Below are 67,487 nucleotides of genomic sequence, written 5' to 3'. Positions count from 1 at the left end.
AAAAAGAAATGATCAGCAGGATAATTTCAGAGAGCCCTGGAGAGACTGATTCTAAGTGAAGTGAGCAGAACCAGGAGATCACTGTACACGGCAAAAACAAGATTATATGATGATCAGTTTTGATGGATGTGGCTGTTTTCAACAATGAGATGATTCAGACCAATTCCAATGGTTTTGGGATGAAGAGAGCCATCTGCACCCAGAGAGAGTACTATAGGGACTAAATGTCGATCACAACATAGTGCTTTGACCTTTTTTGTTGCTGTTTGCTTGCTTTTTGTTTTCTTTCTCCTTTTTTCCTGTTTGATCTGATTTTTCTTGTGGATAAAAATTGTGGAAATATCTATAAAAGAATTGCATATGTTTAACATATATTGGATTATTTGCTGTCTAAGGGAGGGAAGGAGGGAGAAAAAACTGGAACAAGGTTTTGCAAGGGTGAATGCTGAAATCTCTGCATATATTTTGAAAATAAAATAAAATGCTTTATTTCTTTAAAATGCTAGTGAAGAGTCTTGACTCAATGTTGATGGTTGTTGACTGAGCAGAGTGGTGGTTGTTGATGGTTGGAGTGGCTGTGGCAATTTCTTAAAACTAGCTGCCCCTATTACTTCCCTTCTAAGAGTGACACCAGTCTACAGGACTTCTTGGTATAATATCCCACAGTGCCTCAAACACATGATGTCCAAAATTGAACTTATCATTAGAAAAAAAAGGAGGAGCACCTAGGTGGTGCAGTGGATAGAGCACCAGCCTTGAAGTCAGGAAGACCCAAGTTCAAATTGGTCTCTTCCTAGCTGTGTGATGATCCTGGGCAAATCACTTAACCCCAATTGCCTCAGGGAAAAAAGAAAGAAAGGAAAGGAAGGAAGAAAGAAAGGAAAGGAAGGAAAGAAAGAAAGAAAGAAAGAAAGAAAGAAAGAAAGAGGAAGGAAGGAAGGAAGGAAGGAAGGAAGGAAGGAAGGAAGGAAGGAAGGAAGGAAGGTGGTATAGTGAACCCAGTTCTGGACTTGGAATCACAAAGTACTGAGTTCAAATTCTGCTTCAAACACTAGTTGTGTGATCTTGGGTTCTCTCAACCGTGTTTCCCTCAGCTCCCTCCTAGGCTTGTTGCGAAGATCAAATGAGATAGTATGTATCCACTGCTTTGCAAGCCTTGAAGTGTTCCCCGAACATTAGTTAGTGTTATTTATTTGGAGAAATTTATCTGTGTGGTTCAGTGGGAAAAGCTAGGGATGTGCAGTCAATTGCCACTTCCTACACTTATTACTTGTCTGACCTTGGGCAAGATCCACCAACACCTCCCACATACACGTGACCTTCCACCAGCCTACAAAGTCATCCCTCCCAGTATTGCCATCCCGTTTGACAGATAAGAACATTGAGGCTCAGAGAAACAAAGAGATTTGCCTGTGGTCACACAACTAGGAATTGGTGGGATAATAATGTCTACTGAGTTTCTTTAGCATTTGAAATTTTGTAAAAGGGGTGAAGGTACTAATGTTATGATCTTGTTACAGGAAATTAGGTGACTCGCAGAGGAGCACAGCACCTCTCAAAAATAATTTAAGTGTTAGTATGAGGGAGAACCCGGCAGTTAGTGAAGGTATTCTCCAGTTCCTCAAAACTATTCTACTTTTTTATCCTGACATATCAGGTCAGGTTATCCTGACCAAGGCCTAACCAAAAAGAGATCCAACACGTTTCAATTCAGAGTCTGAGAAAGAGTTAAGAAATGAGTCTGAGTTTGCGTCAGGGAAGAAATAGAGCATACCCTATCTCAAGATGGCCAGCAGGAAGCAACCATTCAGAATCAGCTACCCTCTGATCTGGGAATGGAGAGAGTAAGGGGGAGAATGTAATGAAGTCAGGCTAGCAGATCCAGGTCAGCCAGAACATAAGAAGACCCAGACTATCAGGCAACTGAGAGAGAAAAAGAAAAATGGACAGAGACAGAGACAGAAAGACAGAGAGACAGAGGTGGAGAGAGAGGCAAAAAGAGATGTAGAGAAAGAGAAAGACACACAGAGAGAGAAAGAGGAGGAGGGAGAAGAAGGAGGAGGAAGAGTAACAGGAGGAGAATAAACAGGAGAAGGAGGAGGAGGAAGGTCAGGAGGGGAGGAGAGAAGGAGGAGGAGGAGAAGAAGAAGGGGGGAGAAGAAAGGGGGAGAAGCAGGAGGAGAAGGAGAAGAAGGAGGAGAAGGAAAAAGAGAAGGAGGAAGAGGAGGAGAGGAGGAGAATATTGGATTGCTTGCTGTCTTAAGGAGGGGGAAGAGGAAGGGAGGGAGAAAAACTTGGAACAAGGTTTTGCAAAGGTGAATGCTAAAAACTATCTGTGTGTATTTGGAAAAATAAAATACTATTAATATTTTTTAAAGAAAGAAAAAGGAGACCACTTTCTTAAAACAACAAGGGAGACATGTAGGATGTGAAGCCCAGACGATTTTCAGCACAGATAGAGGAAACTGGCCTCATAGAAAAGGAAATAGGTGTTAGAGCAGGTTATCCTGAAGGGAAAGGCCTGAGACCTTGCACTAGAAGAAAGAAGCTTGGTTTTTCTCCCTTGCCCCACTCCCATCCTAAAAGAGCCCCAGAGACAAAGTTGTTAGTGGCTTGCTCTGCTGCAAACTTGCTCAGCTTCTTTTACTGAACCATCATGATAGGATCTTTGGAAATCAAATCCTTTTGGGGGGAACAGCTCAGAAGGAGCCAGAGGAGGAAATCCTGGAAGCAAGAATCAGTCTGAGCATGAACAGTAGCAGGATTATGGTACAATTAGGATGTCTTATTAAAGAGGAGCTGAGGCCCAGGCCAGTCCACTAATGTGGAGAGGTCAGGAAAAGCATTTGCTGCTCATCCTTCTACATTCAGACTAGCAATGGCCTGGGAAGTAAGTGCTTCCTCTATAGAACTGAAGGGGGGGATATATCCAGAAGCTATTTATAGAGTAGAAGAGGAGGCGATTGTTCCCTGGTGAACCCAAAAGTATAGACTCTCAAGAATAGAGGCATCTAAATTTTATTCAGTAAATATGCTTTAATCTATAAAGTGAGGATATCATCCATTTGGGGTCTTTTGAAGTTGAAAAAGAGATTAGGATATTAATGAGAATTAATAAAATGAGTCAAATGAGTTATGATTTTCATGCCCTAAACTGGGAATTTGGGAAGGAGCTAAGGAAAATCCTGCAGTCTTAATTCAATGCAGATCATGCAGGGATGTACCTGAAGGAGAGTACTGAAGCAGCTTGAGGTCAAAGTACCAGCTGGCGGCTTACATAGGGACTATGGTCCGAAATACTGCCACCCTAGAAAAAATACATGGGCACTACCTGCGCGTCCACCTGCCCTTCCAGTTCTAGTGCCAAGGGGAGTGCCAAGGGGATGCCTCTGGAGAGAAGAAACATCTGTTCTTACACTAAGATCATGGGTTTTAGAGAAGGAAAAGACCTTGAACAGCACTGAGTTCAATCTCTTCATCTTACAGATGGGAAACTGAGGCCCGGAAAGGGAAGTCATTTGCCTAAGGAATAGTAAAGCAGCATAACACAAGCTCTTTGACTAGTCTTCTTCTCCTTGAGAAGAAGGATTGAAGGGTGCAAGTAGGGAGCTAATAAACATCAGTTAAAATTGAAGCTGAAAAATCACTGTTAGGATATGTATATTTATATTGCATTTAATTTATACTTTAACATATTTAACATGTATTGGATGGAGGGGAAGGAGGGGAAAAATCGGAACAAAAGGTTTGGCAATTGTCAATGCTGAAAAATTGTAAATAAAAAGCTATAATAATAATAATAATAATAAAAAAAAACAAGCTGAGCAGATAAGACACCATGAATACAAACTGTTGATATTCCTCAATGTCTCAGGTATCACCAGCCATAGGAGCAGCACCCATGCTTCCCTTCTCTTGGTTGGCTCCCTCCCCCTTCAAACGGCCCTCATGCTAGAAGGCCTGGAAAAAAGAGGTAGCCCTGGCCATAATCGTACTACTACTTTTAGTTACTATCAGGGTGCTTGGGAGGAATACATTCATACTTCTTGCCATTGTGACTCCTGAACTCCAAGTGATATGATTCCTATTTCTACAAAAGCAGGCAAAAAGGATGTCATTGACTCTTGTTCACAAAACATTTACTAAATAATTAGCGAAAATCAAGAGTAATTACAAAATTCACTCCAAAAAATCAGGAATAATCATAATGTTTACTCACCAGAAGACAAAAACAAGAATAATAAAAATATAATAGCCCATTCATTAACCAACACAAGGAAAGAGTGCATATATTTAGAGAAACTTAGCAGTCAGGTATGGGATTTGGGAAATTCACTGCCCACAGAAACTCAAGAGTCTAAAAAGCAGGCTTTGATTTCCTTGATCTCTTTAGGGAACAACTGTACCACGTAATCCCTGCTCGGCAAAAACCACTTCTCTGCTGGTTTGGGGCCACTGAAACAGGGTGTGGCTTATTTAGCACACAGCTACACTTGGCAGGGTGCTGAGAAAGTGTTATGTTCTTTTAACAAAAATACATGAGCTTAGCTCCTAGAAAAGCAAATACAAAACCCGTCTTTTCCCTTTTAACGATTCTAGCTCTCTTTAGCTCTGGAGAGAAGAAATGGCCAAGAGAGGTCCCCCTCTCTGGAGATATAGATGGCATTAAAAGGCAATAAATCTCCACTTTCCATCTGCAGTTCTGCTTGGCCCTGCCAAAGGGCCCCCTTTCCAGCTTCCTCCTGTGTGTTGTCTTCCCCCATTGGATGGGAAGCTCCTTGAGGACAGTTAGGGTGCAACAGGCTAGGTCTTCCAAGGCTACAACATGGGCTATCTCCCCAGTCTAGCAATCTTGTTAAAAGTAAAGTCAAAGAGGTCATTTTGGTCTGTTCTGTTCTTGAGGAACAAACATTGGTTCTTAGTGATCACTGATTCCCCTTTTAAATACTCATAAACCATCCTTTTACCTAGGTGATTGTTCTTGGCCAAGTTAAGTTTGTGTGCTGCTGGGCCATTTAGGTGGATGTGTCCAGAAGGAAATTTGCAATGTAGGGCTACAGTTCTAGGGAAGGATGGTCTGGGGGAAAATTCAGAATTGGGAGCCACTGCCTACAGGTGGTCACCAAACTTCTCCTGGAATGGATGGGATGGGCAAGAGAAAGAAAATATGACCTTAGATGGCATCTGAGGGGCTTTCCACCTTTGTTGAGGAGATCAGGGGAGAAAGAGGAAACATCTTGTTGTGCCACAGTTCTCTTTTATTGTCCTAACTCAGTTTCCCTAATTGTTCTAATCAACCACCCCTCCCTCCTAATCATGATGATCCAGATAAGGAGAAAGACCTTCTATCTTAGGCATCATCAGAATGTTGGGTGCCTCTTCCCATTCTGTAATTTATCAAATGTCCCTGACCTTGTCAGAATTGGATTGTTAGTTCCTCTCTCAGTGCTCTGACTCTGCCCCTGCCTCTGTCTACTCCCAGTATCCCTCCCTTTCAAATAAAACATTAAATACTCTCTAATCTCTATCTTGCCTCAGTTTCTCCTGCATTACAATCTCAGAACGCTGATCAGACAGCAGAGCCAGGAGACAACCTTATCATGGAAGCCAAAAGCAGATAGGACGATCAACAGAGAGGATTGCTGGGATAAAATCAAGGAAGATGAGGACTGAGCAACAACTGCTGAATCGAGAAGTAGACCTCTGTTGTGGGAAGTGTCTGAGCAAATCCAGGGAGCTTGGCGACGTTCTTCCCCCCCCCCCCCCTTTTTTTTTTTATTATAAAACCTTTTTTATTTTTTAAAACATATGCAGGATAATTTTTCAACATTGACTCTTGCTTCGCCATGTGTTCCAAATTTTCTCGTCCTTCCTCCTACCCCGTCCCCTAGATGGCAAGTAATCCAATATGAGCTAAACATGTTAAAATATATGTCAAATCCAATATATGTAAACATATTTGTACAATTATCTTGCTGCACAAAAAAGATCAGATCAAAAAGGAAAGAAAATGAATAAAAAAACAAAATACAAATGAACAACAACAAAAAGAGTGAGAATGTTATGTTGTGATCTACACTCAATCCCCACAATCCTCTCTCTGGGGTGTAGATGACTCTCTTCAACATGAGATCATTCATTGAAACTGAATCATCCCATTGTTGAAAAGAGTCACATGCATCAGAACCGATCATTGTATAATCCTGTACAGTGATCTCCTGGTACTACTCATTTCACTCAGCATCAGTTCCTGTAAGTCTCTCCAGGCCTCTCTGACATCATCCTGCTGATCATTTCTTATAGAACAATAACATTTCATTACATTCATATACCACAACTTATTCAGTGGGCATCCATTAGTTTCTAGTTTCTGGCCACTACAAAGAGGGCTGCCACAGACATTTTTGCACATGTGGGTCCCTTTCCCTCTTTAAGATATCTTTGGGATAAAGGTGCTTGGTGACATCCTGATGAGAACTGGAACAAAGTGTGGACATCAGCAAACACACACACGTACGTACACGCAGGAGAAGCTACTTTAAATATCACTGTCAAAGATGTCTTCTGGAAAAAACCTAGGAGAGAACAAGGGGATCAGGGCACAGGAAACTAAGCCTGCAAAGTTAGCACGTTGAATCCATTGTTTAAAAATGGGACCAGAGCCGAGAGGAGCCAGAAGCCAGGAGAGGGAGGCTTCCTGAGAAAACTCTGACCTCAAGGCAGCTACATTCTGAGAATGTTTCAGATAAAAGGTACACAGACCATCATAGTCCTGGGCAGGGCCTAATGGGAGCAAAGGAGAGATCAGATAAAGGTCTGTAGGGACTTTGCAGGAAGGACTCTTTCAGTTGTAGATTTTCTTCATTGGTAAAATGCTGTTTGTGGGGAAAAACTATCCAGAGCCCAGTCTAATGAAGTGTTCTTTTGGAAGGAAGCTTTAGCTCATGACCCATTGGCACATCCAGGACCCACCCAAGGAGAAAGTCAAAGACCTGCTTGGGATGGGGAAAGGCAAGCAGAGACTGGGCCACATTTACAGAGTTGCCTCTTCCAGCTCTGGTGGCTCTTCCTGCCTACTCAAGTCTCATCACCCCTTTTTCTTTTCTTTTCTTTTTAAAATATATACTTTTGATAGTTTTCAATATTCACCCTTGCAAGACTTGTGTTCCAAATTTTTTTCTCCCCTCCTTTCTCTCCATCCCCTCTCCTAGATGGCAAGTAATCCAATATATGTTAAACATTCTATCACCTCTTTTTATGGATGTAGGACAGATGGCTGAGACTGGGGGTTCAGTATTGTCCTGGAGGCTGGAGACAAAACCTTTGTCTCCTTGGTGTCTGGATCCATCTGGCCTGCTCTTGGAAACCTCCTACCCTAAAGGCTGCTTGGGCAGCTACAGAGGCATTTAATGCCTTTCTTCATTTATCACTGCACTTAATGCACCCAGGCTGAGAAATCACTTGGGTATTGAACAAGCAAGAAATTATTTTTTTTTTCTCAACATTTCCCCAATTCCATGTAAAGATAGTTTTCAACATTCATTTTTGTAAAATTTTGAGTTCTAAATTTTTTCTCCCTCCCTTCCTTTTCTTCCCAAGATACCAAGTAATCTGATATAGGTAATACACACACAATCATTTTAAACAGATTTCCATATAAGCTTATGAGATAGATCACCTTTGTTGAGGACTTTATGTCTCCTCTGGAGGCTATAGACATGGAGAAAACTAGGAAACATATTCTGGAAACCCACTGAAAATGAATATGTCTCCACTCTGCATCTGGGGATACTTTGGATGATTTGGGTTAGTCATAAACCCAAATGCCTCACCAAAAACACACACACACACACACACAAATTTGTTGTTGTTGTTGTTTTTGTTCATTTGTTGTTGTTTTGGTGAGGCAATTGAGATTGTGACTGATGCGGAAAAGATTCCAATCTTTGATTCCCAACCTCCCCAGTTAATGTAAATTACCCTTTGACTCACAAATCCTGGTCCCTTTGAATTCCAATAGAAGGTCCAGACCTGTCCCAGCCCCACCCGGATCTGAGCCAACACACACACCCCAAAGCCCGTCGAGCTAAGTCTCCTATTACAAAAGGGCCACACTGGAAACCCCTCTTTGCAGATTCCAAATGCCAGCCATGTGAGGACTCTGTCCACTGGACCCTCTGTCCAGTGCCCTCCTTATCTTTAGACCTTCACCTATCTCCTACTTCTAAACTCAATAATAAACCTCTTTTATCAATCTAGCTCTCAGGCTAATAAATGCTTTTATTGGGGACTCCCGGGGTTACTAGACCTCATTTACCGCCATATCCTTGCGCCGAATCTAAGGGGGTTGTAGGGGAGCTCTGTTTGATTCCCTGTACCCCAAACCTCCCACTAGACCTTAACTAGATCCTAATTTCATTTAGGTACCCCAAATCTAGACCTCAACATTTGGCCTATACTTCAACATGACTAGTAAATATTAGGTATCTTTGAGATCTGAACTCAGATGCTCTTGATTTTAGAGCTAGTACTAGTCTATCCAGTTCACCATCTAGCTGTCCCTGGCTTGGATAATTTAGAATGCTGTAGGCTGTGGCTGTCCCTGTGATTCCAGGCTACAAAAATAGCTGCTGAACTGCCTGGTATATAATAAGTAACTAATAAATGTTGAGTGAGTGTTGGGTTTTTGTTTTGAGAGAGAGAGACAGAGACACAGAGAGAAAGAGAGAGAGAGAGAGAAATAGGCCCAGGTATCAAGGTCCATACCTGATCATCAATACAGGCTCTATCAAGATAGCAACTTTCTGGCCCAGCTTTTTAGGGAGCTCGTGGGGAAGGGAACAAGCATTTATTATGCACTTACTCTATGCCAAGAATTGCCCTAAGTCTTTTGCAAATATTATTTGAGAGATCTCTGGCATCTATAGCAGCGTGGAGAGATTAAGTCACGACAAAAGGGAACAGAAACCTGCCTTTGCTTTTATTCTCCTGACCAGTTGAGCTAGTGCAGAGGCAGCTGGGAGAGGGAAGCCTCCCTTACAACACCAATTTCCTTTTTCTTCCCAAGGGAATCTAGAGCACAGAGAAGTTCTAGGCGTCTGGGAGTGTGGACGTCTGACCCCGGGGAGAAAATGGAACACCCTCGGTGGGGAGCAGTGCCATGGTTCTCTCTAGGCTACTATGAGGGATGGATTGGAGGGTCTTGCCTATTCTGGGGGAAGAATAAGGGTGCCATGGACTTGACTGACCTCAGGCCCAGGAATAAACTCGCATGGGAACATCTCTGAAAACGTGTATTCAGTCGGTAGATTTCCCAAAGAAAGCCCTGGCCGACACGTCAGAGAGACGGGATGGGGAGGAGAAGGCGGTGTAGGAGAGGAAGGGGCAATGTGAGAGGTGGCTGGCCAGCCCCGTCCGCACCCCCAGACGGAACCCGGGCGGGATGGGACCAGGCTGGCGGGCGGGCGGAAACGCCGCGGTTTTCTCCTTCGGGAGGACAGAGGGCTTTAGAGAAGCACAAAAGTAGCCTCAGTTTCCCCATCCGTCCAACGAGCCGGAGAAGGCAATGGTAACCCACTCCGGTGTCTTTGCCGAGAAAGTCCCAAATGGGACACGGAGAGACACTGAATCCTAACGGCTCCCGGCGCTTAGCGCTGATTTGGGGCGTGTGCCACTATTTACTGATTGGAGTTAAGCTCTTTTCCCGGGAAAAAGGCTAGCCTTGGCGGGCGGGGCTCGGGTCGGCAGCCCCAGCCCGGCGTGGGGGAAGGAGACTAAAGACCTGTAGCACATCCCGCCGGGCCCCTTTCGCCAGAAGGCCGAGAACCCCCTTTCTGCAGCGGAGCGGACTGAGGCCGAAGGGAAGGAGGCCCCCCGGCGCGAGGGGGAGGCGCGGGGGACGCCCTGCAGAGCTGGGGGGAGGGGCTCCCCGGCTACCCGCTTCACAAAAGGGAGCTGCCTCCTTCCCCCCCGGCCGCAGCCGGCCCGTTTTGCATAGCCCGCATCCGAGTCATGAGGTCGAAGGGCAAGTGATAAAGGCAGGGCTGGCGGCCCCAGAGCCTCGGCCGCTCCGCCCGGGACCGGAGCAGCGGGGCGCGTGGACAGCGGGGCCGCGGGCTCGGGGGACTGGGACAGCCGCTCGCGGACCCCGGAGGCCAGAGAAGCGGCTTTAACGGACAGGCCGGAGGGCGCGGGGCGGCCGCGAGGCGGGAGGAGGCGAGTGCAGCGGAACGGCCCCAAGGCCCGGCGGCCGCAGGACCCGCAGCCACAGACCGGGGGGGGGGGGGGGGACAGAGCCGGGGGCGTGGCCTGTGGGGGCGTGGCCGAGCGGGCGGTGTGGCCTATCAGGGGACGGCGCCGAAGGGAGCCGAGCCCGAGCGGACGGAGCCGAGCGGAGCCCGAGCGAGGTGTAGACCATGGCGGAGACAGGAGGCGGGGCCCGGAACCGGGCCGACATGTCCATGGGGCTTAAGTGGTTCAAGATGGACCGGTGCAGATCTTCGATCTCCCTGGAGGGCAAGCAGCACGCCTGGCAGTGGTGCCGGGAGTTCCTGGGCGGAGCCTGGCGCCAAATCCAGGTCGAGCAGCTGCAAGTGAGCCCCGTAAGGTGAGCGGGGGAGGGGGGAGGGAGGGAAGGGGAGGAGCCAGGATGCGGGGCGGTGCCCTGGGGGTCATCTGGGGGTCAGAAGATGGGACGTAGGGAGGAACGGGCGTCCCGTCGCCGGCCCTGGGGGCGGGGCCTGGAGCCTCAGTCCAACCCGTCCTCCGTGTCCGTGTCCGCAGCGGGGGGCTCAGTAACCTGCTTTTCCGATGCGCCCTCCCGGAGAATATACCCCTTGTTGGGGACGAGCCCCGGGAAGTGTTGCTGAGGCTCTATGGGGCCATTCTGCAGGTGGGCGGGGCTTGAGGGGCGGAGCCGGGGCCGGGAGGGGAAGGGAGTTGGCCCGTGGGATGGTCATCCTGGAGGTGGGCGGAGCCTGTGGGGAAGAGGGCGGTGGGCCAGATGGATGGAGTCTCGGGGAGGAGCTTGGTCTTGGGCCAGCCATCCCGGAGATGGGCGAGGCCTGAGGGGCGGAGCTACACGCCTCGTGGGCGGGGCCCGGGACCATGTGTCCGGTGGGCGGGCCCCGATGGGAGGGCCATGTGTCGGGTGGGCGGGGCTCCGGTGGGAGGAGCTTTTATGGAGTGGGCGGGGCCTTTGTGGGGGCTCTCCCAGTGGGCGGGGCCTCGGGAGGAGGGGGCTACCCTGGAGGTGGGGGAGGCACTATTCCCCGGCACGTCGGGGGGCGCTGGAAGGGAGCGGACCTCTACGTCCTGTGTTGGCCCTCCCCCAGGGGGTGGACTCCCTAGTCCTGGAGAGTGTGATGTTTGCCATCCTGGCTGAGCGTCGGCTGGGACCTCGGCTTTATGGGGTCTTTCCAGAAGGGAGGCTGGAGCAATACATTCCGGTACGAAGCCCCTCCCCTTGTCCCCTCCCCCCCCAATCCACCCTCAGTCTGGGTTCATTCATTGAACAAGCGTTTATTAAGTCCCTACCTGGGGCTTCCTAGTTACCCACGGGAGACAGGCCCCGCCCCCCAGGAGCTTCTGTTCTCCTGCTAAACCCCCGAGCCCTCGCCCCTTCCCGGCGTCTGGCCCGGCTGCCAGCCCCTGACAGGGCGCTGGGTGCAGAGCCGGCCGCTGGGGACAAGCGAGCTGAGGGAGCCGCGGAGGTCGGCCGAGATCGCTGTCAAAATGGCCCGGTTCCATCTGATGGAGATGCCCTTCAACAAGGAGCCTCGCTGGCTCTTCGGGACCATGGAGCGGTGAGAGGCGGCCGGGGGAGGGGCCGCGGCTGCGGGAGGCAGGGGGCCGGCGCTCACGGGACCCCTCCCTCCGGATCCAGGTACTTGAAGCAGATCCAGGACTTGATTCCTCCCACTAAGACCAACGAAAATCTGATCCAGAGGTACCACCTGGAGGAAGAGATGAGCATGCTACGGTGGGCATTGGGACCTGAGGCACCACTCCCCCAAGCACCTGGGGAAAAGGCTGCGCTCACCTTCCCCCCTAGCCACACCCCCCCACGCACCTGGGGAAAAAGCTGTGCTCACCTTCCACTCCGTCCTTCCCGTGGGCCACATCACCCTCCTCCCATCATCCCCCAGAGGCCTGTTGCCCGAACCCCCATCCTCCCCTCCCAGGACAGAGAAGCCTTGGGAGGAAGAAGTGACCACCTTCGAAGTTTCAGTTTGACAGAGGTTGGGAACTCTGCTGTCATCCCTCAAAGCTTTGTTCCCCACCCCTGCCTTAGTCCCCTGCACCCCCCACCCCAAGCAAAGCCTGTCTCCCCCACTGCAGAAAGCTTCTGGATTCAACATCCTCCCCAGTGGTATTCTGTCACAATGACATCCAAGAAGGTACAGGGAGCGAAGGGGAGGGAGGCAGAGAAAGGTCCCGGGCCTGTCCCTGAACCGACCGGCCTGTGTCCCTTCCTCTGCCCCCAGGGAACATCCTGCTGCTTTCTGACAAGGAGCCTGGACTTATGCTCATAGATTTTGAGTACAGTAGCTACAATTACAGGTGGGTGTAGCTCCCCCTCCCTAGCGTCTTCTCCCTACTCTCCCCTCCCCCCTTCCCACCTGCCTTGCTATTCCTCCCCACAGGGGTTTTGACATTGGGAACCATTTCTGTGAGTGGATTTATGACTACAGCTATGAGGAATCTCCCTACTTCCTGATGGAGCCTAAAAACTACCCCAACCGGGAACAGCAGGTCTGTGGAGTACAGGGAAGACCGGCCCATTCCTCTTGGGGGGTCTTTGCCCTGGAAGAGGGTTGAGGGGGAGTCTCTTTGCTTCCCCCGTCCTTTCAGCCATTTCGATTTTGGGGGGGCCTGTGATTTCCTGGGTTTGGGTTGCTCCCAGGTGAGGATTTCCATCTGTGGCTGCTACTGAAGAGTTGGCTGAGTGACTTGGCTAGGGTCACACAGCCTGGGTAGCTCTCACTGTGCCTTGCACGTAGCAGGCACTCCACAAAGGTTTGTTGGGTTGGATTGGACCGGATCAGTGGATCCATTGTGCAGGGATGTGCATTGGCAGTGGGCCCTCCTGAAGTCCTCTGATTCATGGGACCTCCCCATTGTAGCTTCATTTCATCCGAAATTACCTGTCAGTAATCCAGGGGGATGATCGTCCTTCCCCAGAAGAGCAGACTGAATTGGAAGAGAATATGCTGGTGGAAGCAAACAGGTGAGGGGCAGAGAGGTTTAGGAGGGCCCAAGATCACAGTGCCCACGGCCCATAATCCTCAACCCACAGTTTATAACTCATGGCATCTGGCCCACGGTCTATAATCTAGGGCTCATGGGCCACAAGTCGGGGGAGGTGGGAGGCAAGAGGGTCTGAGGATATCCAGTAACTCGGCAAAACCAGATGTTCCGTACCTACCCTTAGGTTTGCTCTGGCATCCCATTTCTTCTGGGGACTCTGGTCCATCCTCCAAAATATCATGTCTACCATTGAGTTTGGTTACTTGGTAAGCTTCCACGGAAAGACTCTGTTCTGGGGTCCAAGCAGGGATGGGGGTTGAGACCTCTTGTGCTGGGGCGGCAGAGGGGAGCTTCCCCAAGGAATCTTCTCCCCGGTATCTTAGGTAGGTTTTCCTTCCCAGGAATATGCAGAATCTCGATTCCAAATCTACTTCAGTCAGAAGGAGAAGTTGAACTCTGGATTGATCCCTCCTAACAGCCCTCCTCCCCCCTGATTTCACCCCTCTGATGGATCCCAGAGTCTAAGGGACAGGATGGAGAGCTAGGATGGGAGATGGAGAATTAGGAGGGAATCAGGGGCCTGAGCTGTCCCCCCCATGGTGAGAATGGACCAAAAACCAAAGGATCGGCCGAGCCCAGAGCAGTGGGAATCCCCAGTCTCTCTTAGCACCCAGAGGAGAACCCATTCTTTCTGCCCCCCCCAGTTGTGATCCCCGTGTGGGGAGACACCCAAAGGAGCCTGCCCAGCCAGGGCAGCCACTTCTCTACCCTCTGTATCTTCAGACCAATAAAGACTTAACTGCTGCTGGCGTTGCCAGCTGGGTCTCATCTCTCCTGTTTTGATTGTTCCAAATGCTGGGTGATTTTGGAGGGGGCTGTGGACAGCTGAGGGCCTGGAGCCGGAGCCAATAGGGTATATGCCTGAGAGGCTGGGTGCCCCCCTCCCCAAATTAAGGCCTCCTGGCAGAGGGCAGCCGCTGGGCTGGAGGTAGGGAGGCCCCCCCCTTAGGGTCCTAAGAGTCTGGGTGCCCTCCTCAGGCCTGCAGGGGAGGGGCCCCAGGCTGCGACCTTTTGCCCAGATTGGGCTATTTTTAGCTTGGGTGGCAGACCTCACGTGAGGCACCCCCACCCCCTCGCCTCCCACGGCACCTCCAGTCCAGGAGCCCGGGCCCACTTGACTGCCCCCGGAGGCGCGCGGCTGCAGCTTGAGGGGGAGGGGGAGGCTGCGATCTCCGCCCAGTGGTTTTCTCGCCCCCAATTTGGGAGCAGGTATCGGATTCCCCGCGGGGTGTGGGGCGGGGCTGGAGACAGCCTGAAGGACGCGAGGGCACAGGCCAGAACTGCCAGGCCTCTTCCCGGAGTGGACCCCTGCCCCTAGGCCGAGCCGTGAGTACGGGGTAGCCCACGCGTCCGCGGAGGGGCCGGGGCCAGGGGCGGGAGGGAAACTTCTCCCCCCGCCCCCGTCTGGGGGGACGGAGCCGGGAACGCGCAGGGCCTCGGGCTGGACCGGGGACACCTCTGGCGGAGACCCCCGACCCCTTCGGGATGCGTGTCCTGCCCCCTCCGCTGGCCTTTCCCGGACCCCCACCTTCGCCGGGTTCTATAAGTGGGGCGTCCTCCCCCCACCCAAGTTCCCGGAGACTCCGCCCCGTCCGCCCCCGTTCCGCCAGGTGATGGGACCTGGCTACGTGCCGGCCCCACGTGCCCCCCCGGGGGTCCAGCGCCTCCCCAGCTGCTCCTGGTTCTGTGACGCCCCGCCCTGAAGCCTCACCCCGACGAGCCAGTAGGGTGCCCACTGAGGTGGTCCCGCCCTCATGAGTGGGGGGGGCGTTGTGGTCCCGCCCTCTCGCGTGGGACCCGTGGAACGGCGCAAGCGAGGGGCTCGAGGCTCGGCGGCCGTTGGCGGCTCGGGGCTGGCCATGGGGCGGAGGGCGGCCGGCCGGGGCCGGGGCCAGGGCCGGGCCGGTCTCTGAGGGCGGCCCCACAGCCTCTGAGCCGAGCCCAGCGCAGCCCAGCCCAGGAAGCCCGGGCCGGCCGGCCGCGGGGGCCGGGATCGAGCTCCGTGGTGAGGGGTGAGATGGGGGCGGGGCAGGGGGAGGGTCTGGATCGGGGTGGGGACGGATGCGCTACCACCTGGGCTGGGGAGGGCTGGCTGAGGAGTCTCTGGGGCTCTGGAATGGGTGCTTGAAATCCTGGGTCCCGGAGCGGGGTTCGGATACATCCTGGATTGGGGAAGGGTCGTCTTTGGGGGGAAAAGTCACAAAGCTTTAAGAGCGGGAGAGGGCGCTGGGGGAAGAAGCCCGGCTGCCCTCCCTGGGCTACCTCACCATCGGGAGGAGGGCGAGCTTGCAGAGCTCCCAAAGGAAGGCTCATTGTGTGCTTGCTGTGAGCAGGCTCGGTGCAGTCTTGGGACACGGGGACAGGTATGTCAGGGGCCCTGCCCGTGGCCCAGGAAAAAGGCCGAGGACCGGTGGTGGAGGAACCGTGGCCTTGTGGAGGCCCAGGACACCAGGGAAGGAAGCTGGGTCTTGAAAAGAGAGGTGCCAGCCGTGGGAAAGTTCATCCCTGGCATTGGCCCCAAGCAGGAGGAAAGGCCAGTTGACCTTAGAGGAGGGAAGGAGGGTATGGGTGGGCTGCAGCCCATCTGTCCCCCAGGTTTTAGTGGAGCGCGTGGGAGTCATTGAAGATTTCGGACAGAGAAGCGAGGGGTTGCAAAGATTGCTTTTGGAAGGGCAGAAAGCGCCTTTGGGGTGCTAGGAGGGTCCCAACCAGGGCCGGAAACCGTGAGGGATGGGGCGGCAGCAGCCCGTGGCTGGCTTTGTTCAATTTTAGGCTCGATGGGGACCGGGCTGGTGACTTCTTTGGAAAATAAGTCACAAGGGGGCATCTAGGTGGCGCAGTGGATAGAATCCCAACGCTGAAGTCAGGAGGACCTGAGTATCTGCTCTGTCAGCATTTCCTACCTGTGGGACCCTGGGCAAGTCACTTAACCCCAACTGCCTCAGGGAAAAAATAAAAAATAAGGAGCTCCCAGGTGAGGAAACTCACCCAAGGCAGGCTGGGATGGCTTGCCCAGGGCCCCACAGCCAGGAGGTGTAGACCCGGAGGTCGGGAGCACAGGCCGGCTCCCAGCTATGCCTGACCGAAGTGAAGGCTGGCAGTGGGCAGATGGGCAGGAGCCTCCTGAGAGTCGTCTTTGAGCACGGGTGAGGATGAGACGGAGAAAGATAGGGGCACACAGACAGGGACCGGTGGAGGCCGGGGCCAGCCTTCGGGGGCCTTTGTTTAAAGAACCAGGAGGCTCCATCGAGGAGTGAGGCTAGGGACCGAGGCTCTTACATCCTCCTCACGCAACCCTGGGGCTCCTGAGCCTCCGGGCCCTCACTTGGCCCCCGAGCCACCGTCCCTAGCCTCGGGCTAGCCACAGCTTGCACGTTCCTCATTGCTGATCCCTACCCCCGTAAGCTAGGCTTGGCTTCGTGTCCCCCAAAGGCTGCAGCTGCCCCCCAAGATGGCAGAAGCCCACCAGGCCGTAGCCTTCCAGTTCACAGTGACCCCTGATGGGGTAGACTTCCAGCTCAGCCGAGAGGCCCTGAAGCATGTCTACCTGTCTGGCATCAACTCTTGGAAGAAACGCTTTATCCGAATCAAGGTGGGAGCCCAGGCAGGGCTAGGGGAGGGGGGGCCAGACTGCCCGGCTCCCCCAGCAGCTCTCCAGGGTCCCCAAAAAATAGCAGGCAAGAGGGGGAAGGCCACTTTCCACCAGTCCCCCTCACCTGGCCCCCTCCCCTGTTGATCCCCACACTGGCCACGTGGGGGCAGCACTCCTGTCTCCCCTGTGTGTTTCCCTGGCCTGTCTGATGATTCCCAGTTCCTTAAGAGCCCCCGGGGGCTCTGCCCCCGCCCCCGTCCCCACAGAATGGCATCCTCAGGGGCGTGTATCCTGGCAGCCCCACCAGCTGGCTGGTCGTTGTCATGGCAACAATGGGCTCCTCCTACTGCAATGTGGACATTTCCATGGGAATGATCTGCCACATCCGGAAATATATCCCAGAGGGGTGAGGAAGCTGAGCCAGCGGCTGGAGGCTGGACTTGGGCGGGCCATGGGCATCGGGCAGGGAGTCGGAGCAGCTGCTGCCCGGGGTCAGCTGCGGGGCATTGGAGAGGGCCCCAGCCCTGCTCCTTTTCTCCTGGGTTACTCCACGTCCCCGCCCTCAGTTTCCCCATCTGTTCAGTGAGGAGGTTGGCGGGAGCCCATGTGAGCGGTTGGCACTGGGTCGGGAGCCCTCGATGCCCGGGGGTCCCCCTGGCACTTGGTTTGGGGCCGTTGAGGCGACACCGAGTCCCAGCCCCGCTTTCCCATACTTGGACAGGTGCAGCAATTACCTGACCCTGCAGACGCGAACGCTGATCAGTGTGGGCATCTTCTCCACCGGAGTCTGGGTGACCGGCATCTTCCTTTTTCGCCAGACCCTGAAGCTGCTGCTCTCCTACCATGGCTGGATGTTTGAGATGCACGGCCAGACCAGCCGGATCACCAAGATCTGGGCTGTGAGCAGGGCCTGGCTGGACTGGGGAGGCGGGAAGAGGACGGGGGAGGGCACCCCTGGGGAAGGTGGGGTTGCCCAAAGAACCTCAGGCTCCTTTGGTTTCCCTCTTGCTCTGGAATCAAAGGACCGGGGGACTACCCGACCCCCGTAACACTCTTCGTAATCTTCAGATCTGCGTCCGGCTCCTGTCCAATCGCCGACCCATGCTCTACACCTTCCAGACTTCTCTGCCCAAGTTGCCAGTGCCCAAAGTGTCAGCCACAATCAAGCGGGTGAGGGGCTCAGGCTGCTGAGGGCTGGGGCAGGGAGTGGCTTGGCTAGCAGAAACTTTCCCCAGTCATGCCCCCTTTTTGCCCAAGAAATTCACACGAATCAAGCATTTGTTGATAATTTCCAACATTCAGTTACGAGACCCCAGATGGGATCATAACCCATAGTTTAAGAAGCTGGGGGCTAGCGGGTGTCCAGTGTCTCCGGCCAGTCTTAGAGAAGGCAAGGCCTGGCACGGAGACAGGACCCAACCCTGATGAGAGCTTGGGGGGGTGGGGGGACAGTACCTAGAATCTGTGAGACCCCTGTTAGACGATGAGGAATATTATCGAATGGAAATGTTGGCTAAAGATTTCCAAGAGAGGACTGCTCCCCGGCTCCAGAAATACCTGGTGCTCAAGTCCTGGTGGGCAACCAACTATGTGAGTGCTCCCCTTCTTCTCCCTCCTCCCACTAGCTCTGACCTCCCCTCCACCCCATCTCTAACCTCCCCTTCCTTCCACTTGACTCTGACCTTCCCTTCCTTCCCCCTGGCTCTGACCTTTTCCCTCATTTCCCCCTGTCTTTACTTGCCCCCCTCCTCCGCCTCCAGCCCTGACCTTCCCCTCCTCCCACCAACTCTGACTTCCCCCTTCCCTACAGGTGAGTGACTGGTGGGAAGAATACATCTACCTTCGAAGCAGGGGCCCCATCATGGTGAATAGCAACTACTATGTCATGGTAAGATCTACAACCCCTAGGGGCCCTTTGCAGCACTAGCTGGGACCCCCAGAAGCCACAGTCAGGCTTTGTGGCTCTGTTGCATGCTCATGAAAACAAGCCTTGGGATCCCAGCGGGAACCTGTGAAAAGCTGTACAAGTCATGTGCAGGCGGGAGGGTAGCAGGAGACTCCTCTGAGGAAGAGCTAGAGAATATTGTGGGGGACCTATAAACACAGGGTCAAGATCGGGCTTTAAAAGGAGGGGGAGGTCTTGAAGCAGACCCTTTGCCCACACCTTCTCTTTTATTTTGCATCCATCCTTAGTCCAAACTCTCACTGTGTACCTGCAGTGTCGTAAGAGGCTCCAGCTGGCCGCCTGGCCTCCAATGCATTTGGGAGAACCCCCCTGCCCGATCGATCCCCCCCAAACAGCCTTCCCGCTATTTTACTCTGGGGCTCTCCGTTGCTTAGTGGCTAAAGTCTAACCAGTTGATCCAAAGCCCCTGACCAACCCTTCCTCCTCCTCCTCAACACAGTGGCTCAGCAACTGGATAATTCATGGTCCCCTGAACTCTGCTGGGGCCTAGGTCAACCATAGCCATTTTCAAGGCCCAAGTTGTCACCTTCAGGCACTTTTCTTGCTTCTCCCTTTTCCGGCTCATGGTGTGTATCAGGCAGATGGGCACTGGGTCATTGCTTCAGAAGGTGGTCTTGGGCCTTCTCAAAGACTGGAAGCTTGTGCTGAGTGACACTGGTGATTGTGGCAGCCCGTGCCGTACTTGCCTCCATCATCTTCCAGGAGCCTCAGAGCTGCTGTGAGGTTGTGTTTGAATGGAGAAGGAAGTTCTCCATGGCTTCACTTAGTTGTATTTGTCCAGTGGATGTTAAGGTCCCACCAAGTGCTGGACCCCTGCCCTCGAAGGGCCAGCAGTCAAGCTTGCACTGATTATTTTAATCAATGCAGTAATTAATTGTTGCATTAATAATGGTGCAGGAGGTCAAAGAATGACGGAGAGGGATACTTGTTGCTTAGTCAGCAGTGACTAAGGGGTTTTGTTGGCAGCTCATTTTACAGATGATTAAACTGAGGCATTCAGGATTACTGGACTACCCAGGCTCACACAGCTAGTAAATGTCCGAGGCTGGATTCGAACTCATGAAGATCAATCGTCTTGATTGAGACCTGGTGCTCTGTGCACCATGGTGCCCCTTAATTACAACAATGGCTAGTATTTGTTTAAGTTTTAATGCAAAGCACTTTACAGACTTATTTGACTTAATCCTCACAAGAACTCTGGGAAATCAGAGCTGTTATGTCCATTTACTGAGGAGGCAGAGATTATGGGCCCTACCCAGAGTCACACAGCTTATGTCTGACATGGGTTTTTGTAATAAGTGCAGCACTCTCCCTTTTAGCACCTCCCTTCTAAAATATTTAGCTAACCCTTTAAATATGCTGTTGTCTTGTGAGAATTTCAGCCCAACTCTGTGAAACTGGTGTTTTTATCCCACTTTACAACTGAAGAAACTGACACTGTGAAAAGCTGAGAGTCCATGGTTAGTGTCAGAGGCAGGTTTTGAAATGGGGTCTTCCTGACTCTAGATGGAACCCTCCAACCCACTACAAATGATAGAGCAAGAAGGAGAGTCGGATGCAGGCAGAGGGCTCTCGGGCTTTTGATGGAAGAGAACTTTTTTTAGTGGGAGTAATTAGGGAAGGTTTCTTGGAAGAGAAGGCGATTAGGAAGAAGCCGGTAGCACCTGGCATGAGGATAGGAGAGGCCATGGCAAGGTCTAAGAGCAGATGCCAGGACAGCTGGGCTGAGGGGCCTATGAGTGGACGGAAGGAGCCCCCAAGCTGGAGAGAGCCATGAATGTCGAGCTATAGGATGTGTTTGAGCAGAGGAGCTGGGAGATGTCCCGCGGTGGGGCCAGAGCTGCAGGTTCTCCACTCGGCTCCAGTCTGGGTTAAGGGTCAGACTGCACCAGAGTTCTACTGGCAGCCTGGGGCAATGGAATGAAAGCTGGATGCAGGGTCACAGAATTGGATTCAAATGGCACCTTCACCCGAGCTCCCTTCCAGCCCTAGCATTTTCATGCTTGCGTTTGGAACCTGAGGCACTAGGACTGAAGGTGCCACCAGCAGAGATGGCAAAGTTGGGTAGAAGGCCAAGAATCCATTTTGGATTTTCCCTCCAGTGTCCTTGAGACTCCCCCTCCGCAGGTTCACACCCACAGAGAGGGTCCTTATGACCTTGCAAGAAGTAAGAAAAAAAAGCAAAGGGCTGCCAGGACCAAGATTGAGTTAACCTGCTAACCTGAGGCTGCAAGGGTTGTAAGAATTGTAAGAGCTGGGAACCTGCAGCCTCCAAAGGGGAGGTGGGGAGTAAGGGAGGGTAGATTTGTACTTGGGCTTACTCAATGCAGCAAAGAAACCTTGCCCCTAAAATAACGAGATGGCACTGTTCAGACCAAAACCAAGAGCAAAACTTCTGCCCTTCACCATGCCGCTTTTATATGATGGACCTGCTGCATGCTGGGATAAAAGTAAAGCTTGAATCCCTGCTCTTGGGTCAAGAGCCCTTCTACCTCCACAGCACATCTCCTGCTAATCTCAGTCCTCACCCTATTTTTCTGCTGCATTCACTCCTGAGACCCATTCCACCCCCCCAGATGGCCTTTGTGACACTGTTCTCTCCTGATTCTCCCACCTATTTGACCATTCCCTCTTGACTCCTTTACTGACTGATCCTTCAGATCGTGGCCCCAAATAGTGGTATGCTGTGCAAAGCCCCCCAATGGGCTGTCTTTAGTCTGACCTGCCATCTATTTCCTTGGGTTTAATTATCTGCATGTCAATGATTCCCAGATCTCTCTCTACTGTCTCGCTCCTAGGATTCTAGCACCAATTATCTATTTGACATCTCAAATTCAGGTGTCCAAAAAAAAAAAAAAAAAAAAAAAGTTAATCTTTCCCCCTTGACCTTCCTCAAAGATACCACATTCTAGGAGTTCGGGGCCATTTCCCTTAACTCCCTTCACTGCATATGGCCAACCAGCAGCTAAATCATGTCCCTTCTGCCTTCACAGCAAGTTCCTTCTTTGATACCTCACTGCTCCCAGAATTCCTCCCTCTTGCCAAGATTATAGCAAGAGCTTACCTGTGGTCTGTGCCACAGGTGTCTCCTTTTTGGTCCATCTATGTAGGAGCCAATGTGATTTTCCTTAAGCAAATGTCTGACCCGTCATCCAATTCAAGGGCCTTAACTGCTAGAATTAAATACTCCCCTGTTTAGTTTTGCCACTGACCTAAATCTGCCCTTTCAGCCACCCAAAGTGTGACTTTTTCCTGTTCCTCCCTGTGCCTTTTCTGCCTGGAATACATTCATTTCAGTCTCGAAAGTCCCTCTCAAGAAGAGATCCCATTCTCTGCATGAGGCCTTTACCAATCCCCCAATGGGTAGCAATCTCCCCCCGAATTCCCTTGTTGTCACCATATTTCTTTGTAGTTCTCTTCATATTTATTTGGTATCTACTTATCTGCAGACTAGTCTCCCCTCTACTTGGCTCTCCATCTCCACCTTATAATGTGGGCCCCTTGGGAGGAGGGATTGTTTCCTTTCTTTGTACTTTAGTCTTCCCAGTGCGTAGCACCAATTGATAGTAGGTGGTAGTTGGTAAAGGTGGGGCGATAAGTGCTTGTTGATTATCTCTTTATAAATATAAACATAATCTATGTAAGGTAGTTTGGGGAAGGGAAATGGGAAGCAAAGTGGGCGGGCACACACCAGGTGAGGGGCACAGCCAGGAGAGAAAAGGTACTTGATGACTATCGGTTGAAATAGCAAATAACTGATTGATGTAATAAGTAGTTGGGAGCCATTGGATTCTTGAAGGAGTGATATGATTAAGTGAGTGTTTTATGAAGATTATTCTTGTAGGAGTTGGGTTAAGGGGCAACAACAGGAAATTTGACAGTAATTAACTGGCTCCAACTTTTTCTCAGCACTTATTTTGCATTTTTCTATGTCAGATTATGTAAAATTACATATTTGTAATAAGTCTTTGAGCTTACCTTTGGTTCCCTGAGTCAACCAACAGGAGTTTTAAGGCAGGGACCATCTCCAACATATAGATCTCTGCACATAGATTTATTTGATGTGCTTCATTGGCACAAACTAGACTGAATTTAAAGCTGGAAGAGACCTTGAAGATCATCTGGTCACGTCCTTTGTTTTTCCAGGGGAGTAAACCGAGGTCCAAAGTGGTAGTGGGTCTAAGTGGCCAACCTGAACATATTTGAAGCCAGGTCTTTTGGCTCCAAGTCCCGTGGGGGTGTTCCCTTTCCATCACACTGGAGTTATACCAGGGATGGAGAAGAGAGATAGGAGAGCGTTTCCAAGGAAGGATGGACGGGGGTGAGGTGATAAGAGGCCAGGTGTTATAGGCTCTGGCCTGAGGGAGATGCAAGGGTTCCCTCCACCCTACCATTCTGGCCCCATGGTCCTGCTGCTCTTCCCTCCCCAGGATTTTGTACTGACCCCGCATACCGAAGTTCAGGCGGCTCGGCTGGGCAACGTGGTTCACGCCATGATCATGTATCGGCGAAAGCTGGACCGCGAGGAGATCAAGCCTGTGAGTGTGGCCCCAAGGACCTGGCATTGGGAGGGCTGGGGGCCAGCGGGCACCTCGACAGCCCCTGAAGACTGCCCCTCTTCTGGGCCTGTCCCACAGGTGATGGCTCTTGGCATCGTGCCCATGTGTTCCTATCAGATGGAGAGGATGTTCAATACCACTCGGATCCCTGGAAAAGAATCAGGTATCCATCGCTGGCTTTCCTGCCACTGTAGGTGCCCAGTACTTCCCCCCCCCAGCCCAGGCAGCCTTGAGCCCCTTGACTTCTGAGATCTGGGCCACTTGCCAAGCATGGCCAGAAGCTTTTCCCATTACTTCCTCAGCTCCCTGAGTGGGGCCAGGCTCCAGTCAGAGGCCAGATCCTGAATATTCACACAGTAGCAAAGTCAAGGCATGGGGGTGGGGGGGGGGGTGGGGAGAAGAGGGCCGGAAATGAATGCGTGAAGAGAAGAGCATTCAGCACCTTGTGCTGGGCACCCAGGCCGTGTCTCCCCTGAAGAAGCTTATATTCTAATTGGGGAGTAGAGGTTGGTACTTAGAGCATTGAGGCCCAGAAAAGGCCAGTGCAAACTGTGATGACCGTAGCTTGGCAGGGAAGATAAGTGGGGAGAGGGCCCTGGACACAGGGCCAGCCAGTCGCCCTACCTTGGGGTGGTGGGGACGGGGTTTGAGGTCTAGATGGAAGTTTAGGTCTCAGAAGCCATAATGAGCAGTGAGAGTCCCTGATGGCAGTGGGAAAGGGGATGAAAATGGTGGGAGAGGGATGTGACCTTGCCGGCAATGGCAGTTTGGGTGTGGGATGCACAGGCAGCGCGGGAAGGCTAACGGCAAAGGAAGCTATGATGACAAGTTCTCGGGGGTCTTTTTTGGGGCCCACTTAGGCTTAGAGGCACAGGAATTCAGGCAGAATAGACTGTCCTGTGAATGAAACTGGTGGAGCAGGAAAGATGGCAAAGCTACAGGATGGGGGATTCTCCCAAAGAGCTCTCTGAGTCCCCTGCTGTCCCCACTGCTCCAGGCTTGTATCCCCCATCCTTGCGGGTGGCTGGCAGCTCGCCCCGTCCTGGTGCAGTGATGCTGCCTCCCCTGCCTCTATAACCTCTGGCTCTGCCCCCAGATGTGTTACAGCACCTTGTCGACAGCAGGCACGTGGCTGTCTACCACAAAGGTCGCTTCTACAAGGTCTGGCTCTATCAGGGCACCCAGTTGCTCAAGCCTCGGGACCTGGAGATGCAGTTCCAGAGGATCCTGGATGACACTTGTCCCATTCAGCCTGGCGAGGAGAAATTAGCAGCCCTCACGGCTGGGGGCAGGTACTGGAGCTGGGGAGGCCTTCTGATTGGGGGAAGACAGGTCTTTGACCAGCTCTGTTGTATGAGGAGGGGCTGGGTCATGTAAGAAACATTATTCCTGAAGGTGGTGGGGGTGGGGGTGATAAAGGGGAGGGGATAACACAGGGAAAAGGGGAGAGCAGCAGTGGGCTGAGGTGATGGAAGGAGTCCTGCAGAGCTGAGACAGTTTTTAATTGCCTGAGCCCTGGGAGGAGAGCACCTCCTCCTTGCTGGCCTATCCTAGACAAGGAATTTCCAAGTCCTCCTCAGGAAAGGAAGGGCTGGACTCGCTGGCCTTAAGTCAGTGCTCCCACAGCATTCCCCAGTGCCCCAGAGAAGCCGAGGGGGCCCCCCACATCCCACCTGATACCTCCACGGTCCCCCAGGGTACAGTGGGCTGAGGCACGCCAGACCTACTTCAACACAGGAAAGAATAAGGCTTCCTTGGAGGCCATCGAGAAGGCAGCCTTCTTTGTGACCCTGGATGAAGAGTCCCATGGCTATGACCCTGAGGACGAGGCCAGCCTCAGCCTCTATGGAAAGGCTCTGCTTCACGGCAACTGTTATAACAGGTACTGATCCCCATTCCAGCCTCATGCCATCCCCTTCCCCGTTCTTGCCCTCCATCGCCTGTTCCCTCCACCTCGGCTTCCAGCCCCTGCCACTCAGCCTGCTCTGTGTCCCCCTGTCCTTTTTTGACCTCAGGTGGTTTGATAAGTCCTTCACCCTCGTTGCTTTCAAGAATGGCAAACTGGGCCTCAATACTGAGCATGCCTGGGCAGATGCTCCCGTTGTTGGGCATCTCTGGGAGGTAAGGAGGCCCTGGCCTGGGGGAGGTGATGGAGAAGGGGCTGCTTCACTTGTATTGCTCAGACCACCCTCTTCTGCAGTTTGTGTTAGCCACCGATGCCTTCCACCTGGACTACAACGAGTCTGGTCATTGCCAGGGTAAACCTAATCATTCCCTGGCCCCACCTCAGAGGCTGCAATGGGAAATCCCTGAGGAGGTAGGTGGGGAGACCCAGGGGAAGGGGAGTGGGAGCTCAAGGCCCTTTCCCAGCACCATTCCCACCACTCAGGGAATGGGGCTTCTGGCCGGGCCGAGTCCTGGCCTTCTGTGGGATGAGCGGGAGTCCAGTGGGGGCTGAGCTGCTGCCTCCACACAGTGCCAGAAGATCATCGAGAGCTCGTACGAGGTGGCCAAGGCCCTGGCGGATGATGTGGAATTGTACTGCTTCCAGTTCTTGCCCTTCGGCAAGGGCCTCATTAAGAAGTGCCGTTCCAGCCCTGATGCCTTCGTGCAGATCGCCCTGCAGCTGGCCCATTTCCGGGTAAGAGCCCTCCCTGCTTCCCAAGACCACCTACGATGGGTGGATCGTCTAGGGGAGGGGAGCTGGACGCTGCCCTGAGAAGGGCCCCGACATTTATGCTCCCTCCAGGATAAAGGCAATTTCTGTCTGACCTACGAGGCCTCCATGACACGGATGTTCCGGGATGGCAGGACAGAAACCGTGCGATCCTGTACCGCTGAGACCACGGCCTTCGTCCGGGCCATGACCGACTCTGGGTACATGGTGAGTGCCGGCCTGGGGTGAGGTGAGGGCAGGGGGCCGGGACCTTCCTGGAGGCCTAACGGGCCCCTCTTCCTGTGCCCCTCCTGCAGAAGCCAGACCTCCAGGATCTCTTCCGCAAAGCTGCTGAAAAGCACCAACACCTGTATCGCCTGGCCATGACTGGGGCTGGCATTGACCGGCACCTGTTCTGCCTGTATGTAGTTTCCAAGTACCTGGGCCTTCACTCCCCTTTCCTGGCCCAGGTGAGTGACCACTGCAGAGCTCTTGGGGAGGCGCCTTGGAGCTTCGGCTTGCCCAGTCCACCTCCACTGTCCCTTCCCTCTGCCTCAGGTCCTCTCAGAGCCATGGAGACTCTCCACCAGCCAGACAGCTCAGTTCCAAATCCGCATGTTTGACCCAGAGAAGTACCCCAACCACTTGGCAGCCGGAGGGGGCTTTGGCCCAGTGAGTGACCCACAGGGACCAGGGGAGGGGGTCCGTGCTCTGCCTGCAGGGACAGCAGCAGCAGTTGGCCATTCCCAGTTGTCATTGTCCCAATGTTGTCAGATTAGCTAGCTCCTTCCTTGGAAGCAGAATGGGTGAGTGTTGAAGGGGGTGCCTCGGCTAGGCAGGACAGCTTGAGGACCCTGCCCCTCTGGGGAGGGAGGGGGGCTTCTCACATGGCAAGAGTCAAGGTATTTGTGTCTCTTGGATGCTGGGGCTGAGCCTGCAGACGTGGATCACGGCCAGACCTCGCCGGCCTCACGAGCTGAGGCCGGGGCAGGGGCCAGCCCAAATTTCAGCCCCCAGGTTTCTCACTTCTGCACTCCTCCTTCCCCTCGGTGCCATCCAGGTAGCTGATGATGGGTATGGGGTTTCTTACATGATTGCTGGTGAAAACACCATCTTCTTCCACATCTCCAGTAAATTCTCAAGTTCAGAAACGGTGAGTTCAGTGCCAAGTCTGGCATTGGCAGCTGGGGGTGTGGGCTGGGGGTTAAGGGATGCCCCACAGACCCTGAGGAGAGCCTTGGCAGCCCTTCCTGGAATAGTAACGGGCCGCATGGCCCCGCTGTATAGGTGGGGATCAGGAATTGGTTATGAGGGCTTGGGGCAATGTGGGAGGCCCATCTGGCAGCTGGGGAGGGGGGGGTCACAGAGGCAGCAGAATGGGAGCTCAGACATAATAACCCTGTCTTAAACAGAAATATTGAGTGCACATGGGGGCTAGGGAATGGCCATGGGGCTGGGTGGGCCCTGGGCCTGCCTTGCAGTGACCGGGAGCTCTGCCCTACAGAATGCCCAGCGCTTTGGGAATCATATCCACCAAGCTCTCGAGGACATCGCCGCTCTTTTTGAGCTTCCTTCCCCTAAGCCAGAGAGCTGAGACTGGAGAAGGTGGCCAGCTGCCCTTCCCTTTGCCCCTGTCCCCAGTGGCAGGAAGGGAGGGGCCTGTGGCTGGCTCCCAGGGATAGGTGGGCGGCCGGAGCCCATGAGCACGCCTCGGAGAGCAAGGCCCCTCCATCCACCTGGCCAGACACTGTCCCCTGACAATAGAGGCGCAGGAAGCGGGGGTGATGGGGGTGGGAACAGAATTTGTATTTTTTTCAGTAGATGTTAATAAAAATAAGACACTTTGTGGAATTCTGTCCTAACCATTAGGTAACAAGACTTTGGTTTCTGTATAGTGTGTGAGCTGAGCACCTTGGGGGGCCAGCCCCCACGAGACAGAGTGGGATGGGGATGGTGGGGCTGAGGTGAGATGAGACGAGGGGGCTCGTGGCCCATCCCTGGATCGGTCCCCAGGATTGAGTGTGTGCTGCGGTGCTCGTGCCCATGGTTACACTTTCAATAAACACTCATGTTACAGAACACTCACCTGTCTCGTCTCCTTGTGTTCGTGCTCTGCCTGTCTCTCCTGCACCAAGGGCATCCCTCCCCTGGCCTGGCCCCCCACACAGGACATTTGAGACTGCTCTTAGATTCTGAAAGCTCTGGGGCCTCTCCCGTCCTGTGACTCCCATGAATAAAAGAACCTTGGCGGCAAAGGACGCTCTGTTCTGCTCATTCTCTCAAATCTCTGGAAGGGCAGATGGGATCTTTCTGATCTGCGGAGGCGTGGGCAAAGGGCCCCAAACTCGGCGTTTCCTGAATCTGTGGGGGATGAGGACCCGGGTGGGACCCTGGGGCAGGGGTCCATCGGCTTGCAGCCACAGGGAGGGAGGAAGAGACCCCAAAGTCTTGGGGCAGGAAAATTTGAAGGAAGGTGAACTCGAGGGCTACCCGCTCCCAGACTGGCACAGGATGAGTCTGGATTGTGTCCCCTCAAGTCCTAGAAAAGCCAATTTCACGGTTTAAGTAAGATTGGAGGAGGGATCAGAGAGAGGGAAAGTGCAATTTGGAAATCTGGGGGGCTGCAGGGAGAGAAGCGAGGTGGTAACCTGGAGGCAGGGAGATGCTGAGGAAGCCCAGAAAGCTCTGGGCGCTTAAGGGAAGGGCCCAGTGCGGAGGAGCTGGGACTCGGGAGGAGGCTGCGGCGGCTTGGAGAGACCAGGAGGGGAAGGGGCAAGGGGACCTTCCCCGTGCATTTATTAAGCGCCATTGTGTGCCAGAGAAAACTGAACAGCCCTAATCCTGAAGGTGCCTGCGCCTGCAAAGAAGCGCAAGTCGCCCAAGGCAAGGAGGCCAAGTTTAGTGAGGAGGGGGCCCGGGGCGCGTCCCGGGGGGTGCCCGAGAGCCCCGGCGGGGTCGGGCCGGTGGGAGCCACAATCCCGGAGGCAGAGCAGACGGCAGGACTGGGCAGCAGCGCGGGGAGGGGGCGGGACGCCGTGACGGCAGCTGGAAGCCCTGGCCCGTGGGTGGAAGCCCGCGGTCACCGGCCCCGCCCCCCGGCGGGGATCGCCCCGCCCCTCCTGCTCAGCCCCGCCCCTCCTGCTCAGCCCCGCCCCTCCTGCTCAGCCCCGCCCAGCTCCGAGGGGTTCCCGAGGCTCGCTCCGGGGCTGCGCTTTCCCTACACAGATGGGGAAACCGAGGCCACGGGGGTCCCGCTCGCCCCCCCGTCTCACGGACGCGGCAGCCGGGGCTCGGGGGGGCGACGGGACCCCCGGGCGCACAGCGCGGAGTGCGCGCCATGCCGGCGCCCCGGCCCCGCGGGCAGAGGGAAGGCGGGAGCCCCGGGCCCGCGGCCTGTGGGGAGGCCGAGGAGGCAGCGGAAGGAGCGGCCTCCCCGCGGGGCCGCGCAGGGCTGTGGGCGCGCCTGCGCAGAGGGCCGAGGGCGTGGTCACCGCCCGGGGCGAGGCCGGAGCAGGTGTGGGCGGGGTTCCCACCTCGGGCCGCCTGAGCATGGGTGCGCCTGCGCAAAGGACAGGCCGGCGGCGCAGCGAGTACGCCTGCGCAAGGGGCGGGGCGGGGAGCAGCGACGGAGCAGGCGCGGATGCTCCTGCTCGAGGGGCGGGGCGGGGCGGGGCGGGGCGGGGCGGGGCCGCCAGTAACGGCCGGGGCGGGGCCGCGGTGAGAAGAGTCCGGCGGGAGCCGCCCCATGAGCCCGCCCGGAGGCGGTGGTGAGAGGGGAGCCGGGCCCGCTGGGGCGCGCCCCCCCCACCCCCAGGCCACGCCCTCTGAGCCCTCGACGGGCGTGACCTTTGACCCGTCCCCGGTCCCCCCCAGACGACCCCCAACGCTCTTCTGACTATCCAGGGCCTCTCCTCAGACTTCCTCTTCTCCCCTCCCCGGACACCTCCAGCCCCCCTTAATGCCCCGAGCCCCCCCAGGCACACCCCCCGCTCCTCAGACCGCCCAGGACCCCTCCTCAGCGCCCCCCCCAGGCGCCCCCTCCCCCATAATGACCCGAGGCTCCTCCAACGCTCCTGAGCCGCCCAGGCCCTTCTCAGATTTCCTCTGGATGCCCCTCCCCCACCCAGACACCTCCCAATGCTCCTCAGACTGCCCGGGACCCTCCTCGGGTTTCCTCTTCACTCTCCCCAGTGTCCCCCACCGAGAACCACCCGCCTACCCCTCAAAGGCACCCTGGGTCCCCTGGGTTCGGCCCCCCAGGCTGCCCCACCCACCCCAGACTCCCCAGACCCTCCTCAGGGCCCCCAGGGCTTGGCCCCCGAACCCCCTCCCTCACAACCCCCGGACCCCTCAGGTTCCCCTCCCCCAGGGAGCTGCCCCGTCCCAGACCCCCATCCCGTGCCCCCCCACCTTCCCTCACATTGACCGAAGGCCCGCCCTTGCAGTGCTGGGAGGGGCCCTTCCCCAGACCCCAGAGTGAATGTGGCTGTCCCCCCCCAGATGGCTGAGTCCGATCCTGGGGACAGAAACTATGACAACATGCTGAAGATGCTGTCGGACCTGAACAAGGACCTGGAGAAGCTGCTGGAGGAGATGGAGAAGATATCCGGTATGGGGGGGCGCTCACGCCTCCTTTTCCCTCCCCCTCCCCCCCCCCCTCCCCTCTCCCTTTCCCCCTTTCCCTCCCCCCTCTCCCCTCCCCTCCCTCCCCTCCCCTTTTCCCCTTCCCCCCTCCCCTCCCCTTGGGATCCTTTGGCTCTGGGTGGAAGCTTACGGGTGTGCCCCTCGCGAATCTTTTGGGGACCGGGCCCGGGGCCGGGCCGGGGCGGGGGGCCAGGCAGGGGCTGGTGGGAGTCCCAGGCTTTCGGGCAGAGCAGGAACCAGCGGCAGTGGGCAAAGGCCCAAAGGAGAGGGCGCAGCCTGCCCGGCCCAGCCTGTGGAGGGAGGGGGGGAAGGTAAACTGGAGGAAAGGGGGGGCCGGGGGCCGGGCCATGCGGGGGATGAGGAGGGCTGGGAGGGTGGGCCAGGGGCACAGGCGAGGGGGGAACCGCACCTGGGGATCCCAGGCTCGGGGCCCTAGGCGCCAGGCGCCTAAGTGAACCAGTTCAAATGGAACCTCAGACGCTTCCCAACAGCAGCTGCCTGGGCAGCCCCCCCCCCCCAGTTTGCCTCAGTTTCATCAGTGGTGGATGAGCCGAGCCGCTGCCGCCTGGGGCCCGGGCACAAGTAGGTCACCCGTTGAGCACGGCCGTGACTCCCCTGACTCCATCCCCCAGCCCCCTTGGACCAAAAGATCCTCGCCATTCACCACAGAGCCGTGGAGGACTTCCTGATGCTTTCTCCCCCTTTCAGTCCCACCTCTGGAGCCAACCCCAGGGCTGGCTGTAGACCTCTAGTCCTGGCCCCGGGCACAGCCCCCAGCCCAGCAAACCCCCCAGAGGGGCTGGGGGAGAGCACAGACCCCCTCCGGGGACCGCTGGGGCACAGGCAGGACTCACGTTTCTGAGTTCAGACCCTCCTAGCTGGATGACCCTGGGCAAGGTTCTGTAGCCAACTCCTGCAGTGTCTTTGGCAAGGAAACCCAAAGGGGGCTGCCCCACTGGGCACTGTGCCAAGTGCTCCATGATTCTGTCCCTCACCACAACCCCAGAAGAGAGGGGCGGCTATCACACCCATTTTACAGATGAGGAAACTGAGGCCATCAGTAGTGAGATGACTTGCCCAGGGTCACCCAGCTAGGAGGTTACACCCTTGGCAGTAGCCTAGATTGTAGTGCGTAAAAGCCGCAAGTGGAGGGGCTGCAGGAGGAGGGGGATATGAAGCAGGGGTAATGTAATACTCTGCTCTGTCCCCTGGGAGATTCTTAGGACAAAGTGAGGTCTCTAAGCAGCCTCCCCCAGATTCGTTCTGCCCCACGGGCCACCCTTGGTTCTGCAAAGCTTGGTTGCTATTTGGATTCTGACCCACAGGGCTTCCCTGAGCCAGGTCCCACCCGGGAACTCTCTCCAGGGGCTTTGGTCACTAATTTCCCTTCCAGCCAGACATTGTCAAAGGCTTGTGGGCCTGCGGGCCTGAAACTGTTCTTTCCTCCCTTCTCTCCAAATCCATCCTTCCACAGTCATGCCCTCTGCATGCTGCTGACCGCCCGTTCCCTCCTCCTAGATTAACCTTTGGCTTTGCCACTTGCCCCGCCTTCCCACTGGCTCCCCAGCTTGGCCAGCTGCTCTTTTCCCTGACCTCTTAGTGGGAGGGATTACCAAGGACTGTCCTCCGTCCTCCTTTTCTTCCTCCTCACCATCCCGCCCTCTGAGGGGTTCATTGGCCTTCATAGTTTAAGCTGAATCTCCATCCATGAATGTCTTCTCAGCGCCAGACCTGTAGCTCCATCCAGAAGCCCCCAGCCCCCTCCACTCCTCCTGGGATCATTATCTGGCATATATGGCTGTCCCTCTGGCACCTTGAATGTCCCAAATAGAGCCTGCTAACGCCCTTTCTTCCCACCTGTGCCGTTACCCACGCTCCCACGTTCTTGACTTAAGACTTGATTCTCCTGGCTATCCCGCCATGAGGACAGAGGCAGGGATTTGGAGGAACCTGTCAGACAGCAGATGCCCAGGGAGGGATGGGGCCTGGGAGAGAGCTAGGGTTCTCCCCCAAGTGCTCCCCTTCTGCCTCGGGCACTCTTGCCTTCTGGAACCTATCCCTTTCTCTCTCTCCTCCCTGCTCCTAGCCAGGGCATTAGCACCTTCCTTCCCTGTTACAGTGGCCTCTTCACTGAGCTGCCCCACTCCCATCCCAGGAAGACCTACCTCCAAAGGTTGTCTACACTCCTTTTGAGCCAGTCCATCTGCCCTGGGGGGAGGGGAGGAGCGTGCTTTAGAGAAGGGAAGTGAAAAAACCCTCTGAAGATTAGGGCCTCCTGAGTGAAAGGGGAGGAAAATACTCCAAAACACTTGCTTAGGCTTGGGGAGGGCCAGGCCATTTTTCTTTTCTTTTTTTTTTTTTTTTGGCATAGCCTATTAAAGTTTGGGAAAATCTTTTCTTGCAAGGTGGATCTGCTTTTCACCTCCATATAAAAGGCACCACCTCCAGGAAACCCAAAGCAGCCACAGGCTTTCCCACCTTAACTCATCTGGGAAATGAGGGGGACGGGTTTCTAAACTAAAAATATCATGGAACATTGTGTGGGGTTGTAATCTGGGCTGGCATTTTTATCAGACCAGACTCTCTGCACCTGGGAACTGGGTATATCCCAACTCCCTTTCTCATGGCCCCAAACATTTGGTGGTTCTGTGATCTCTCTAATGTAGTTTAGTGTTTGCTACAGTGGGGGGGATGCTATCCACCCACACCACCTCCTCCTGCGGGGCTAGCGTCCACATCCTGCCATAAATCTTCCAAAGGGTTCTTCCCAGAATTCCAGAGTTCTTGCTTCTAGACTCTGACATACAGGGGGTTCCAGTAGCACTTCCCGCCTGTTCCTAGGGGGTGCCTCAATCTCACTCCAGCTTGTTTTCTGTCATAAATTAATGTGATATTATCACTTACACCCCTTCCCCTAGGGAATGCTTCGCTGAGAAGGTCTGAAGTTTCCTTGTGCCCACCATTTCCCACCGTTCCCAATACCCTTTGGGGGAGAGAGGGACTGGCAGGGGTCAGAGACCATGATTCACTCCCCATTCAGCATTATTGAAAGAATATTAGACGCAAGAATGATCTGGGATTTCAAGACCCAGCTTTAGAGAATTCAATCCAGGTGATCCAACTCCAGGTTAAAGGTATGGACATGAATCTAGTGACCATAGAGTGTGAAGGACATAGGTGTCCTGTTTGCCTTCCTACTACCTGGGTCTCGGTGTTGCTCTGGACCCCAGAGACAGGCGCTCTTTCTCGGGATTCCGAGTGGCCCCAGGCAGCCTGAGGCTTTGAGGATAGAAAATGGTCAAGATGAAGAAGAAGGCCCGGACCCAGACTGCAGAGCCCAAGGTTGGCTTAGCTGCTCCCACCAATGGTCTGGTTTAAAGGGTGGAGCAGGACAGGGCAAGGCAGACTGGCAGCTGGCTAGGGAGGAGAAGGGGCGGTCCTGCAGAGTGCCCATCTCAGCCTGGAGCGAGTGCTTCTGTTTTGTCCCCTGCCTCACATCCTCCATGGTAGCAGCAAACAAATCTCCATCTTGGCCAAGTCTAAAAAGCTCACGGCTCATTCTAGATTCTGTGACAGGAGTCGTCATAGCTCATGATTGCGTTAGAGTCTAAAGCCTTTCAAAGTTATTTTTCTCTATGTTGCTCTCGTAGCAATTGTTCTCTTACGTTTGCTTTATTCACTCTGACTCGGTTCATAGAAATCTTTAGTTTTCTTTGAAGTTGTCCATTTTCTTATTTCTTGTAGCACATTATAGACTATTACATCATTTCAGAATTTGTTTAGCTGTTTCCCAGGAGGAGTTCATCCCTTAGTTTCCAGTAAAGGACTATTATGAAAAGGGCTGCTATAAATAATTTTGTTCACATCTATCTTCCTTGGATCTTACGAGGCTAAACACCTAGTAATAATAATGCTGGGTCAAAGGATACGCAGAATTCAGTGATCTTGAAACAGTTCCAAATTTCTAGAATGGTTGGACCAATTCATAGATCCACCAACAATGCATATATGTCTTTTTCCTACAGCCCTTCCAACATTTGTCATTTTCCTTTCATCTTTGTCAAACTAATGGGTGTGAAACAGAATTTGGTTTTTTATTTGAATTTTTCTGTAAGTGATTTGGAACATTTTTCAGATGGCTAATCATAGCTTGACTTTCTTATCTTGAAAACTACCTGTTGATATCCATGATTATTTTTTCTATTGAGGAATGGCTTTTAGTTTCACCCAAAAAAAATTTGAATAAGTTTCTTTTATGTCTTAGAAATTATACTTTATTTTGCTGAGGCAATTGAGGTTAAGTGACTTCCACAGCTAGGAAGTGCTAAGTGTCTGAGCTAGATTTGAACTCGGGTCCTCCTGATTTCAGGGCTGATATTCTACCCACTGTGCCATCTAGCTGCCTCAGAAATTATGCTTTTATCAGAGAAACTTGCCACAGATGTTTTCCCAGTGACCTGTTGCCCTTCTAATTTTAATTACATTAAATTTATTTGGCAAAAACTTCTTAAAATTTTATATCATCAGAATTATCCGTTTTATCTGATATAACCCTATCCCTTATTTAGTCATGAATTCTTTCCCTTCCATTTGATCCTAGAGAGAATTTCCTCCTCCTCCATTTTGCTTCTGATTTTACCTTGTATGTCTTAAGTCCTGTATCCAGCTAGAGGTTATTTTGGGTGTCTCACTGCTAACACAGTTCTGGGCGGATCACCCTAATTCTGACTCCAGGTCTCTGACTCAAACATTCCCAGCCTTCAGTTCTGCCCACTTAATTTCTGCCAAAAACTCCACTGAAGTTTTCTTCATAAAGGCCCCATTAGTAGGTTTGGTAAATATGGACAAACGCTTGTTTGCCTCTCTCCCTCCTCCCTCCCAAGCCCGCGTTCCTCCCATCTTTGAATGTAGCCACTTCAGGAGGTTTTCCCAAGGGGGACAGAGCTGGTTCCACCCCCTGCGCTTTCGGTCAGATTCAGCTGGCCCACAAGCAGACGTCCTGCGGGTCCTGTGTGTCCAAGTCAGTTGTTGCTATTTACTGAGCAGCACTCGGGTGCTTGTGCATTATGCAGGTGAGCTTCCCCCCCCCCAGCAGTGATCACCCCCTCTCTGACCCATGGAGCGATAGGGGGTGGTTGTCATAGTCGGGTATTTCCAGCCCTTCTTTATAGAAGAGAAGGGTCTGTGATTCCCTGTACATCCATGAGAAAGAACTGAAATAGAACAGTGGGACCAATTACATCAGAGAAATGTAATAAGGATAAAATTTAAAAGGGATAAATGAGTCAATTTAGTATATTCAAAATAGAAGTTAAACCTGGCTTGTGGGGGGACATAACTGGACAGTATTTGGTACGGAAAAAGATCTGAGGATCATAGTGAAGCCATTTGAAGACTATTATTGGGTGAAAGTAATGGGGGGAGGGCATTTGGGCTCTAGCACAAAACCATAGAGAAATGAGAGGGCAAGGGCTGCAGTCCTAAGAGCAGAGGCTTTGTCAGGGAGGGCAGGAGATGCAGGCAGCCAGATGCCTTCTGCAGGGCCCCATCCCCAGGGATGGCACGGCAGGTGGCATCTGTGCCCTAGCCAGTCACCCACCAGCTGGCGCATAGCTTCAGCTTCCCGCTGAGCAATATTGATAGCACTTTCTGCAAAATGCCCCATCCTCTCCCCACTTTGCAATTTCTGGCCCTTGGACAGAGTTGCTAGACCTGGAGCCAGCATGACTTGGATTCAAATCCTGCTTCAGATATTTAATCATCCCGTGATTCTGGGCAGGTTGTTTGTTGAATGCCTAAGTTTCTCCTCCTGTAAAATGAGGGGCTCGAGCTGGGTGGCCTCAGAGGCGGTCTCTGGCTCCGTTTTGAGTTTGACTTTCATTTCCCTGTTGCTGAAACAGCCTGAGCACCTTTCCTGAGGCTCCTGGCTCTGCCCTCTGGGCAGATGACTTGGAAGCTGGACCCCCGCCACCCCCAGGGCCGCCCCCTCCTAATAGCCCTGTCTGGTCTTTGCAGTTCAGGCGACCTGGATGGCCTATGACATGGTGGTGATGCGCACCAACCCTGCCTTGGCGGACTCCATGCGGCGACTGGAAGATGCCTTCTTGAACTGCAAGGAGGAGATGGAGAAGAACTGGCAAGAACTGCTTAACGAAACCAAGCCCAAGCAATAGGCCATTTCCTCCAGGCCCCTCCCTGCACCTCCGGGACCCAGACACCTCGAGAGGAGAATTGGGCCCTAGTTGGCTGAGTAGACACCCCAATATATAGATGTACATACATAAGTGCTCACTGCCCAATGAAGGTATTTTCAAGCACACAACGGGCTCCGGGTCTCTTTTGCGCATTTGTCACCTGTCTAAGCCAACGCCGTGCCCCGTGGCAACACAGAGGAAAGGGAGATACTCGAGCTTTCAGCAGCCGGGGTTTATTTGTGCCGGGGCTGGGCTTAGGAGGGGGACAGACAAGACAGGGGCAGAAAGGGCCTAGGATGGGGGTGACTGCTCTGCAGCCCAGGCCACCAGGCTCCCCTTTCAGATCCATCATCTCTCGGGTTTTGAAGGGAGGCCAGAAGTGAAAACCAAACATGGGAGGGGGGAGACTCTACAGAGCTGACTCCAAAGGCAGCCCAAAGCAGGGATTCCCATGGAAACCCCAGGCCTGCAGGACAGCCTCTTCCCTGCCCCTTTTCTGGGAGCCTCTTATCCAAGAAATTGAGGGCTCAGGAGGTGCAGACACAGCTTGTGTCAATAGACTCAAACCCGGCCTCCTTCCCCGGGTCCCCTGAGTGGCCCTGGCACCCGAGACATGTAGAAGGAGACACCTCCTAGGATTTCAGGATGCTTGAGGAGGAAAGAGATTTCTAAGCACTCTTGGGGGTGGGGGATCCCGGGTCCTCGCAGGGCTCATCACCCAGTGCCAGCAGGATTTTGTGAGCTTACAGTGGGGTCTGTAGCGGGGACAGGGTGGGGAGTGTCAGGGTAAAGGGGCAGAGAACACCCTTCCCCCCCATAGGGAAGGGCTTCAGCTGGCGAGCCTCGAACTGCGCCGTTCCCTCGGACACAGCGAAGGTGGCCGTGACCTGCTGGTTGAGGCAGTAGATGGTGTTCCCCAGGACCGCACACCGGAGTGGGATGGGCTCGGGAAGGGGCAGGGGGGCGGCCTGGCTCCAGGACCCCGTGACCGTATTGTAGCGCATCACGGCGGCGCCGACCCCGCGCAGCAGGTCAAAGCGGTACAGGAAGCCACCCAGGGCCACCATGTCACTGGAGCGCCGGTGGCTGGCACTGTAGGGGCACTCGGCCCAGCAGTCCTGCGGGGGGCTGTACTTGAGCAAGCGGTAGAAGAGGTGGCCCCCCGTGACATAGATGTCCCCCCGGCAGGCCACGGCCTCGTGGGCCACAGGAAAGGTGCCTGCGGGGAGAGGGGCGCGCGAGGTCCAGTGGTCGGTGCGAGGGTCGTAGCACTCCATGCTGTAAAGACACTCCCCCCCGATGGCGTAGAGAAGCCCCTCCAGGGCCACCAGCTTCAGCTGGGCGCGGGCCTGCAGCATGGGCCGGACCTGGGTCCAGATGTCGGTCAGCGGGTTGTAGCAGAAGACCTCGTTGGTGCAGACGGCCCCGGGCCCCGAGCCCCTGATGCCCCCGGCCAGGAACAGGTAGTTGTGCATGGTGCACACGCCACAGCCCCGCAGCGGGGCCTCCTCGGGCACGAGGGCCAGGGGCAGCCACGCGTTTCTGCCAGGCTCGAACATGTGCAGGTACGTGCGGGCCATGGGCCCCGAGAGGGAAGCTGGGGGCTCTGCCGCTTGGGAGCCCCCCGCCAAGCCCGGCCGGGCCCCCCCGTACGCGCTGGGCAGCACGAGCACCCCCAGCACGGCCTGGCCCCGGGTGCTCCGGAGGGCCAGGATCCGCTCGCGGTCCCCCGCGCTGAGCTGCCGGTAGAGCGGGGCATCACCCAGCACCAGGAGGAAGTTGTCGCTCATGAGGGCGTAGACTTCCTCGGCCAGGGCCAGCTGGCCGTGCTGCTGGGCGAAGGTCAGGGCTTCCACACAGCTGCCCAGGTCCAGGTGCCGCCGCAGGGCCGCCACGGCGCCGGGGAGGTCCTCGGGGGGGTGGCTGGGCTTGCGCTGCCCTTCCACCGTGCCCCAGGTCCCGGGGCGCCTCAGGAAGGCCATCAGCTGGTTGTCCTGGAGCTGCCTTTCGGAGAGGGGGGCTACTAGCCCCGCAGGGGTCTCCTTCTGGGAGGGGGCCACCGGGCTCACCTTCTGGGCCAGGCTGTCGGCCACCTGGCAGATGCTGCGCTTCCGGGGCCGGGGTGCGGGCTGCCCGTCAGGCAGGGCCTCTCGGGGGGGCGCTGCCTCCGACCTCCTTTCCTCCCGGTGGCCAAGGGGCTCCAGGGGAGGTGAGGGCCCCCGGGCGACACTTCGGAGCTCCGCTTCGGCCATCCTTTTCTCCTCCACTTGGGCCCCATTCAGGCCCCTGGGGTCACTGGGAACGGGTGCTCCTGGGGCTTCCAATCTTTCTGAGGGTGGGGGAGCCCTAACCCTGACCTGAGGCTCCTCAACCACTCCCTTTCCCCCTGCAGTGAGCTCCCCCGTCTTGCTGCTTGGGGAGGGCCCAGCTGCAGGACCCAAATTCTCTGCAGGGCTGGTCCAAGCCACCTCCCCTGGGTCCTTCTCTGAGCTGGGGAAGGGATGGCTCCGCAAAACCATGGAAATAAGGTTTCCCCAGCTGCCACTGGGGCTCGGGGGCAGAGCCCTGACAGACCGGCCCCCCGGGGGTAGGTCCAGGGCTGGAGATGCTGTTGGACTTTCAACCCCCAGAGGGCTCTGGGAACTCCTGACAGGTGAGGCAAGGCTCCCAGGTGGCAGATCCTTGGGCAATGAGGCTTGGGCAATGGGAGCTGAAGGAGGGAGTTCTGGGGGTGCAAGGGCTAAGATCGGGGATCCTGAGGGTGCAGGGATCGAGGAGGAAGACACAGTAGGTATAGGAGCTAAAGTCAGAGGTCCTGAGGGTGCAGGAGCTGAGATCGGAGACCCTGAGGGTGCAGAGGCTGAGGTTGGGGACCCAGAGGGTGCAGGGGTTAAGGTCAAAGATCCAGAGGATCCAGGGGTTAAAGATGGGGACCCTAAGGGTGTAGGAGCTGAGGTTGGTGACCCTGAGAGTGCAGGAGTTAAAGATGGTGGCCTTGAGAGTACAGGGGCTGAGATCAGGGTCCCTGAGGGTGCAGGAGCTGAGATTGGTGACCCAGAGTGTGCAGGGGCTGAGGAAGGTGACACCATGGACACAGGGGCTGAGGACAAGGACCCTGAGGATGTAGGAGCTGAGGTCAAGGACCCTGGAGATGCAGGGGATAAAGTTGGAGATGCTGGGAGTACAGGGGCTGAGGTCAGGGACCCTGTAAGTGCAGGGGATGAGGTTGGAGACCCTGTAGGTATAGGGACTGAGGAGGGGGATCCTTGAGATGCAGGGCCTACAGATGGGGACACTTTGAGTTCAGGGACTGAGGATAGTAACTCTTTGGGTTCAGGAGCTTTGGACATGGAACCTTTAGGTGCAGGGACTGGGCAGGTAGATCTTTGGGGTACAGGAGCTGAGGACGGGGACTCTGTGGATGCAGGGGCTGAGGCTGGGGCCCCTGTGGATGCAGAGGCTGAGGCTGGGGCCCCTGTGGATGCAGAGGCTGGGGAGGTGGGCCCTTTGGGTACAGGAACTGAGGATGGGGACTCTTTGGGTGAAGGAGCAGAGGACAGGGGCGTTTGGGACAGAGACACTGTGGGTACAGGGGTTGAGGTCAAAGACCCTGAGGGTGCTGGGGCTAAGACTGGAGACCCTTTAAGTACAGGAGCTGAGGTCAGAGACCCTGTGGGTGCAGGGACTGAGGCTGGAGATTCCATGGGAGAAGTGACTGAGGTTAGAGATCCTAGGGTCCTGCGGGCTCTGGGAGAAGGACCTGAGGAAGAGGATGAGCTCAACCCAGGACCCTTCTGGATAATGGGAGCATTCTCTTGAGCCTGGATATCCCCAGCTTCTCCCTCAGTGCATGGAAGAGTATTCTCAGGCCCCTCCTTGACCCTACTCCCCGGCTCCGAAGCAACTAGAGGCGCTAAACCTGGGGAGGTGCTAGGAAACTGGGGGTCCTGGGCTGGGCTCGTGCTCTCTGGGGAGGCAGGGGTCGGGACTGGTCCCTTCCTCTCTTCCTCGGGATTTGGAGCGAGCTGCCTTGGAGCTGGGATGGCCTCGCTGGTCTCCTTCCTGATGGTGAGTGTGGACGCTGGGCCATAACCCTCCAGCTGCCGGATCAGGGCATTGGGGGGCCGGCTAAAGCTGCTGGTTATCAGGAGTTCTCTCTCCTTCCAGGGCCACCTCTCCTCCGGCTCTGGGGCCACAGCTTGGGCAGGGGCCCACACGGCAAGGCTGGGGATACCCGATGCTGGCAGCTCTGTCCCCCCAGGGCTGGGCCCTCCCCCTCCTGACTTCCTGTCGGCTCCCCCTTGAACAGCAATTGGGGCTCCCGAGGCAAGGAAGATGGGCCCTCCCCCCCCACCGCTCCCCAAGACCGTTACTTGGGGGCTCCCGGACGGGGGGGCCCACTTCTCCTCAGGTGCAGGGCCAGCAGGAGTGTCTGCTGGAGCCACAAATCTGGTGCCCGGGGCCTGGGGCAGGAGCCCGCCAAGCAGGGGGTCCCTGGCAGCGAGGGAGCTTCCCACATCAATGGCATCCCACACACTCACCACCGTACCCAGGCTGAAGGGGTCCGGCCCCAGCCCTCGAACTCGGCGCCTGCTTCTGGGACTGGGCGCCCCCTTCTGCCGCTGGCCCGCGGGCTGCCCGTTGTCTGGCTTCTCTCCAGGTGGGGCAGCTACCAGGGGGCCGGGGCGCCCTGAGCCTCCAAGCCCCCCCTCGCTCCAAGGGTCCGGGTGCCTTGGGGTGAAGTGTATCAGGAGGGGGCCTAGCCCTGGTGGAGCGCCAGCCCTGCTCTGTGGGTGAAGGGGCACCTGGGAGCCATCTCCAGCCTGTTTTGGAGGGGCCACCCTGGAAGTTATCTTGGGTGCTCTGGCCTGGGGAGTGGCCCGCGGGGCCGGGCCTCCATCTGGGTCCCCGGGAGACACGGGGTCTTGGGGGCCTCTTCCAGGCTGCTCCCTGGGGCCGGGGACCGGGGGGCCCGATGGTGTCTCGGGGGCCTTGGTCTCCTGGTCCTGGCGACTGAGCCTGGCCTTCGGGGCGGGGGGCTGGGCCATCTTTCCGTCCTGGGGACCCTGGGTCCGGCCAGACTCCGGACTCTGCTTGGCCACGTCTTTGTCTTGCTCGGAGCCGGATCCTAGCCAGTGCAGGGCCAAGGCGGTGGCGGCCACCACGGCCAGCGCCAGCATGGCCTGGGCCAGAGTCAGGGCCACCAAGTCCTCCCCATCGCCGTCCGCCTCAGAGAAACTCAGGGCCATCCTGCTGGGCTCGGGCCCCGGCCCCACAGCCGGGGAGCCCAAAGGGAGGGAAGCAAGGGGACCAAGGGCGGCTCGGCGTCTGTCTCCCTTATCTGTGCCTGAGACCGACTGGCAGGTGGTCTGGTGGCTGGCCTGGAGCCCCACAGCCCCTCCCGCTGTTAAGGTGGTCCTGGGGCCGGGGAGGGGGAGATGGCCCAGGAGAGGATGCAGACCTTGAAGGGGCCCGGGACAGGCGGGCCCAGAGGTATTTGGGGCCTGGGTAGGATGGGAAGTGAGGGGTAGGAAGCTTTAAGGAGAATGAGGACACATGGGAAAGGGCTTGGGGAGGAAACTGTTACGCTCCTGGGAGACGTGATCTCAAGCTATTCGATGAGGCAGAAACCTGAGTTATCAGAAACCCGAGTCTGTTCCACTGGGGCCGGGGGGGCCTGGAAGGAGGAACACAAGGTCCACGCTCCCCCAGCCGCCGCTTACATCATCCAAGAGCTTCTGCCTCTTCCTTGGTGCCCTGAGCCCCGTCCCTCCCGAGTCCCACATCTCCTGCCCGGCGCCGCCGAGTGGTTGGAGCCACGTGGCAAGAATGGTGGACCCGCCATGGCCACCACAGCAGGGTGCCCAGCCCAGTTGGGTTCTTGGGGCTGGAGAAGGGAGAGCGGCCGGGCGTGGGGCAGTCAGGGGCTCCCGGGAAGAGACCCGTCCCTCGGCCTCCGAGCTGGCAACTCCCCTCCCCTTCGCTTGGCTCTCTGGTCCCCTACCTGTCCTTCCTGCCCCATTGCTCAGGTACAGGCTACATGAGCCCATTGCCGGGGCCTATTCCCAAAGGGAAAAGTTTGGAGACAGAGCATCGGGGAAATGTTGTTCTCTGTCCCAGGTCCTGAAGCTTAGCGGGACTGCAGCTGCCTCCCCTGGATCCTGATGGCCCAGGACCCTGACCCTGACTTCACTTAGCAAGGCCCTTCTGACTGCTGGCTCTGGGTCAGTCTGAGCCATTGTCAAGGTGGGGATCGCTCTGGGGAAGGGGCCCATACTCCTGGCCATCCCCAGTGCTGACCAGCTGCCACCTGGGGGCCATAAGCTTTCACTCATTCATTTTTTTCCTCTGACACCTGAGGCAGGTGTGAATGGGGAAGAACAATGGGAAGTTCTTGGTTGGCTAAGAGGGACTGGGGTAATTCATCAAACCAATGATTTTGGGTCAGGTTTGAGGGGAGTAGGAGTTCTTGAGGACCTTATTCTCTCTTTTTATTAAAGCTTTTTATTTTCAAAACATATACATGGATAATTTTCAACATTCAACTTTGCAAAACCTTCCAAATTTTTTCCTCCTTTCTCCCATCCCATCCCCTAGACGGCAAGTAATTCAATATGTTAAAACACATGCAATTCTTCTATACATGTTTCCCCAATGATTGTGCTGCACAAGAAAAATCAGATCAAAAAGGAAAAAAAAGAGAAAGAAAACAAAATGCAAACTAACAACAAAAAGAGTAAGAACGCGATGTTGTGGTCCACACTCAGTTCCCACAGCCATCTGGGTGCAGATGGCTTCTCTCCATCACAAGACCACTGGGACTGGCCTGGCATTGTTAAGAGCCATGGAAGACCTTATTCTCAAAGCCAAGAGACAGAGGAAGCAGGAGAGACCCAGAAATACAGAGAAGGGAGGAGAGGGAGAGATCCAGAGAGGGACATAGAGAGAGGATCTAACGGGAATGACATGCAGGTCTTAAGGACCTTATTCTCAAAGCCAAGAGACATAGGAAGAGAATAAGATCCTCAAGAACTCCTACTCCCCGCCAACTCTGACCCAAGATCATTGGTTTGATGAATTCCCCCAATCCCTCTTAGCCAACCAAGAACTTCCTGATTATTCTTCCCCATTCACACCTGCCTCAGGCATCAGAGGAAAAAATGAATGAGTGAAAGGGGTGAAGGATACATTCATTAAGTGCTTACTATGTACCAAAACCAAGAGACAGAGGAAGTAGGAGAGACCCAGAAATACAGAGAAGGGAGGAGAGGGAGAGATCCAGAGTGGGACGAACAGAGGGGATCCAACGAGAATGACACGAACAACAAATGTTGAAGAATCAGGGAGTTGGGGGCTGGCCATGACCTCAAGAGTTTTTGACCTTATTTCAGAGTCTGATTCTTTTTGTACAGCAAAATAACGTTTTGGTCATGTATACTTATTGTGTATCTAATTTATATTTTAATGTATTTAACATCTACTGGTCATCCTGCCATCTGGGGGAGAGTGTGGGGGATAAGAGGTGAAAAATTGGAACAAGAGGTTTGGCAATTGTTAATGCTGTAAAGTTACCCATGCATATAACCTGTAAATAAAAGGCTATTAAATTAAAAAAAAAAGAGTTTTTGACCTTCCAGCTGCATCCTTTCTGAGTTTGAAGAGCATCTGGATGTTGTGGTAGATAAAGCACTGATGTCTTGAAGACAAGAAGACCCATGTTCACATCCAGCTTCACATAATTGCTAACCAGGTAACCTGAGGCAAGGCAAGTAACTTGTTTGCCTCAGTTTCCTTAACTGTAGCACCTATCTCCCAGGATTGTTGTGAGGACTGACCAAGATCCTATTTGTAAGTCATGGCAGATCTTAGCTGTTATTATCACTACTATTGCTCTGTTTCCTTACTTTTTCCTGGTGAATAAACCCAGAAGAGGTGTTCATGGCAGTTGGAGGCTGCAGTTGGGGGAGAAAGGACAGACCGGGGAGAAGGGACAGATTGGGCAGAGGCCAGTCCAGTTGCTGCAATGGACAGGAGAAGGGAAAGGATGGGGTACTAGGGATATGTTTTCTGCTGAGACTAGGGGAATGAGGATGTCATGGCCCTGACAGGAAAAGCCCCAGGAGGAGCTAGCTGAGAATGGGTGTTGCCCCAGAGCTGGTGACTATGAAGAGAAGAAGGCTCAGTATCCCCCGATTCTGGACCCCCCTCCCAGCAGCCAATAGGGCAGGGCTGAGGTGCATTGGAGTCCCCAGGGCTTCAGTGTCTTCCCCAGTTTAAGCCGAACCCTTCCCCTCCCCTACTCCCATCTCTGGCCCACTGCCTCTCCTCTGTTATCACTAGGACAATCTGGTAACTCTACACAGGGCAGCCTCTTCTTCCAGGAAGCCTGCCAGCCTGGGGAAACCATCTGAGCCAAGAGCTGCCCCCTCCACAGCCCCCACCCCTCACCTCTCTGGGTTCTGGGGCCTGGCATGGGGTGGCTAACCAGGCCAAGCCCAGCTGGGGATTTCCGCAGAAGGGGCCACTCACTTCGAGATCTGACTTCCCGTCCCTTCTGCCTCCTGCCTAACTTATAGAAAGAAAAGATCTCATCTATGAAGAACAGAGACTCAGCCTCTCAGCCTGCTGTGATCTGGGAAGCTCGCTCCCCCTAGCTTCCCTAACTATAAAATGAAGGGGTTGAACTAGATAATCTCTAAGGTCCCATCCAGCCATGGACCTATGATCCGGAAGCATTCACCTACCCACTCCCACATCTGAAGGGAAAACTGAGATGTAGGTGAGGTTCCTCACCAGTATGGCAGCTACTTCCTGCTCATGAAATCTTGAAAAAGTCCCTTCTCCTATCTAGACCTCAGTTTCCCTAACTGTAAAATCAGGTAAGTTTGAAAGGAGTAAGGGCTTCTCTAAAATCTCTAGCTCTGGCATTTGATACAACTTCAAAGTCATAATCACTGGAGGGGAAGCAATCTTCATGGAATCTTCAATGGAAGAAAGGAGGAAGGAGAGAGAGAAAAGGGCGATGAAATTATTGGGTCTGGAGAATGTCCAACAGACAGGACAGAGCCCAGCCCATGAGAACATCTCTAGTATACAAGAACTGGAAGAACACGGGAAGCTCCAGAACCCAGATATCCAAGGAATCCCAAGACTCGAGAAGGCGGATGTTAATTTTTTGGGGGGAGAAGACTGTAATGAAGAGTAGAGAGGGCTAGTCAAAAGTGTGACCCAAAAGGGACAGGACAAAGAGAAGAGCATTTAAAAATACCTAGAAGAGAACAGAAGGCAGTTCAAATAAACAGTCCTACCATATTGAATTTAATTTGTATTTATCCTGTCACTAGTATCTTCCCTTTGAAATTACCTTTCATTTATACTTCACATCTGGCGGGTACATAATTATTCATATACTGTCTCCCCGTTAGAACTCCTCAAGAGCAAGGATTATTTTTCCTTTCTTTTATACCCAGCACTTAGGACAATGTCTGACATGTATTAGGTGTTTAATAAATGCTGATCGACCTTTGAATGTCTGATTGTAATAGAGATTCTTTGTATATGAAAATGCTCGAGTTTGTTGATGTTTTGCAAACTCATAAATAGGAAAAAGAATTTTCAAAATAAATTTTAATGTAAAATTAATATAAAATTAGAATGTAAAATTATTAATGTTTAAAAATAATTTTTTCAATAACAGGTAGAATTTTCTTTTTTTGTTTATATGTGTATATATATATATACATATTGTTTATTTTTCAGTGACATCCGGCTCTTTGTGACTCCATTTAAGGTTTTCTTGGCAAAGATACTTGAGTGATTTGTCATTTAGTTCTTCAGTTCATTTTACAGATGACAAAATTGAAACAACAACAACAAAAAAAAAACTTAAATGACGTGTCCAGAATCACACAGCTAGTAAGTGTCTGAGGTTATATTTAAACTCAGGAAGATGAGTCTTTCTGAGATCAGGCCCGGCGGTCTATTCTCTGTACCACTTAGCTACCCTATATACACATTTGGTGGTGGTCGTGGCCAATTCTTTGTGAACCCGTTGGTGTTTTCTTGACAAAAACACTAGAGTGTTTACCATTTCCTTCTTCAGCTCATTTTATAGATGAGGAACTGAGACAAATAGGATTAAGTGACTGGCCCAAGGTAACACAGCTAGTGTCTGAGGTTTGAATTCATTTCTCTGCCCGGAAATGACTTATAGTACTCTATATAAATGTATGGAAATGCCCATTTTAATAAGTGTTTAAATTTAAAGTAAAATTATATTGGGTTTTTTCCCTAAAGAACCGATCAGATTTGAGGGAAGGGGGCAGGGAGAAGAGAACAGGATGATTCCAAATTGCAGTTCTGGATGGCTGGAAAGATGGTGCTATCCACCACACAGATGAGAAAATTTGGAGGCAAGTTATTTTCGAGGGGAATCCAGTTTGGAGTATGTTGAGTCGGAAGTACCAGTGAACTTCCAGGCAGAGATGCTCATGGTGCAGTTAGTGTTGTGCGAATGTAGCTCAGTAAAATAGGGATCAAGATCCTTTGCCAAAAAGGGTATATCTCCTCCTTCACTCTGAGCTCTGATGGAAAGGCTTTTAAAAGGAAGAGAAGGTCTGAAATAAACAGTTTATGCAGAGGAATAGAGAGAGAGAATCTCTCAAGAACAGAAGGCAACAATGAGGATCCAGCTGAGTTAGACCCTGTAGAGAGATGCTCCAGTTAGCCACAGTTCTGTGATTCCTCCAGGGGCATTCAGCAGCATGGTGGGGAGGGCTAACACAGAGTTAGGTTTGGGGCACAGGACAAAGGAACACAGGATTCCAGGTCGGAAGTCAGTGTATAGTTTTATCTGTAGGACCACAATGATCATAATAATCATTTATGTACTGCTTACCTTAAGGTTTATAAAACATTTCATATATGTTATTATTATCACTTTTGATCCACCAAATAACTGAGTGAGATGGATGATATTTACTGCTCCCTATTCTCCCTTTCCCAACATCTCTCAAACCCTTGATGTCAAAGTCTATTCTCTGCTCCTTTACTCCAGTCTCAAATGGAGAGACCTCCATTGTTTTATGAACAGCTCCTTCTGTCTCTTCCAGCAGATCACTCTCTTGGGTATCCTTCTCTAATCTAAATCTAACCTATCGCTTACAGACATACCCAGATGATTCTCCCTTATTCTTAAAAACAAAACACAGTCTTGACTGACTTTTCTATCCCCTCAAGCTATTATCTTCTATCTCTCTTCCTTTTCTCAGTTATTCTCATAGAAAAAGCCATCCTCATTACCTCTGATTATCTTTGAATAAAATTTGTAATCAATTGGAGAACTCCTTCCTCAGTCTTGTGTAATCTGGCTTCCAATTTCATATCAAAACTGAAACTGATTTCTCCAAATATACCATGGCCAAAACAGATAACCCTCTCTTAATCCTTTTCCTCCTTGACTGTGTTATTTAGATATTATCGGTCATCCTCTCCAGGATACTCTCCTTCCTTGGATTTCATTCCACTGCTTTCTTCTGGTTTTCCTCCTACCTGCCCAATCGGCCTCCATTGGTCTCCTTGTCAGGACCCATCCCTAGCCGTCAAATATATCCGTATCTGTTCTGTGCCCTCTTCTCTCTCTACATGCCTTTTCTTGGTAGCTTCATTACCTCACACAGGTTTAATTATCATCTCGATGAAGATGATTCCCTGATCTATACATCCAGCTCTTGTCTCTCTCCTGAGCCCCAGTTCCACATCACTAACTGCCTATAGGATATTTCAACCTAGATGACCAGAGACATCTCAAACTCATTATGTCCAAAAGAATTCCTTGGCTTCCTCTTTCCCCCTCCCAATCCTTCCCTCTTCCAGACTTCCCTGTTTTTGTCCAAGGGATTACCATCTTTTTAGTGTTCCATATTCACACAATTTCATCTTTAATTCCTCATTCTCACCCCTTCATATATCCAAGCAGTTTGTGAAGTTTTCCTCCCTTTTTCATAACCTTCCCCTTCTCTCTACTCACATCATTGTTCTCTGTTGCCATCTGCTGGATTGTTCATCCTTCCTTGTCAAAGATCACAATCACAGACATCAGTGTAGATTTGGAGGATGGTATGTTCAGCTATGGCTTATGGGTCCAATACAAGTTTGGAAGACTCTACCACAGGTGGGTCATAAGTGATCCATTCATGGGTCCAGCAAGAAGACAACCCAGTGCCCTGACCATGAGCAGGCTGGGCATCTGTACCTGCCGCTTGGTCACGGCTCCCAGGTATCTGTACCTGCCGCTTGGTCACTTGCCACAGGACTTCAATAGAGCTCAGATATGAAACCTGACTCTAATCTCCCTTAAAAGATTTCACTCAACCCTTTCTACCATAGCCAAGCCACAAGGATTCAGACTGAAGTTAAACCTGTCTTTTTTCAACCCCTTTTGTCTGAAACTCTCACCTGAATGAAGTCTCACACTCCCTTTTCACTTCTGTATTTGCTTTGGTCACTGAACTAGGTCTCCTTCGAATCCTTCCTGAAATTCTGCTTAGCAACATGGCAAAGGAGCTAGGGTGAAAAGATCCCTTTCGATCCCCTCTCCTATGATGCCCTTTGCTGCCATGCAAATCGGTTCAGGAGCCATCTAGTCCATCCTGCTGTCGCATCATTTTATATGGAATCTACAGCCTAGAGAAGTTGAGCCATGTGCCAAATGTACCCATTAGAGATGAGATCCTAACCAGCTGTAGCACATGTCACAAGGAAGTATATCCAGTGAACTTTACTGAGGCAAACATTTCTTGAATACTCAAACATAAAGGTCATTATTTTTTATTTATAAAACTAAATTAAAATTCAACCAAATTGTAAAAAATATTAACAACTATATTTTAAAATTTGAGTTTAAAAAATGAGACAAAAACACCAGTTTTCTGAAAATTAGCTTATTAACTTGTGCCTTAGCACCTATAATATATACCATATGTACTGTTTCCTTTTCTGCCAAGAAAAAAATGTTTCCCAGCTTTCCTCTTTTTGTATTCCTAGGGCTTAGTGGTGATTGGCACATCATAAACACTTAATAAATACCTGTTAACTGAATTTTGCCAACCCTGACCTTGTTGTGAGTCCATTTTTTATGTAGACTAAGTCCAAGGTGAATGGGAGTGGCACAAAGTAGGCATTTAATAATTTCTTATTGATCAACTCATAGTCCCCCAAAGGAGTCTTTACCTTCTAGGGGTGAATCTAAGGAGCTATTTGAAGACTTTATGTTTCTGCATTTATGCATAGACCCCTGATTTCCTGAAGAGGATAAAAATTGACTGCTTTCCTCTAAAATAAATTTTGGGGTAGGGACATGAGTTAAAAAAATAAACTAATACTTTGGAGTCAAATCACCAGGATCAAACGAACCCCAAAGACACTGGATGGGGCTGAGTCATAGCTCATACATACAAATGCAAAAAAAAACATGTGGTTCTATAGAGCAATGTTACCTGAGAGCATATGAGAAGACAGGCAATGTCACATGCAATTAAGCAGCAGAGGCATCGAGATCATGTTACTACTATCAAGTCCGAGCAACATTAATAGCCGTGCAATATTACTATAAGCATTGGGCAGAATGCATTAATAATCTATGATATTCTCAAACAATGCTTTTGGAATGACAATAATAATAATGCTTTTGGAAAGAAAATTCCATAGCAAATAGCAAAATGTAGACTGGAAGGATTTAAAATATGAAAAATACTTAAAAATGAGACTCAATATAGCAGCAAAACAAATTCAGCTGAAAAGGAAATATTCTTCATTTTGACATTTCCCCAATATTAGTATTGCTAATATAGATGATATAGATATAGATACATATAGCTAATATAGATAATATAGACAGACTTTCCTACTGCCAACATGTGGTATATACACATGGAAACAGTAATATGAGATAGGTAAATATCTCTGTTGTAACTTAGAAAGTGGACTCATTTGTGTGAGATCCAAGTAAAAATGCAGCCAAGAAGTTCAAATAAAAATATGGAAAACACTTAAAAACTGAGACTCAACATTATCAGCAAAACAAATTCAGCTGAAAAGGAATATTCTTCAGTTTGATATTTCCGCAGTATCAATATTCTTATATGTGACTTTACTACTTCCGACTACTTCTAGCTTAGAATGTGGATTTATTTGTATGAGACCCAAGTAAAAATCCAGCCAAGGAGTTCGAATTAACTTGGAGCGAGTTGATGTCAGATTTAGCCATCAGATGGCACTCTGTTCCGGCTGTTCCTCTAGATCTGCAAAAATTGCTTCCAGACTAATTACAGTTACTTTCTATCTGACTTTTCCTGCTGGAACATGCAGAATTCCCTACTCCCGGGTTCCCAGATTCCAATCTAATCCAGTAAATGAAATATTGCTCAAATATTAAAAATGAAATCTACTATTTCGATCTCAGTTCATCTTATTTAATTTCCAGAGATTCATTCACCTACTTAGCATATTGTGGTCACATCATTTTTAATAATATGACTTTAAATGCAAATGATAGAAGTTCTATAACACATGTTATAACTTCCTGACTGTACATTGCCAAATCTCATGAAGAGAAATGGGAGGGACAGCTTTCACTCCCCTTTTTTTCAATTTCTTGGATTCTGGGAAATTGGAGAAACAAAAGAAAATTCCCTTTGGCTGAACAGCCACCAGGTCTATAGTAGCTCCAGGAGAAAACTCTGGGTAATATTCCCATCTGCTCAAAACACTAATTGGATAGCACTCATTATTTATGCCCTTTGCCCTTTGGCGCTACCTTTTTCCTTCTTGGAATCTGCACCAGAGGTTAAAAAATACAAAAGAAATAGAAAACCAAAGTACAAGTGGTGTTCTTTTATTCTCTCCCCCATTCTGTTTTTCTTCTATAGAAAAACAAGGATGAAATAGGTGCAAGAGAAGAAATGGCTCATCCTTTTCCTCCACCAAAAAAGGGGAAATTCAGAGAGGTCAAAAAAAAAAAAAAACCCAAACAGGTATTCTCAGGGACCAGACAGAGACCCAGCACTCAATATGCCCTACCTACAGAGCCGGGCATCCATCCTTCCTGCTGACTGAGGTGCTCGTGCTGGCCAGGGTCCGACAGAAGAGTGATGAACACTATGTGCCTCTTCCCCGCCCCAAAAAACCACCTTCCATGAATAGACCTACATTTGTCAATGGCTTGCCTGAGCCTTGAGGTCACAATGGAATTGATGTGGTCAAGGATCATGGGTTTGAACCCCAACTCTGCCACTTACTTGGTGATCTTCTTCTATAGAAGGTGGATGGCAGTCCTTTCAAGATTCCCATCTCTCCCTTTTCCCTCCCAGTGTTATTGTGAGAGAAATAATGGAAGCAGGAGCTATTGGTAGAATAAGAAAAGCTCCTTTCAGCAAGTGCACAGACTCCTGGACCTGGAATTGGAAAGATGAGTTCTAATCCAGCCCCAACAGTAACTTCAACCCTGGGCAAGTTAATTAACCTGTCTCAGTTTTTTCATCTGTAAAATGGGGGGAGAGGAGTGAAGTGGGAGGATAATAGTTGTGAATTGTTGTGAAGATAAAATATCTATAAAGTGTTGGGCACAGAGTATTTAATAAACGCTCGTTCTCTTCTAAAGATAGCTCATTACATTTCTATCTTTGTGTCCACAGGATTTGATGCATTCTGGGAGTTTAGGAGATGTTTATCTGTTGGGATTATTGGTTATTGGGACAAGCCAGTTATAACTTTGCAATCTTCGTGTCTCTAGTTTAACACATGCCTGGTCCATAGGAAGCATTTCACAAAGGCCTCTTGGTTGATTTGAATGAATGATTCAGGAAGAATCTATAAAGAACAATAGAACTCTAGCTTGACAAATGCTATGGGATCTGCTTCCTACGGGAAGGAAAAGGAGAGCCTGGTGTTCCTGTCCTATAACCAATGCAAAGCAGTAGCAGGAGCCCCTGGTAACCAGAAGTTTCCAGTCTATTGTGTGTGTGTGTGGGGGGGGGCAAAATGTCAGGGAGGGGAGAACAGGTAAAGGTGAGGTGACCTGGGAAGGCCTCCGGTCCAGTGAGATGAAACAATGAGAATTTCATCACAGCACACCTGAGCAAAGGTGGTGTTCTCAGTCAGCAATCCTGCACTTACTCTTCTAGATGATATTGATCTACTACAAATTGGGGCTAAATCTTCCGTTTCCCCCCTCGTCTCATCCAGGTACCAGGTGCCTCAGCAAGGCTGAGCCATGGTTTCTATTGTAGAGTTGTCCACTTTCATGGGGCAGCAGGGTTAGTGAGAAAGGTTCTGGATTTAGAAGAGATCCCCATTCAAAGTTCACCACTGCCTAGTTTTATGAACTTGGCCATGTCCTTTTCTCTTGCTGAGTCTGTTTCCACAACCCCAAAACAAGGAGGTTGGCAACAATGATTTCTAAGGTCCCTCCCAACTCTGACATCCCCTGTTCCAAGCTCCCTCCCAGCTCTGACATTCCCTGTTCCAAGCTCCTTCCCAGCTCTGACATTCCCTGTTCCAAGCTCCCTCCCAGCCCTGACATCCCCTGTTCCAAGCTCCCTCCCAGCCCTGACATCCCCTGTTCCAAGCTCCCTCCCAGCTCTGACATCCCTTGTTCTAAGCCCCCTCCCAGCTCTGACATTCCCTGTTCTAAGCTCCCTCCCAGCTCTGACATTCCCTGTTCTAAGCTCCCTCCCAGCCCTGACACCCCCTGTTCTAAGCCCTCTCCCAGCTCTGACATTCCCTGTTCTAAGCTCCCTCCCAGCTCTGACATTCCCTGTTCTAAGCTCCCTCCCAGCTCTGACATCTCTTGTTCTAAGCCCTCTCCCAGCTCTGACATTCCCTGTTCCAAGCTCCCTCCCAGCTCTGACATCCCTTGTTCTAAGTTCCTTCCCAGCTCTGGCATTCTTTGTTCTAAGGCCCTTGCCACCCCAGACACTCATTGTTCTAAGGCTCCTCCCAGCTCTGTTCTGAGGTCTCTCCCTGCTGACTTTCATTGTTCTAGGCCATTCCCAGCTGTGACGTTCACTGTTCTAAGTTCTCCCAGTTCTGCCTTTCATAGCTCTAAGACCCCTCCCCAACTCTGATATTCTCTGTTCTAAGGTCCCTCCCAGCTGACCTCAGAGAACACTAGGGATCCTGAGAGCAATCATTGATGCTCAGTCTGCTCCTTGCCTCTGCTTGGGGCAGGCTTGTAAAGGAATTAAAGCACAAATTAAAGGGATAAGACACAGTTCTCAGACTTCCATGAACTTACATGATGCTGAGAGAAATGACCCAAACCAGGAGATCATTATACACTTCCACAGCAATACTACATGATGATCAATTCTGATGGACGTGGCTCTTCAACAATGAGATGAACCAAATCAGTTCCAACTCCAGCTACACCCAGAGAAAAAACTCTGGGAAATGAGTGTGGACCACAACATAGCATCTGTACTCTTTCTGTTGTTTACTTGCATTTTTGTTTTTCTTCCCAGGTTACTTTTACTTCTTTCTAAATCCGATTTTTCTTGTGCAGCAAGAGAACCGTATAAATATGCATCCCTATATTGGATTTAACATATACTTTAACATATTTAACATGTATGGGACTGCCTGCCATCTGAGGGAGAGGGGAAAAGTTGGAACAGAAGGTTTTGCAAGGGTCAATGTTAAAAAATTACCCATGCATATGTTTTGTCAATAATATGTGTGTGTGTGTGTATATCTATATATCCCAGCTCTGTCTCCAGCATATGAGAACTATATCTTCACTAACTATATATATGAATATATATGATATAGTTCTATAACTAACTATATATAATATATATGATATAGTTGATATCATATCACTATATCATAGTGATATATATATCATATATGATATGATATATATATGATATATTATATCATATCACTTCATATATATAGTTAGTGATATCATAATATATATAATATAGTTCTCATATGCTGGAGATAGAGCTGGGATTGGAACCCACATGTCCAGCCCCCCAACCCTGGGCTCCGATCAGCTCCAGCAAAAGTTTTGGTGAAACAAAAGTTGGGGTGGGTGAGGGGAGGGGCCACAATAGGATTTGGGGCGGGGCTAGGGCCAAGCCTAGGGACCTGGGCCTCCCACCAGGATGGTCAGTTTGATTCTGAGCCGCTGCATCTTCAGGCTCCTCTCCACCTTTCTGCTGGAGGCGAAACTGGTGAGTGGGACCCCGGAGATGGCTGCCGGTCTGCTCCCTTCCCCCCAGTTTTCAAAACCGTTTCTGATGTTAGCGTCGGAGCCGAGATCTCCATCCCCATCCCATCCCTCTCATTGCCCCACCAGAGCCCCTCCCTGGGAACCCCCAAACCTCTCATTGATCCGTTCAGAGTCTCCTTATGAACCTCACGCTTTCCCTGATCCCCTCAACCCCTCCGCGAGTCCCCGAGGTTCCTCCCTGATTCTTGCCACTTCGGGGCGCACACGGGGGCGGGGGCTCCTTGGATTCTGTCTCCGGAGGCGGGGTGACCTCGGTGTTCGGGGCCCCCCTCGCCCCCCCTCCCCAATTCCTCCCAACCAAAGGCTCTTTCTGTTTGTTGTCCGGTTTCTCGGAGACCGGCCGGAGGCGTGGCCGATCTGGCGGCCGCAGCCCGGCAGTCGAAGGCCACCGGCCGGGAAGATTGGTGCGCCCTCCCAGAGCTGGTCTCTGGGGGGCTTCCCCAGCACCTCCTGGCTCTCAGGTGCCGCAAACTTCTTCAAGAGTCCGGGATGGACAAAAGTGTGTGGGTGGGCACTTGGCGGCCCCACCGCCCCCGGGGCCCCATTGCAGCACTTCACTCTGGTCCTGGACCCAAGTACATGCTGCCCCCTAGCACCGGTAAGGCACCTCGAGGGGAGGGGGAGCGGAGAGGGCCGAAGGAGGGAGACGGGACTCAGCCCCCAAACCCAGGGCAGCTGGTGCAACTAGAAGAGTTGATACACTAGCCATATACTAGCCAGACACTCCATGTCTCCATGTCTCTCTCTTGTCTCCTCCTCTCTCTCCTGCTCTTCTTCTTCTCTGTCTTCTCTTTGTCTCTCTCTTGTCTCTCTCTCTTTCTCTTGCCCTCTCTCTGTGTCTTGTCTCTCTTGTCTCTTCTCTTCCTCTCTTTCTGCTGTCTCTTCTCTTGTCTTCTTCTCTTCTTCTCTTCTCTCTGTTCTTCTCTTCTCTCTTGTTCTTCTTCTCTTTCCCTCTCTCTTGTCTTCTTCTCTTCTCTCTCTGTTCTTTCTGTCTCTGCTTCTCTCTCTCTTCTCTTCTCTCTTCCTTCTCTCTTGTCTCTCTCTCTTTGTGTCTTCTTCTCTCTCTTGTCTCTTCTCTTTCTTCTCTCTCTTCCCCTCTCTCTCTCTCTCTCTCTCTCTCTCTCTCTCTCTCTCTCTCTCCTCCCCCGGGTCCTTTAACCCCCCCGGGAAAACCCCCCACTACCACCCCCCACCTCCACTTCGACACTGTGGGGACCCTGGAGGTCTGGGACCTCTGGGAAAACTTGGGGACCCTCCCCCACTACCCCTCCCCTGCCTCCCTCCCCATTTACAAGATCGACCCATCCCGTTTCCACACCCGCCTTCCACAAAATCCCCAACAAAAAATGACTGTCCCCCCCACCTAATCCCAGGCCATAATTCGGGGCCCCAACGGCCCCCTTCCCCTACGGCGGCCCCAATCCCTTTTTCCCACCCGGCCCTGGTCAGAGAGGACCCAAGCAACTCTCCCATCCAGCCTGTCCCAAATCTAAGCCCCTCCCCGTCCCCCAATACGGCTCTAAACTATTTCCCAATTTCCCCAAACCCCGGCAGGGCTTACCTTCCCATGTCCCATAGGACGCAGTTGGGGGACTGCCCATCCCCGCTGCGGAGAATCCCAACCCGACAGCCCTGAGGTCTTGCCGTGGACCATGCAGCTAGATCCCGCCTCGGCACCTCAGTGGGACCCGAACGGCCGGCCCTCAGGCCCGAACTTCCCTTCTTTGGCCCCCGTCACCTACGGATCTAGGGTCCGAGTGTCCCCTAAGGGATCCCACAGCCCACCTGAAGATGTCCCCAGCGCAGGCCCTCCACCCGCACCACCCAAGGACCGACAGCAGCCCTCCTCCCTGCAGGTCGCTACTTCCCAGAGCGGGCCACCAACGTCGCATACCCCAAGCCCCCCGGGCACTCTATGGCCGGTCGTACCAAAGACCTTCAGGAGGCCGAGACCCCCGGTAAGCGCCTCTCCTGCCTTCCAGACCTGACCTGGAACAGCAACTAAATACTGGGGGAAAGACGCGCACGTGCGCCGGCCCCACGCACACCTCCCGCCCCAAGAGCTGGCCAGAGTGTGGGGATTTTTCCGTCTATGGGCCTCAGTTTCCCCAACTGTAAAATGAAAGGATAAGGTGGGGGGGGTGAGGATCTTAAAGAAAGTTCTTAAAGGTCCAAGACAAGAAGGAGGGGCTCACACCCCACCCCTACCCCCACCCCAACAGGCAGGGAGCAGATCTCCCGCGCCATCACCGCTCTGCTCAACCCGCTCTCCTCTTCCTCCCGGTGCCCCAGGTCCCGCGGCCTACTCGGTTCCCTCCCTCTTGGGCTGCCGTCTGATCCACAAGGCTTCGGCTCCCACTTACTCCATCTGCGGCCGAACTTCCGTGGGCAGCTTCTGCCAAGACCTGAGCAAGGTGGGGACTTGGGCGGAGAGCTGGGAGCGGGGCGCGGCCGGTGGGGTGGGAGGGAAGGAGGAGAGAGCACGAGGCAGGGGGCCCGGCGGGAAGGTCTGAATGGCCACACCCCCGCCCCCGCAGACCCCAGGCCCCTGCGCTTATCAAGAGGTGAATCCCGGGGTGTACAAGACCAAGGCTCCCCAGTTCACCATGCAGCCCCGCACCTCCATCCCGCAGGATATCACCAGGAAGCCTGGTCCCGCCGCTTACTATCCTCAACAGGTGGGGGACAGGGAATCTCAAACTGGGGAACAGCTGACAGGCGGGGGGGGGGGGCGACCAGGGAGGGAAGGGAGAAAGGGAGATAGGGGAGGATGGAGAGATCGAGAAAGACACAGAGAATAATAAAGGGGGAAACAAGAGAAGGGGGGAGGGTAGAGAAAGAAAAAGAGACAGTAAGAGAGATAGAGACAGGGAGAAAGGGGGAGAGGGGGAGGATGTAGAGATAAAGAGACACAGAGAATAATAGAGAAAGAGGAGGGGAAAGGAAGAGAAGGGGGGAGGATGGAGAGATAGAGACAATAATAGAAAGGAAGAAAGAGGAGGGAAAAGGAAGAGAAGGGGGGAGGATGGAGAGATAGAGACAATAATAGAAAGGAAGAGGGGGAAAAGGAAGAGAAGGGGAGGATAGAGACAGAAACAGACACAGAGAATAAGCGAAAGAGACAGAGAGGGAGAAAGGGAGAAAAGGAGAGATAAAGAGACAGGGAGAAAGGGAGAGGGAGGGAGGAAGATAGAGAGAGAGAGAAACGGACAGAGAATAAGAGCAAGATAAAGAGACAGCTAGAAATAGATAATGGGAGAATAAGAGAAAGAATGAGAAAAAAGTGAAGAAGAGGATGAGAGAAAAAATAAGAGAAAAAGAATAAGCCAGGAAAACAAAGAGAAAATAAGAATGAGAGAATAAGAAAGCGACAAAAAGAGAGGGACAGAGACGACTCAGAGGAGCCCCCAGCATCTGCTCCGAGAGTGTTTGGAGAGGTGGGAGAAGGGGAGAGAGGTTCAGGCAGATGGGGGCTCCCGGGGCCCAGGGACCTCAGAAAGGTGAAGGGCGCAGGAAGGGGAAGAGGGGCCTGGCGGGAGGCGGGGGCAGAGGGCTCCCGCTCCCAGCTCCCTCTCTCCCCTGCAGTTTCGCCAAACCCCCGGTCCCAGCTTCGGCATCCGCCACTCGGAATACCAGGCCCCGCTTATCATGGATCCACAGGAGTAACTCCTGGGAGGCCAGGCCCGCGAGAAGGGACGGAGATCTCTCCCGGTCCCCTCCTCCGTCAGTGGGTCCAGCCGCCCCCACCCCCCTGAGCGTCCGCGTGTGTGGCCGTAGCGCCGCTTCCCTTCCGCTCCGCATAAAGCAGGCCCCCGGAGGGCCGCAGAGTATTCTCCCTCCAAGTCTCAGAGGCTGGGTCGCAGAGCCCCGAGCACCCTTGCCGTTGCTGGAGCTCCTGCCCCGAGCCGTAGCCCCAGTTAGTCTGTCTGTCCGTGTGCCTGTGGCCCAGTGCGGAAATAAACCTTGACCTCTATGTGCTGCTCCTTTGTCCCCTCACCTGAGCTAACGGAACGCGGGGGCCTGCGGAAGGCAGGCAGAGAGTCACTGAACGGCTCTCCGATCCCATTTCGGGGCGCCCACAAGCACTCGCCCCTGCAAACTGCAGAGTCCTGTTAGGAAGTCCCGAATCTGAGGGGTGGGGGGAGAGGAAAAACCTTTCCTTGCTCCCCTTTCCCCAGTGGGTCCCTCGGTCCCGCCCTCCCCCAGAGGGACATTAAGGTTTAATTGTTTCAATATCAAGAATATAAAGATTTCTGAGCCAGATGTTAGAAAGAGGTAAAAGGAGTAAACAGAAGGGTTCCACTTGCAACTTGAGAACCTTTTCTTGAGCTTTCTGGGAAACCTCTATATGACTCTCTTACCTCAGTTTCCTTCTTGGCAAAATGGAGATAATAACTCTCCACTGTCTCCTCCACTGTGAGCAAAGTGTTTTACAAACCTGGGAGCTCTATACACACGTTTTAGGGATGCCCCATTGGGAAGATCTGGAGCATCTGGCTCTTTGCCTAACCCTGGGCCAGGGAATAGCAGGCAGCTCTGTCTACAGAAGGTTTACAGTCTTTTGTTCAGGAAGAGGGATGCTTCGTCCATACTTGGGGACCAGCACAAGGCAGTCCTTTTGGGTGACACACCGGGAATGGGCCCTCTCCCAGCCTCCAGCCACAACCCACACCCTGGCTCCGCTAGCACAAGCAGCCTGCTGGTAGTGGGCTTCAGCCCAGTTACTTCAATGGCACTGGCTTTCCTGCGAAAGCCAGGGGGACTCTGGAAACAGGGCTGGGCTGCCCAAAGCTTGTCCTGGAGATGAGTGAAACTTGGTTCCAGCATTCAGTTCTCACCAGGACTCGGACCCAGCAACAAGAGTTGCTCCGCAGACGGTTCATTAGGTTCTGGTTCAGAAGTCTTGGGTTCAAATCCAAGCTCTACTGTCTATTAATTATACAACCCTAGCTAAATCATTTCCTGTGTCAGGATTCCAGCTTCCTCCTTTGTAAACTCATTGCAGCATGGGGCAGCCCAGATTCGTGTTGATTAACCCTTTTATCAAGGATTCGGATAGAGAAATGTTAAACAGATCGGGGAATGTTGGACAGCTGGGAAAGAAGGATGCGTTGAATGGGTGGGTACAAGACAGATGTTTATTTTAACAGGCTTCCCGGACTGAATAGAACATGGGGCCAAGTCTAGTGATTTTTTTTTTAATAGGAAACTTCATGGAAATAAATATAAAGTTTTATATTTGGGTTGAAAAAATCATTTTGAACACAATATATCAAAAGTGGTCTGAACTAGGGGCAAAGGACAGAGATACTCTTACCTCTTTACTCATCAAAGCCCAAGAGCATCATCCCATTGGTTTTTCTAGTCACCACATCACTGACAAGTTTTATCCCTACTAAACCTCTTAGATCTTTTTCTCCCCAAACTGCTATCAACCATAGCTCTCCCAAGTCATGTTTGTGCAGTCATTTTGGGGGGAAGACTTGACTGCAAGAGAGGGTGGGGTGTGTGTGCTATAAGTCACCCTGAATTGGCTTCCCTACATTATGCCCTTACAGAAATAAGAACTCTTGTAAATAAAGCTTTAATAAAGTAAACTTATTGAGAGGTTTTATTAATTTTAATAAAAAGAAAAACAAAAACTTCCAGCCAATCACCTATCCTTTGGAAAAGGATAAATGAAGGACAATATTTGACCATTAAGAACAACATGACTATCTGTCCATGAGTAATCTACTTCCAAAACTTCAAAGCTCTAGTCTATAGCCCTGGCTTGGCAATAATATAATCTATAATTTGTTTTTTAAATTGTTTTTATTAATATTTTGTTTCTTAAGTTGTCAAAAGTTATCCCAAGTACCCTCCCCTTCCTCTCCCAGAGACAGGCATCCCAGAGTTATTTTTATAGCTAGCATTTACATACTCCTTTTATATGTTCAAAGTGTTTTAGAAATGACAAATGGTATTTTTTAAGAGGAAAAAAAGTCAGCACAATTGATTGATATACAGGGGGAAATTTTTCCAAAATGTGCCATGTATAACATCTATAGACCTCTCATCTCTATAGAGATGTTGGAGGTGTCTTCACTCCATTTGAGTCCCGTTTGAGCTTTATAATTTTGTTAATTTATTTTTGTTTTTTTCGGATTGTCATTGTTCTTTTCATTTAGTTTGCTGCAGTTAACCATGTAGATTGTTTTCTTGGCTCTGCTGCCCTCCCTCTGCATCAATTCATTTAAATCTTTCCATACTTGTTTGTTTTCATGACAATTTCTTATAAAAGAACAGTATTCCGTTATATTCACGGACCACAATTTGTTGAACCACTCCCCACTCGATGGGCATCGACCAGATTTCCAATTCTTTGCTATCACAAAAAAAGTGTTGCTGTAAATATTTGAGTACATATGAGAATTTTCTTCTGTCAATGGCTTCCTTAAGCTATTAGCTGGTTCATAAATATAGTCCCTCTAGAAGCTTTACCAGAGTCACATAGCCAGTATGGATCAGAAGGGAGACTAATCCAGTCCTTCTGAAGCCAACTTTCTATCCACCATACATTGTTACCTCTCACAATCTACCCATCAAATAAAAATTTTGCTCAACTAATGAATTACCCTCTCCTCACAACTACTAATTCATAGGACTTAACAATTCATTATTACTGGCCATGTGATTTATCAAGTTGCTGTTTGTTGTTCAATTCCAATCAAATCCAGTCCCACTCTTCATTTGCCCATTTGGGGGTTTCACGGCAAGGATACTGGAGTGGTTGGCCAGTGGTTGGCCATTTCTTTTTCTAGCTCATTTTACATATGAGGAAACTGAAGCAAACAGTTAAGTGACTTGCCCAAGGTCACACAGCTAGGAGGTGTCTGAGGCAGTAGTTGAATTCAGGTCCTTCTGACTCCAGATCCAGCGCTCTCTATCCACCCCCCTGCCCCATTCATTTAATTTAAGTGGCACAGTATTAAACAAGTCAACCATCATTTATTAGGTGGCCGTGCTAAGCACCAAGCAGATAGAAACAAAACTCTCATTCCTTTCTCAAAGAATTCACTCAGGGAGACAACTACAAAGAAGCCATAACAGGACCAAGCAGGAAGTCAAAAAAAACAAACAAAAAAACCAGGGAGACAAAAGCCTTCCCCGAAGCAAACTTCAGAATTGTGGAGCTTGGCTATGTTCCCATTTCCTATCCTCCTCCCTCAGCAGCTGGTCTGAGGAGGAACAGAAAAGAAAGAATTGGGAAGCTTTATAGCCAGTGAAGAAACAAAAGGAAAACAGCAGTAAAGTGGATGGGGCTGTACATGCTCTCCCACCATGACCCTACTTGGCTCTCCTGGTTTGTTAGCTTGTTCCTCTTAGGTCCACAAAACAGCAACTGTCTGTCTCCCCTCCTCCTCCTCCTCCTCTCCCCTAGTCTTCCGCCCTGCTCTGCCTCTGCTCTAGGGCCATGGTCCGTCTTACAGACAGTGGCCAGCTCTCATCATTTGTCCTTTGTGAACCACGACATCGGAGGGTGATGCTGTGACGTGCATGTGACTTGGATTTCAGTGAGGGAGGGCTCCGCAAGGTCACCGGCCTCACTTTCCCCTCCAGGGCCATCTGGGATCCAATGGTCAGAGGTAGATCAGGATGACTGGGGAGAGCTGTGCAAGGTCACTGGCCTCACTTTCCCCTCCAGGGCCATCTGGGTCCAATGGTCAGAGGTAGATCAGGATGACTGGAGATGGCCCCTGATGCAGTGGGAGACCTTGACCTTTTAAAGTGAGATCTTCAACACAGTGCTCAAACACTCAAGTCAAGAGTTTGGAAAACTGTTTCTCCCTTTCCCAGAGCCTATTTTCCCAGTCCCAAAGGATTCTGGTTGGAAATTGCTAAGGAGCCACTAATACCCTTGATTCCTTATCCAGACCATTTCTGGGGGCTTATGGAACTGGATTACATTCTATTCATCCCTAATAAATTGCAACTCAGATTCAGCCTTGTGCTCTCATCTAGCAAGCTCTTTAGAGGTCAACCATTCAATCAGTTACAAATCTTTCACATTGTTCTATTGTCTCAGAGGTGTTGAATTTATGGTCGCAAGTGGACTGCAGAATTTTCCTAATTCTGGTTAAAAAAAAAAAAAGTACCAGATTAAAAGATAATTGGGAAATGTTTAACAAAATAAAAATACAACAAAAATAACTCTCCTTTAGGGTTTCCTAAGCCAATATGCACCTTACTGTTCCTGAGCCCCTATCTCCTCAAGGTTTTTATAGCAATAGTATGAGATACTCAATGTAAAGGGAGAAAAACTGTATTTATTAAGCACCTACTGTATACAAGGCACTGTGCTAGTAAGCACTTCACAAATATCTCTTGATTGGCTCAAATTTGAACTTGGGTCTTCCTGACTTCACCATTAGCACCCTAGCCACTATACCCATCTCAGCCGATGATGGATGACACATCTGAGGAAACTATCTAGAAGGGTCCTTCATCTACCAGGCTGGCAATCCTATCCAAAAAAATGAAAAGAAAAAAAAGTTAATGCCTGGGTCTTTACAAAGTCATGTTAATGCTTGTTTATGACCTATTCTTTTTCTAGAGAGGCATTAATCATCTCTTTAACAATTTAGGACTTTTCCAGGAAATCAAGGCAACCTTTCTGGATTCTAGCATCCAGCCTCTTAGGAATGGACATTTGCCAGACATTTTCCCCTTCTGCAGTCAGGCTGTACTTCTGTTCCCATTGATTTTCCAAATACTACTTAAATATGACTTAGAGCTCAACAGTCACCTTGCTATTTCTCGAAGATGTCATTCATCTGCACCAGTAATTCTCAGTTCCCTAACCCTCTTCTTTCCTACCTTGGCCATCCCTGCTCTACCAACCGATTTTATTCTGTCCTGTACCATTCTTTGGCCAAGAAAATTATACAAGATAGAAATGGGAGTTCTCTTTTCTTTCCATTGACAGTTATTGTTGTCTTAGCCATGACCTTCATCTCCTCCCCAGTATTAACTTTTTTTTTTTTTTTTGATTGTCCTTAGCTTCCCTCTCAAGTCTCCAATCGCTTCACACCATTCTTACAGGAGATGAGAGGAAAAAGAAGATACTTGGTATTCTAAGTAGCCTATCAGTTCTCTATCTGAAAATAGACAACAGATTTTATCATGATTTCTCTGGAACTGTGATGTTATCGTTTTGACTAAGATTCCCAAATCTTTCAAAGTTAATTATCTTTACAATATGTTTGTCATTATATAAATTGTTCTCCCGATTCAGTTCGTTTCACTTTGCATTGGTTTATGTCTTCCCGGTTTTTCTAAAATTCATCCCCTTCGACATTTCTTATAGCACAATAGTATTCCATCACAATGGAACTATATATATATACACACACTATATACACTATAACATGTTATACTATAACATGTTAAGGCACTTCCTAAATGATGGCCACTCTCTCAATTTCCAATTCTTTGACACTTTTCCAACTCTTTTTAATGCTATATTTTTGTACATATAGGTCCCTTTTCCTCTTTGATTTAGTAAGGGTATCACTGAATCAAAGGATATATATAGTTTAATAGATTTTGGAACAAGTTCTAAATTGCTTTCCAGAATTGTTTTCTGGATTAGTTCACAGGTTCACCAACAGTACATTAATGTACCTCCCCCCCCCCATATCCCCTCCAACAACTGTCATTTTACATTTCTGCCAATTTTGCCAATTTGAAGAATATAAAATGGGTATCTCAGAGATGGTTTCATTTGTACTTCTATGTTTATTAATGATTTAGAGAAGTTTTTTTTCACATGGCTAAATACCTTTGTTTCTTCCTCTGAAAACTTCTATTCATATTCATGATGATTTATTAATTGGGAAATGGAACTTATTCTTACAAATTTGCCTCAGTTTCCTACATATCTTAGAAATGAACTCTTTAACAGAGAAACTTGCTGTTAAGACTTCCCCCCCCCAAATTTCTTGCTTCTTTTTCTAATTTTAATTACATTTGCTTTATTTGTACAAAATCTATTTTATATAATCAAGATTGTCTATTTTGCCACCTATAAACTTTTGTATTTCTTATTTGGTCATGAACTCTTTTCTCTATCATACATATAAATCTGACAGGTAATTTCTTCTAATTTGCTAATGTATGTCTAAAACCTGTACCCATTTGGAGCTTATCTTGGTATATGGTGCAAGAAACTAGTTTCTATCAGGCTAATTTCCAGTTTTCTTAGTAGTGTTGGCCATATAATAAATTCTTACTCCAATAGTTGGGAACTTTGGGTCATATGCCTTCTTTTTTCTTTTTCTTTTCAAGGCAATTAGGATTAAATGACTTGTTCAGGGTCACACAGCTAATAAGTATAAAGTACTGAGCCAGATTTGAACTCAGATCCAGGGTTCTATGCCCTGGGCCATCTATCTGGCCCCATATATCTTCTTAATTCTCCCTCACTTCTTTCTTCTCTCTTCTGAATAATGAGTACCCCTCTAAGGCTGTATTCCAGGCAAGGGTTTCTTCATTTAGTCTTAAAATTGCTTCCTTCCATTAATAAAATCCTTTGCTTCTGTTGGTCATCTGAACTTCGAGCATCTCTATGTACAGACATTTTAATAAACCTTTATTCAATTTATTAGTTTAAGTGTCTACCACATACAAGATATTGTACTAAATACTAAGGCGACAAAGACAATAAATGCAAGCATAAATAAATGAAAGAATAAATGCAGCATAAATATGAGTTTGAGGTAGCTTAACACACAATAAATATGTCTCAAAGTCCTTTAAGTTTTACAAAGAATTTTCCTTACCCCGATCTTGTGAAGTTGGGTAATGATAGTAGCGTTATATCCCAATTACAGACAGGAAAACTGAGGCTCTGAGAAGTTTTATATGATATTGTTTGAGGATTCCAACTGAAATAAATAGATCCCAAACTCGCCACTCTAGGCACTCCCACCATGGGAAGCACCCAGTGTAATGCTCTTTCTTAAGCTCCTACTTCTTGAACCGGAAGCACCTCAGAATTCACTCACCTGGTTTAACTTGTCTTCTTTTATAAAGAAGGAAATGGAGCAATTTGCTGAGGATCACACTTGTGTTAAATAATAGATAACAAGATTTGAACTCAGGGCTTTTGATTCCAAAGCCAAGAAGCTTTCTACAAAGCTCAGCTGCCCCCACTTCCAGCATCCACTGGATGTGTGCAATTAGATCATCAATCAATTAGAACAAAGGTCAGAGTAAATACAGAATTAGAAAAAAGGACAAAACTGAAATGAAAAAAACTAAAAAGTAATATAGTGTTGCTGTTTCAGTATTACTCAACCTGTTTGTTTTTTTTAAACAAACAATCAACCCTAAAAAAAAAGGGGGGGGAACTTTTTTCTTTTTTTATTAAAGTTTTTATTTACAAAACATATGCATGAGTAATTTTTCAATATTCACCCTGAAATACCCCAGGCAATAAAATTCAGGGCAGCCAAGGGGTTTTGCAACTTAGAAATCATTTATTATCGGACTCCACCCAAAACCCAAATAGAGACAGGCTTATAAGCAACTTTTGTTCTGCCTTGTGGTTACAACAGTGACTCAACTTCCCGCTCCCGAGAAGGGGGATGCTGGGAAGCTTACACAGGATGTCTGACATTGTTAGGCAAGCGTTCTGTCTGGGCATAAAAAACATTTCCTTAATTTAGTTTAAGCAACATTTTCCTATAAGCCTGAGGCCCGTTGACCCAGGAATGAGGGGGCCAGTCTTTTGTCTATTTTAACCCTTGCAAAGTCTTCTGTTCCAAATTATTCCTTCTCCCCACCCCTCCCCTAGATGGCAGGTAGTGCAATATATGTTAAATATGTTAAAATATATGTTATATCCAATATATTTATACATATACAGTCATCTTGCTGCACAAGAAAAATCGGATCGAGAAGGGAAAAAAACTGGGAAAGAAAACAAAATGCAAACAAACAACAACAGAGAGAGTGAGAATGCTATGTTGTGCTCCACACTCAGTTCCCATGGTTCTTTTTCTGGGTGTGGATGGCTTTCTTCAACACTGAACAACTGGAATTGATTTGAATCATCTCATTGTTGAAAAGAGCCAAGTCCATCAGAATCGATCATCACATAATCTTCTTGTTGCCATCTCTTGGATCTGCTCATTTCACTCAGCATCGATTCACGTAAGTCTCCCCGGACTTTTCTGAAATCATCCTGTTGGTCATTTCTTACAGAACAATAATATTCCATAGTATTTA

At 51.2% G+C, this 67,487-nt stretch overlaps 5 protein-coding genes across 10 annotated transcripts; 4 read left to right on the top strand and 1 right to left on the bottom strand.

Annotated features, from left to right (window-relative positions):
* Positions 1–10,298: 10,298 nt before the first annotated feature.
* Positions 10,299–14,076, top strand: CHKB (choline kinase beta). Of its 2 annotated transcripts, none has more exons than XM_012550406.3 (11): positions 10,299–10,606; positions 10,783–10,891; positions 11,334–11,447; positions 11,671–11,804; positions 11,885–11,947; positions 12,340–12,398; positions 12,486–12,561; positions 12,645–12,753; positions 13,125–13,228; positions 13,433–13,514; positions 13,650–14,076. In XM_012550406.3, the coding sequence occupies exons 1-11, from the start codon at positions 10,416–10,418 to the stop codon at positions 13,740–13,742; spliced, it is 1,134 nt and encodes a 377-aa protein (XP_012405860.2). In that variant the 5' UTR covers positions 10,299–10,415; the 3' UTR covers positions 13,743–14,076. The 2 variants fall into 2 exon arrangements, with proteins under 2 accessions (XP_012405860.2, XP_003770861.2); XM_003770813.4 differs by having other exon boundaries at positions 10,300–10,606; positions 11,885–11,980.
* A 337-nt stretch (positions 14,077–14,413) lies between these two features.
* On the top strand, positions 14,414–28,162 carry CPT1B (carnitine palmitoyltransferase 1B). 3 transcript variants are annotated; one of them, XM_031940977.1, is made up of 19 exons: positions 14,414–14,634; positions 16,741–16,900; positions 17,167–17,306; positions 17,622–17,799; positions 17,969–18,070; positions 18,353–18,490; positions 18,711–18,788; positions 23,297–23,404; positions 23,504–23,588; positions 24,522–24,717; positions 25,122–25,307; positions 25,441–25,546; positions 25,626–25,742; positions 25,902–26,066; positions 26,175–26,309; positions 26,399–26,551; positions 26,640–26,753; positions 27,142–27,234; positions 27,586–28,162. In XM_031940977.1, the coding sequence occupies exons 2-19, from the start codon at positions 16,760–16,762 to the stop codon at positions 27,673–27,675; spliced, it is 2,325 nt and encodes a 774-aa protein (XP_031796837.1). In that variant the 5' UTR covers positions 14,414–14,634; positions 16,741–16,759; the 3' UTR covers positions 27,676–28,162. The 3 variants fall into 3 exon arrangements, with proteins under 3 accessions (XP_031796837.1, XP_031796836.1, XP_031796835.1); XM_031940976.1 differs by lacking the exon at positions 14,414–14,634 and adding an exon at positions 15,099–15,313; XM_031940975.1 differs by lacking the exon at positions 14,414–14,634 and adding an exon at positions 15,099–15,320.
* A 1,490-nt stretch (positions 28,163–29,652) lies between these two features.
* SYCE3 (synaptonemal complex central element protein 3) lies at positions 29,653–37,047 on the top strand. 2 transcript variants are annotated; one of them, XM_031940980.1, is made up of 3 exons: positions 29,653–29,671; positions 30,582–30,690; positions 36,741–37,047. In XM_031940980.1, the coding sequence occupies exons 2-3, from the start codon at positions 30,582–30,584 to the stop codon at positions 36,896–36,898; spliced, it is 267 nt and encodes an 88-aa protein (XP_031796840.1). In that variant the 5' UTR covers positions 29,653–29,671; the 3' UTR covers positions 36,899–37,047. The 2 variants fall into 2 exon arrangements, with proteins under 2 accessions (XP_031796840.1, XP_031796839.1); XM_031940979.1 differs by lacking the exon at positions 29,653–29,671 and adding an exon at positions 29,678–29,848.
* A 569-nt stretch (positions 37,048–37,616) lies between these two features.
* KLHDC7B (kelch domain containing 7B) lies at positions 37,617–42,168 on the bottom strand. The gene is made up of 2 exons (XM_003775334.3): positions 40,275–42,168; positions 37,617–39,629 (listed from the first exon to the last, which is right to left on the bottom strand). Exons 1-2 carry the CDS (start codon positions 42,166–42,168, stop codon positions 37,663–37,665), a joined length of 3,861 nt encoding a protein of 1,286 aa, XP_003775382.3. The 3' UTR covers positions 37,617–37,662.
* A 12,915-nt stretch (positions 42,169–55,083) lies between these two features.
* Positions 55,084–59,187, top strand: ODF3B (outer dense fiber of sperm tails 3B). 2 transcript variants are annotated; one of them, XM_031938234.1, is made up of 6 exons: positions 55,084–55,155; positions 55,550–55,812; positions 57,071–57,172; positions 57,507–57,628; positions 57,752–57,892; positions 58,800–59,187. In XM_031938234.1, the coding sequence occupies exons 2-6, from the start codon at positions 55,704–55,706 to the stop codon at positions 58,878–58,880; spliced, it is 555 nt and encodes a 184-aa protein (XP_031794094.1). In that variant the 5' UTR covers positions 55,084–55,155; positions 55,550–55,703; the 3' UTR covers positions 58,881–59,187. The 2 variants fall into 2 exon arrangements, with proteins under 2 accessions (XP_031794094.1, XP_031794093.1); XM_031938233.1 differs by having other exon boundaries at positions 55,086–55,812.
* Positions 59,188–67,487: the final 8,300 nt, after the last annotated feature.

Source organism: Sarcophilus harrisii, chromosome 5 (assembly GCF_902635505.1).
Source record: "Sarcophilus harrisii chromosome 5, mSarHar1.11, whole genome shotgun sequence".
Lineage (NCBI taxonomy): Eukaryota > Metazoa > Chordata > Mammalia > Dasyuromorphia > Dasyuridae > Sarcophilus > Sarcophilus harrisii.
Note: the sequence above shows the minus strand (reverse complement) of the source record. Positions and strands in the feature narration are given on the sequence as shown.

Excerpts from the sequence above, each read along its gene's own strand:
- CHKB (XM_003770813.4), top strand. The coding sequence starts at position 10,416 with ATGGCGGAGACAGGAGGCGGGGCCCGGAACCGGGCCGACATGTCCATG. Across the intron at positions 11,981-12,339 it reads GAAGAGATGAGCATGCTACG|AAAGCTTCTGGATTCAACAT; the intron begins GTGGGCATTGGG and ends CCCCCACTGCAG. Across the intron at positions 13,229-13,432 it reads ATGCTGGTGGAAGCAAACAG|GTTTGCTCTGGCATCCCATT; the intron begins GTGAGGGGCAGA and ends ACCTACCCTTAG.
- CPT1B (XM_031940977.1), top strand. The coding sequence starts at position 16,760 with ATGGCAGAAGCCCACCAGGCCGTAGCCTTCCAGTTCACAGTGACCCCT. Across the intron at positions 17,800-17,968 it reads GGATCACCAAGATCTGGGCT|ATCTGCGTCCGGCTCCTGTC; the intron begins GTGAGCAGGGCC and ends CGTAATCTTCAG. Across the intron at positions 25,547-25,625 it reads TTGTTGGGCATCTCTGGGAG|TTTGTGTTAGCCACCGATGC; the intron begins GTAAGGAGGCCC and ends CCTCTTCTGCAG.
- SYCE3 (XM_031940980.1), top strand. The coding sequence starts at position 30,582 with ATGGCTGAGTCCGATCCTGGGGACAGAAACTATGACAACATGCTGAAG. Across the intron at positions 30,691-36,740 it reads GGAGATGGAGAAGATATCCG|TTCAGGCGACCTGGATGGCC; the intron begins GTATGGGGGGGC and ends TGGTCTTTGCAG.
- KLHDC7B (XM_003775334.3), bottom strand. The coding sequence starts at position 42,168 with ATGGCCCTGAGTTTCTCTGAGGCGGACGGCGATGGGGAGGACTTGGTG. Across the intron at positions 39,630-40,274 it reads CCCAGTCCCTGCACCTAAAG|CTCCCATTGCCCAAGCCTCA; the intron begins GTTCCATGTCCA and ends TCCCTCCTTCAG.
- ODF3B (XM_031938234.1), top strand. The coding sequence starts at position 55,704 with ATGGACAAAAGTGTGTGGGTGGGCACTTGGCGGCCCCACCGCCCCCGG. Across the intron at positions 55,813-57,070 it reads CATGCTGCCCCCTAGCACCG|GTCGCTACTTCCCAGAGCGG; the intron begins GTAAGGCACCTC and ends TCCTCCCTGCAG. Across the intron at positions 57,173-57,506 it reads TCAGGAGGCCGAGACCCCCG|GTCCCGCGGCCTACTCGGTT; the intron begins GTAAGCGCCTCT and ends CCGGTGCCCCAG.